The following is a 59,693-nucleotide window of genomic DNA, read 5'->3' as shown; positions in this document are numbered from 1 at the left end:
GCGTGAGACCACTGCCCTGGTCACAGGTCCTGGTCACGGGCGCCTGGGGCGTGTGGCGGCAGAGAGCGCACCCCTTGGACCTCAGGACCTGGGTTTGAATTCCGTTCTGCGGCTGGTCGTCTGTCGTTCCCCAAGCTTCTCTTTTTCCATTTGCGGGAAAGAGGTAGCAGCAGCGAGCACGTGGGGCTGTTGGGAGGAAATGGGATCAGGTACGTAAAGTGCCTGGCGCAGAGAAGGCAGGAGGAGGAGGGCGGTAAAGTAGGAGGAGCGGGATACACGTAAACAGACGGAACGCAAACAAAAGGAATGAGTGAGAAACGTTCGCCCCAAACCCCAGGTTGGGTACGAGAATGATTTGTCTCTGCTTTTGGGATGCGTTATGATTCCCACCACCGGGCCCCGAAGGCGGGCTTTCTAACTGTGTTTCATCTTTTGATCTTGCTTAATGAAAAAGTCATCTACTGAGGGACGTGGGTGTTCAGAAGTGTCACTCGCCTCTCACGCAGGGCTCTGTGCCTGGGTGAGGGGGTCCTCTAGCCCCCTCGGGCAGGGAGGGCCAGGGCTCACCAACAGTGAAGAACAACTCGGTGTGTGGGAGCGGCTGGGACCTTCCGAACGCTTGGGCGTGTCCTGCTGGGGGTCTGCTGGGGGGTGTTTTGGTGCAGGAGGAGGAGGGGAGGAACAAGGCTGAGTATTCTCTTTGTTTTAAATTGGGGCAGAAATGAAGAACGACAGTGACTACCATTTGCGACTTTTAAAAAACCTTTTTTGGGACACAGATGTTCAGACTGCGGCACAATCTATTTATAGAAACGCACGTCAAAGGAACTCGAAGCCAGCTTCTCAAACAGACAGGCAATTAACCGAAGACCTTCCGATGCTCTGTGAAGGCTGTAGGATCTTTCTCCAAGGGCACATCTGTCTGTTGTACCTGACTCTGAAGCCAGGCAGGGCCTCTTCACCCCGCCCCGTCCCCGGGACAAGGAAACATCATGCCATGGGGTGGCAAGGGTAGGGGAACCTCAGGACCAATTTTAAGGATTTTTTCTGACAGCTTCCCGGAGCGAAGGCGCCAGAGGGTTTCCGCTTTGCCTCCCTATTGGATTAGTGAGACCTGCTCTTCTCCCTGCCACTGGACCTTTTGTTTCCATTTTCCCATTCATCCTGAGAGAATAATGCTTTCTAAAGTATCAAAGTAACAACGCGAGCAAACACTGCTAGGAAGGTGGGTGGTAGGCTGCAGGAGCTCGAACGGCTTATTCATCCACTGATGTGGGTGATGTTTAGAAGTGTCTGTGTACCAGGAACAAAGTGCGAGGGGCCAAAAAAAAAAAAAAAGTGCAAGAGGCTTGAAAGGCACTCGGAACAAAGCTGAAGGCTGCTCCTCTCTCCTTCCTCCCTCCCTCTTTCCCTTCCTAATAATATGTGAGTTGTATTGTTTTTCTCGGAGACGTTCTGCTAGAATTGGGGGAGGGGGTGAAGACAGGGAAAAAAAAGTTCAGGCCTTGCCCTTGAGGAATTTATAATCTTGATGGAGACTGTATGAAAAAAATATGTAAGAGGAAAAATTAGGTTTCAAACTGAAGAATTAAGTAAATGGATGGTGGAGGGCGGCAACCGGGTATCTCGAGGTCGACGTAGGTCACAGACGAACAGGAGAAGGCTGGAATGATCCACGTAGCGCGAGACTGGAGTCGGAGGCGTTAGCACGAGCTCATGTTCCCCTCAGTCTACATACGGGTGGCTGCGTGTGGCGGTGTTTATGGATCTGTACATACACGCAGGTTATCTCCACACATGTACACTCATGTATTTCCTCGCTCCGTCAGCCGACAGGGCCTAGGACCCACCGTGCTCTAGCAGCAACGACCACGCCTAGTGCTCAGATCTTGGTTTTTTATATTAATTCAATAGCGAGAGGAACCAGGATTTCCTTGGAGAAGTGGCTAAAGCCAAGACTGGAGCGAGCGGGGGATGTACCAGAGGAACCTGGAGCAGCTCATCGAGCCAGAAGGTAAGGAAGTGCTTGACAAACAAACAAACACAATGGCGGAGTCCGTGCAATGCTCACAGGACCCCAGGGAAGAGCTCCCAATGGCCGAAGCTGCACAACTGAAACAGCAAAAGAAAGTAGTACTGGATTATAACTCAAAGGAAACACCCACAAGCCCATGCCGATGTAAATGACTGAATAACTTAATGGAGGAAGATAGAGAAATCTCCCGGGCAGAAACCTTCCAAATGATTGATGCAGGCCCTTCGCCTTCAAGGCAGCGGAGTGTGACTCCCCATTTTGTGAGTGTGGGTTGCACTTTCTTCCAGCGAGTCAAGTATGAAGATGGGGGCAAAGAGCGGCTTCCCAGTGGAGAAACCTGACAGAAACCAGGCCGCAGCCAGGGACCGAGGTCAAGATCAGCAGTGATAAGTCACGTTGAAAGATGAGCCACTGATAGGATGTGATGGGAATGACATTTCACCTCTGTGGTCTTCCGCCTTCGAACCCATAACCCAAGTTTCAGGACAAGAAAAAACGTCAGAAAAAAATGGCGGTTGAGGGTCATTTTACGCAATACCCGACCAGTACTTCTCAAAACTGTCATCATGATCAGAAACAACAGAAGTAGGAGAAACCATCACAGCTGAGAGGAGCCTAAAGGGATGTGATGATTAAATGTCACGTGGTGGTCGGGATGGGATCCTGGAGCAGAAGAAGGACACTAGGTAAAAATGAAAGCGATCTGAATAGGATATGGACTTTAGTTAGTAATAATGTATCCATACCAGCTCATGGATTGGGATGAATTTGCCATTGCCAACGTACGGTGTTAATGGTAAGGTGTAGGGGAACTCTGTACCATGCACATAATGTTCCTGTAAATCTAAAACTATTCCAAAATAAAGTTAATTTTTGAAAAAAATAAATATGTCATGAGACAAATCAGGAGAAAGCCTTGCCTGCAGTCCCAAGCAGGGAGCAGGTCGGCGTGGGTACCCGGAGGACTCAGCGTAGACAAAGACGGAGGTGGCTTGGGCTGCTCCATCTATCTGAGTGTGACAGACCGAGGCCGGGTCCCGCTTCTCACACACCGATGATGTTCTCTTGCCTTCACCAGCTCTGAGCTGCCCCTGCTGCGAACCTGCTCCGGGGACACCTGCCAGCCCTGAGGTCTCCACCTCTGGACTCCAAGGACCACCGGATACGAAGATGCAGAGAAGCAAGCTCTACCTGGACACGCCTCCATCCCAGCCCCGCCCATAGTTGTCTCTGTCCGGCTTGTGAGCTTCCTGAGGGCAGGGACCCTGTCCCCTCTCAGCGCCGGGCTCCAGGACGGGCCCGGCCCCGAGAGTGCTTGTTAAACTGCCATGTGATGCATCTCGCTGGGCTCTTAACCATAGGGCAGGATCTCCATATCCTTAGAGCACAGGTCACTAATGAGGAAGCGACGCCCTTTCGATTCTGTGCCAGTCTTTCTCACGTCATCGAAGAGAACCTCTCGGGCCAGAGCGAGGAAATCTTAGTTCTCCCCAGCCATGCCCATCCCCACACGGAACCACGAACAGGCAGGTCCCAGGCTCAGACTGAGCCACCCATGCACCCAGAACGAGTAATGGCATCGCTTTAATTTAGAATCACCTTCGCTCTGGAGCAAGCGATACTGTTTTTCGATTAAAGACAACAGCATAAAGTTTCCTTTATGTATATTCTTATGTATAAGATTAATGCAAAGAATCCCTGCATACTCTTCACCTGCATTTCCCCCAAATAAACATTTATCTTCTCGCTCTCTCTCTCTCCCCCTCCCTCCTTCCCTCCCTCCCTCTCTTCCCCCCACCTACCTACACACACAGAGACACACAGGTTATTTTTTTCTAAACCATTTAAAAATGGGTTATCCCTTTATTCCTGAATACTTCAATACTCCAGTGTGTATTTCCTAAAAAGAAGAACGTTGTCTCACATAACTACAGTACACTTATTAAAACCAAGGAGGTGACACAGACACAATATTATCCAATTTCTATGTTGCCATCTGTCCCAATAGGGCCATTTATAGCAGAAGACCACCCCGGATCACGCCTCACATTCAGTCGCCCGTTTCTTCAGCATTTTCTGAAATAGTTCCCGAGTCTTCGTGCTTCGTGATATTAACATTTTTGAAAAACACACGCCAGATATTTTGCAAAATGGCTCAAGATGCCTTTCACAATAAATTTCAGTCTTAAAAATGAGGCTCCATTAAAAAAAAAAACTGCTAAGTAGGCAAGAGAACAAATGGTTCGGAGATAAAGCAAAAAACCATGAAGACTTATGTGGAAAACTAAGGTTTGAGAAATACTGGTTTTCGTCAGCTTTGTTCTGGCCCCCGAGTCCTCATTCCATGGAGAAGGCCAGGCTCTGGGTCAAAGAATGTGGCTCAGCAGCAGGACAAATGCTGTTCCGGGACAGGGGCCAGGCTGGTGGGGGCTCACCCTCGGGGGAAGGGAGTTGGGGTGCTCTCTCCTGGGTGCTGGCGAGTGGCTGGGAGGAAGGCATGCTTTCGTGTGGGTTCATGGTGCAGGCAAATCCCAACCGTGTAGGTCATCAAAGGAACGGAATGGAGAAAGCGGCGGGAAGCCTCGAGTATGGCCGGGAGGAGAGGTGAGTCTCCTGGAACCAGAGGGGTAGAAGGGGTCTGAGGAGCTTTACTGGGCCAGACTCCAGAGTCAGTGCTATGGCCATGACCTCACACCCTGGGGGGACTTCCCGCAGCCAGAGGCGCAGGATGACCTGGCCACCTCTGGCCCTGGGGACAGAAGGCTAGGATGGCCTTGCCTGACCCTATAGCACACGGGGGCCTTTGCACTGGCAGGGTGAGTGGGCATGAGCCGGGGTGGCCTTGCAGAGGGGGAGACAGCCCCATGTCTCGGACTGTCTTGTGCCTTTAATGTGGGCTCACTCTTGCTGTTTGCAAGGTGCACCCACCCACTTTTCTGGTTCCCAAGAAAGTGGGAGGAATGAGGGCGAGAGCAGGAAATGGAGCAAACTGCAGGAAGTCCGGGCACTGCCATAGAAGGGCCACAGGTTTCGGGGAGAAGAGGGTGACCATCATGGTGACGTGATAGAAGGTCTCCCTGCGTCTTGGCATGCAGAAGAGTCTGGTGGCTACTGACCCCAGCTATTTTAGCATCTCATCCTCAGAGGACGCCAGGCTGAGCGGGGCCCCGGGGCGGGGTTGGGGGGAGGGTTATTGGCTGCTCCCAGAGCGGGAGGGAAGCGGGAGCCCCGATTCCCTGAATGGTGTGTGGATGGAGAGCGGGGTGTGGCCTGGGAGCCGTGGAGAGACTGCGCATGGATGTGGATCTTTTCCTCGCCCTGCTGTGTGAGCGAGTGGCGGGGCAGGCAGGCGTGGGCCTCGGCCATGCTCCGTGGTGGCGGGGAAGGCAGGAAACCTCGCCGGCAAGGGGTGTCGTTGCTCAGAAGGAAAACGAATCTGGGCAGAGCCCATGGTCCTGGGAGAGACTTCCTCTCCTCCTTCTGCCCTTGGGGGAGCTGGGGTGTTGGGGGCCTGGGGAAAAGGAGCCAGGATGGGGCTGGGGGTCCTCTTGGAGCGGGGGGAGGGGGTGACAATCGTTCCCCAAGAAAAGATGCGTCATTGTCCTCCGTCCGTCCCCGTCCCCTCTGACTCCTTAGCCTTCTACCCTTCCATTTCCTTCCTCCCCTCCTCCTGGCATGCTCTGCGGAGCCCTACTTCGAGTCCGGCTTCCAGGGTCCTAGCTGGGTGACCCTGAACTAATTCTGTGACTTCTCGAGGCTTCACTTTTCTTACCTGGAAGACGACAGAGGTCAGGATACCTTACTGCCCTGAGAGGGTTTGGAGATGACATGAGCCACACATGTGAGGGATTCAGGACAGTGACCGGCTCAGGGGCAGGGACTGACGGAGGCGGCTTCGCGGGGCCCACTGTCTCTTCTACTGTCTGCTCAGACATAGCGCGGCCCTGCTCTTATTTTCCTCTCACTGCTCTCTTTCTCTTCTCCCTCTGTCTTCCTCTGTTGCTATTTCGGTCCTTCCTCGATGATGGTGGCGAGGGGTGAGCCTCTTTTCATGTCAGGATGCCAGAACCCCGTCAAACTGGTAAACAGCTGAAGGATGTGGTGGGAGATGAACTTTCCACTGATGCGACTTTGAACTCATCCTTCCTTGATGGGTGTCCCCTGCCCCTCCGCGCTGTGGAGCCTCCATCCCATCTTCACAAAGCCAGGACAGGGGGCCTGGGGCCACGGCCGAGACGGGTCCACGCCGAGCAGCCAGGCGGGGCTCCAGGCACCTCTGCCCAGCTCCAGAACCATTGGAAGGGTCTCAGGGAGGGACGGAAGTGGAAACCACAGATGGGGTGATAGGGAGGGATGGGGAGCTCAGTGGTGGCTTGGCAGATGAGCCTCAAAGGTGAGGTTTCCAGTGGAAAAGGTCAGGTACCAGCAGGTGATGCCCGGCCAGGGCATGGAACCTTGAACCTGAGTTCCTGGGAGCAGCATTAGAGCCATATCCACGCAGCCCAGGGAGCAGGCAGGCGCCGAGGCTCCCAGTGGGGGGGCCCTGCCCAGGTCCTCCTGGCCTCCTCCCCTGGCTCCCCCAGATGTCTGGAGGATAAACCGTGAGGCTGATGTGTCAATGACCGGCAGTCAGCTCGGTAAGCATGGAAGTGAACCTTTAGCGTGGACCTTGCCACCTGCGAGGCCACGTGGCAAGCTGGTGGCCCTGGGGAAAACTCCGAACGGTCCCGAGCCCGTTTCCCTCATCCCCAACGTGAGGATGATAGGAACACCTCACGGGGCTGTTTGGGCGTTAACCACCCAGTACCTGCAGTGTACCCCGAACAGTGCCTGGTGCTCTCTTGCTGTGGGACTTGGGCATTAACTTCTCTGGGCCTCCATTTTCTCGCCTAAGAACTAGCTGGTGTGAGAACCGACTGTCCTCAGCCTCTTCCCTCAGGCCGGCCCACCTCCAGCCTCGGGAGCCTCTAGCTTTCTCGCTCTGCCTTCGCTCCTGCGTCCCGTCCGTCCGTCAGGACTGCCGGTCCCTCCCCGTGACCACGCCTAACTCCTGCGCACGCTTTACGGCCCGCTCAGGCGTCGCCTCCCGGGGACGCCTTCCCAGACGGCCTCCCTCCAGCCGGGTCGGGGGTTCTCCTGGGCCCCACGCGATCCCTGCGCATCGCCTGTCACTGCGCTTGCGCAGCCGTAAAAGCGCTGTGGTGCCTCAGTTCTTGGATACGGCCCCTGCCCACGCGGACATCCCTGGGTCAGGACTCAGGTGCCACCTCCATTAACATTGCGGTGTTTCCTCTCCCAGATCCTTGAGGCTTACGATAACTCGTGGTCTGCTGAGAGTACACCTACTGTGTCGTTTGTGACTTCCCTGCGATGGCCCCATGGCCTGAGTCCCCAGAAAGCATAGACAGCAAGGCGTGGGGAAGGGCCCTCCCCGGGAGCAGCCCCTGGCACCCAACCCGGGGGGCTGACTCGGGCAGGTTCTGGACACCAGCCCTCAGAAAGGCCCCTGCCACGTGTGACCCTGCTGCCCCCAGGCTGCCCAGGAGCTGGGAGGGGGCACGGGAGACATGTCTTGGAGCTGCCGTTTCTCTGGGACTGGTGCGTGCGTGCGTGCGTGTGTGCATGCGTGTGTGTGTGTGTGCGTGTGTGCGTGTGTGTGTGTGTGTGTGGACAAGGAGGAACCAAGAATGGGGGAGAAACGAAAGACAAGAGGGTATCACCAATTCCTGAGTCGGGGGTGGGGTCGGGATGAATTGTGACTCGGCCCTTAACTCTCTGAGTGACCTCGGACAAGTCCTTTTCCCTGTCAGGCCTCAGCGTCCTCATGTAGGAAGAGGGAGCCAGCCGATGCTCTCCACGCCTCGCCAAGCACCAGCGCCTGAGGCCCTCCATCCGCGGTCTTCTCCGTTCCTCCCCTTTCTCCTTTAAAGATTTCTCACCTCTGTTGATTCAGCGGGGACATTAGTCACCAAGACTCTGACTTGTGCCACCACTTACGTGACGCCTACTACCCTGTGCACACCCTACAGCTAAGGCTCAGAGATGTTGGGTGGCTTGCCTGAGGCCACACAGCCAGGACAGGGTGGAACTGGGATTCGAACCCAGGCCTTCGGACAAAGAAAGGGCGTTCGCAAGCTGTCTGGGCGTCTGTGTCGCCACCCACTCGGGCTCTGGCTCCTCCCCTAGGAATCCCCCTCGCCCTGGGGAGGGGGCCCCATCACAAGGACAACCACATCCTGTGACGGTTGCCCTGGGGACTGCCAGCATTCTCTCCACGCCTGGGACAGGTGAACGAAACGCAGGCCCCGCTCAGCCCTGCTCAGCCCTACAGGGCAGGACCCACAGCCCAGCGTCCTCCGCCACCCCTGCTCTGGGAAGCATCAGAGGACACCTGACCCCAGCCTTCACCCCGAGGCAGAGCTGGGTGTCGGCCACTGCAGCTGGGCGAAGATCCCAGCATCTCAGCAGGTGGAGGGTCCCACAGCCCCCTCCATACGCGCCAGCCTTGTCTCCAACTCCTCTCAGCGCCTGGGATCAATTCCTTTGCCAAGCAGCCCTGAGCATGAGCCCCCTCCCGCTGCCCCACCTCAGAAGCCTTTGGAGGCTCAGGCTGGACCTCACTGGATGCAGGGACCCAGCACCACCGCTCCGGGGGGCGGAGTGGCTGCCCAGCTCACTGGCCACAGGCATCTGTCATGGCGTCCACCTCCTCCAGGGGGACAGGCCCTGCATATTCTTGTCCCAGCATTTTTTACACCACTGGGCCACAGTAGGTTTTCAAGTTTGCCTCAATGATAGCACTGCCCCACCAAGCACATGCGTGCACACGCATGTATGCACACACCCACACACACATGCACAGCCTGGATTCTGTAAGAGCTCAAGGACGTAATCACTCCATGCCCCGGTTTCATTCAGCAATTAGTTTAATCTCAGGATTCTCAGAATGGGATGCCAGGAGCTGGCCCTGAGTCCCCCAGCCTCTCTCTGGAGGATGCTGGGTCAAGTTCGTGGCTCTGGGCGTGACTCCTCTGGGAGGCTCCCATCAATCCAGTCAGACAGATGAGGACTCAGGGCTTAGTGCAGATGCTGGGCCCCTCCTGGCAGACATCTCTGCACTTCTGCCCTCTCAGGGACTGGGCCCCGACTCTGGGTCTGTTGGGGGGCTGAGCTGGGCTGGGACCATCTCTGTAAACCACAGGAAGCTCCGAATGAGGATCCGTTCTCCAGGGCTGTGCCTGGGTGGGCTCTCGAGGTCTCCAAAGGCAGGACTGGCCTCAGGCCCCCAGCCCCTGGGTCGTGGGAAAGGGCTGTCCTCCTGCTGTCTGCTGGAAGGCTGGACTCTCTGCCCCGAGTGAAGCCTGGGTTTGCCACTGTGCCGCCCAGCCCCCGCATCCGCCTGTCGGAGCCACGGGAACCCAGCAGACCCCTGCGTGTGGGGCCTCCCTGGGCAGGACTGGGATGGGGCCGGCTTCTGCCCCTCTCAGTACCTCTGGGCCCGGAGTTGCCTGAGACTTAGGGAACTGAAGTCCTAGACACCCAAGGGTCAGAAGAGGCCTCAGGAGTCACCCAGGTCAACCCCTCGGTGCAGCCTGCCGAGAGGTGGCCCAGACTGCTTGTTCGACCCTGAGGCAGTGAGCGCACTGTGTCTCAGGCAGCAGCTCGCTGCCGTTGGGGGTTGGGGGAGGGCCAGGCCAGTAGGTTCTGTTCGATGGGTGGAGACCCAGTGGTACAGGGTGTGGAGCTTCCTTTCATCTCTCCAGGGGAGATCTCCCAGCCCCCTCGGGGACGATCCAGGGAGGACAGGGTGGGACAGGGCAGCAGGCAGAGCAGGAGTCTAGTGGAAGGAGCCACCTGGAGCCTTGCCGAGCACGTCTAGGCCGCTCCGATGTCATCATAGTCATCGTTGTCGGTGGAATCAGGCCGGGGACTGGGGGATCCTGTGTGTCCGGGAGGCTCAGGTCAGCGGGACGCCCAGTCATTGCCCCGGCTGCCCCATGGGACAGAGCTGAGCAGGTCTGAGTCCACGCACCCCTGTCCCATGATGCTGTGGGGCACGGAGTGACAAGACTCCCATCATATCAGCTTGCTCCCTTGCTAGAATGTCAGCCCAGAAGGCAGAGCCTTATCTGCTAGTTCAGGGCTATAGGTCCTACGCTGGCACAGCAGCTGATGGACAGTTGATGCTGGGTGCCCCTTTGCTACCACAGTCTCCCCCAAGGGGCCAGCTGGCTGCTTCTGCTTGAATGCCTCCACTAATGGGGAGCTTACTTCCTCTCGAGGCATTCTCTCTGACTCTTTTCTGTCCCATTCACCTCCATTTTTCCCACCTCCTCATATTCCTGCTCTTAAAATATATCCCTTTACCTCTCTTCTTTTCTCTTTGGATCCAACAAACCCAAAGCTCCCTCTACTCCACAGTCCCTCTCTGTCCCCCCTCCCAGGATCCCACCCCTCGCCACTGGCACCTGGACACCCAAACTGCTCCATGGGAGGGGGCTGGGGCGGCGGCTTGTAGTTCTGGTACCACTCTCCGGATGAGGTGCTGGAGCTGTCATCAGCCGAGGGCCCTGTGGAAACCCCCAGAGCTAGTCACCCTCTGCCTGGAGACAGTCAGTTCACAAATTGCCAGAGCTGGGAGGCTCTCAGAACTCCAGAGTCAAGTCCTTAGCTCAGTGAATGAGGAAAAAAAAGCCCAAAGAGGGGAAAAGACTTGTCGAAGGTCACACAGCAAGTGGCTGCAGAGCTGGGACTAGAATCCTGAGCCCAGCCTGGTTCATGGCTCTCAGCTTCAGGCTTCCTCTCGCCAGGTCGGAAGGATGGGAGGGGAGGATGGGGCACACACAGAATCCTCGCAGGCTCAGCTTACCTGAGAAGGTTGCACGGGAGCCAGTCAGCTCCAAGTTAGGGGGCTCCAGGAGAGGGGCCCTCTCTGAAGAAAAGCCCGGAGGGTTCCACGGAGGTAGCTTTCTGCTGGGACTGTTGCAGTAGTCCTCCCCAGACGACGTGCTAGACTCGCTGTTGCCCCTTGGGTGCTGCTGAGGGCCCAGGGAGAGGGGATCTGCGATGCGGTGCCCCAGGTTGACAGGTGGGGCCTGGGAGGCGTGGTCCTCTTCAAGTCGGGAGCCAGGAGAAGGAGAAGGACGAGGAAAGAAGAAGGTGTGCAGCAAACGGGCTTTAAATTAGACTCGAGAAAGAACTTATTGCCAACAAAAATTATTAGTCGGGAAGGACCTGTTGGGGGAGGTCGCTGCTGGAGCTTCTCAAGGGGAGCTGAGCTGCTAAGTCTGGAGGCGGGGCTGACATGACCCCCTCCACGTCCCACCCCAGCCTGACTCACCTTCCTCCAAGGGGGGCATCTGGAACCTGTTTTGTCGGACCTCCTCCTCCGTCACTCGGTGCCGCTGGGAATCTATAAGCAGAGGTGGTGGTGGGGAGGGGCGAAGGCTCCATACCCTTGTCCTGAGAGTCTGGAGGAGGGGCTGGTGCTCCTCAGCACTCGGGAGGGTGCCCCTAAGGCTGAACAGGGCAGGAGCACAACCCCGGGAGTACGGAGGGGCGCAGCCTTCCTCATCGGATCCCAGGCTCACATCCTAGTCCAGGAAGACCCCAAACCTCTGAAACCAGCATGGGAAGGGCTGCTTCCGGCCAGAAACCCTAGCGCCCTGTGACCCGTGGCCCCGGCTGCCCCTCCTACTACTTAAGGCGATACCCTCGCTCGCGCCTGCGCAGACGGGGCAGGAGATGGGCAGACGCTGCCGCCTCGAGGCGCCCTCCCAGCGCGGAGGCCGGAGGGCCTGGCGTCTGCGTGTCACGGTTTCTGTGGCACATTTGTGTCACAGAAGAATCGAGTTGCTGTAGATTCATGGGGTCTTAAGGACTCCAGTGTCTGGAATCTTGGAGTCCAGCTTTTTCGAACCTGGAACCACTGGTTTTTAGTCTCCGTGTCCCAGGATTTGGGCTTCTCAATCTTAAATTTTACCTTTTGGCTGCTCAGAACCTCGAGTGCTAAGGACACCTCATCCAGGGGGCTCCCAGACTCTGGTGCAGGGACTGGCAAAGGTGGAATCATCCACGTCCCACCCCCTAGAGGCCCTGATTTGGCAGATGGGGCAGAGATGGCTGGCTGTCCCAATATCCATTGTCCCCTCCTGTACTGGGACACCCTCTGGCCTCTATCTGGACACACTGCTGACCAGGACAGAGGCCTCATCTCCCTGCCTCTCTTGCAGCCGGTGGAATGCGAGCGGAAGCCATACGGCCCTCCCGCCCTAGGAGTAGGGTGCCCCATCTTCTCATTCCCCCTTTCCACGAGCTAAACGTGAACATGGGGAGCCGCTCCGGGCCACGCGGCCGAGGCTGACACCTTAAGGACTGCGGAGTAGCAAGAAAGAAAGAGCCTGGGCCCCCGCCAACTTCTCAGCCCTTGTCACGTGGTGGTCCGTATCACGCACACAGCCAAACTCTCCTCCTAACTGTCATAGCAGGTGCAGGGTGGGGCTCGGGAACGTGTGACAAGCTCCCAAGAGATTCGGCCCTGGGTGTGGGATTCTTGCTCTCCTCCCGCCCCCCAGCTCTGCATGGGCCCTGCCTGAAGCACTGTGTTTCCTCCTGCTGCTCCGGAAGGCAGAGGGAAGAGCTGGAGAAGCAGGACCAGAGGTGGAGGTGGAGTGGAGGGAGGGGAGAGGGGGAGATGGGGAGGATGGGACCCACAAAAGGTGTGTGAGCGAGCGTGTGAGACGCCATCTGACCTGTGCCTCTCACCTGGACTCCCTCGCGTCCTATGCAGACGCAGCCACCTTTGGGTGACCGTCGAGGGACAGGTCTTAAGACCCTGCACGTGCAGAGCCACATGTGAGAGAGGAGGCGATCAGAAGGGAGATGCCTCAAGACGTGCAGACGCCCCCAGGATCGCAAAGCGCTTTGAAAACTTCGGTGTGGGACCATTTACGGTCAATCCAGTTAGGAACGGGGGAAGGGGCACTTCCAGCCTAGTGCTGCGGGGCTCGTTAGGTGGAACCGACTGAAGGTCCCCGACCTCTCCCTGGTCGGGGCGGGAGGCCCCTAGGGCACGTGGGCGTGGGCGCAGGCACTCACTATAGAAGGTGGTCAGGGCCACGGGAGGCTGGGCGCTGAAATCATAGTGCTCATAGTCAGAGTCTGAGTCTGAGTCCTCGGGGGCTGGGGCCTGGACCTGGATGGGCATCTTGGGAACTGCGGAGAGAACAGAGTGGGGGGGGGGGCGTGGCAAAGTGATGGGCAGAACGGCGCAGGGAAGGAGAGGTAGGCGGCAGGGAACGTGGACAGCAGGAGACAAGAGAGGCGGGGAGAGCGCCAGGCAGCCATCGCATGCCAGACCATCCCGCCTGCGCGTCCCAAGCTCTTCCCTCTCGTTTCAAACGTGGGGAGCTAAATAACACTTATTTTATGCGACAGACGAACACTTCCATCGCGGTCACGACATGCCAGGCGCTATTCTAACATTTACGAATATTATCTCACTTAGTTCTCATAACAACTTTGTGGGGTGGCTATGTTAGTGTCCCCGTTTTAGAGCCGAGGAAGCGGAGGCACAGAGGTTCTCACCTGGCCAGAGAAGTCGGCAGTGTGGTTCTTAACCTCTAGACCATACTATGCAGCGAGCAGTCGCCCCGTGCCCAGACTCGCTCTGCCTTCGCTATTCACACTCTCCTCTCAAAAACGTGGATGCCATACGTGGAGAATATCAATAATATTTGGCTGAGCTCTGATTGGTTTTCGTGTCATTGGAACGTGTTCAAATAAAGGCAATTTAATATATTAAATATATTAATATATTCATAATGCAATGCGATTAAACTCTAACTCCTTCACAAGACTTTCAAGACACTTAAATCCACGTCATAAAATATGAACGAGTGATCTAGTTTTTTCCATTCGGAAAACGTGACATAAAATTTTGTTCCAGGGAAATGCTGAGGGGGCTTAGCAGGCAGGCTGATGGAGCAGGTAATGATATCACCACCTACTAGCCCATCGGCAGAGAACAATGTCCATAATGCCCTGGGACTGTATCGCTCCAGAACTCTCAAGCCTAGAATCCTAGAATGACTGCACTGGAAAGTCATCTGGCCATCGAGGCCCAGATAGAGACCTGACGTGCTCAAGGTCCCGCAGCTATGAGTGGGCTGACCTGGGTCCATTCTCCAGCCGGGGCGCTGCTTTGACGTAAGCAGTACTGTCCCTCTGGAAAATATACCCTTCCTGTCCTCTCCAGCCTTCCCCACCCCCAGGGTGGGTGACAGCCTACCTTCTTCTTTAGGGATGGTGATGGGGACCTCTTGGTAGCTATTGACCCCTGCTGGGGGGGTGTTGGGTAGGTGCTGGTGGTTCACCGGAGCAGGGAGAGCTGAGGGAAGGCAGGCACATTCTACGAGTCATTTTTTTTTTTTTTTGCCCCTTCCGGTCTCCCTGGTTCTGTTCTCACCACCCTCCTCACCACCACCCCCAAACACACACACACACACACACACATACACACACAGTCTGGTCCTCCCACGGGGCCCACATCGATCCACTTCTGCATGGCATGCTGGGTAAACCCTTCCCATGAGAGGGTGCTCCCGGGGCCAGGGCTGGGTGGCCATTGCTGGGTCACTGCCGCCTCTGCTGGGGGGTCCCCAAGGCTCACATCCCCCTGGGAGGGCTGCACCTTCCCATCCCTGGGCCTTCCCTGTGGCTTCCAGATTTCGGCACCTACCATATTTTCCTTTCACTTTCAAGAGGATGACGGTGATGACGAGGAGCGAGCCAAGGAAGAGAATTCCCAGGATGATGCAGAGGATGAGGAGGATTAGCTCCCGAGATTCCTCCGTTTTCACTGTCACGGAAGGTTCTGAAAGCAAGAACCCCAAATCAGGGAGAAAGAGAAACGGACATAGACGTCTCCTTGTCCTTCTCGTCTCTCCATCCTGTCTGCAGCTGATCCACTCCACTCCCCTATGGACCTACCCTCCACTTCCCTTAAAAAAAAAAAAATTCCAACTTTTAGGTGCCTGGTCTATCGTAGGTGCTCAAGAAACGTATCCTGAGTGGATAACTGACTGAGTGAAACTTTCTGCTTGCCACCAGCCCATAAGGATCTCTCTCTCTCTCTTTCTCCGCTCAGCAATTATGGAGCTCCCACTGTGTGCAAGGTACTAGCAATATAAATATGACAACAGAGCCACAGGCCTTGGGCATCTCTGTCTAGTAGGAAGATCAGCAAGTCGATTCAGTCCACTATGCGAGGTGCCCGCTGTGATGCAGGTGTGTGGACAGGGACCTGGAGGGGCAGGCGCGGGGCCCTGCTGAGGTCACTCGGTTCTCTATGGGGGACACCAAGGGTGGATTCCCAGAGAAGGTGACTCTTAGCTCTCCCCGGTAGTGAAGGTGGCAGGGACTCCATGCCTGGACTAAACAATCACGAGAATAACTGAGGCCCAGACAGCGCCCACTGCATGCTCAGTAAGCCCTTGTTCTAAGCGCTTTATAAGAATGAATTCACCGGAGACTCCCAACGGCACTGGGAGAGCAGCTGTGATTATCACCCCCATTCGATAGTCGAGGGACCTGAGGCTCAGAAAAGTTAAGAGGTGCCCAACGTTACACAGCTGGCAAGGGGCACAGCTGGGGTCTGAGCCCCAGGAGCCTGCCCCGAAGCCGGCCAAGCTACACCCAGCTGGCAGGTAGACCGAGCATGGATCTGGAGATCAGGACTTTGGATACTAATTCCAGCCAACTCTGCCCATTAGTTCACTCTCTGAGCCTGAAGCGGCTCCTCTGGGGAGGCAAGACCAGTGTCTGGAGGTGGGGGGTGGATACAAATGGCCGCAGGTACCTGAGGCTCTGAGACACTGTGTACCCAGTGACACTCACCTACGGTGACCGGCTGAACACTTGCAGGAACTTCAGAAGTGGACAGATTGAGCAGACTCCGGGAACCTGCCAGGAAGCACCGTCTCATTCGCTCAAAACATATTACCAAGCACCTACTGTGTGCTAGGGACCGAACGTGACAAACAAGTGACCTAGAACTGGGGGCTCGGTCCCGGGGAGGGGTGCACATGGCTAACGAAACCTACCCTTCCCACCTCCTACAACACAGAGAATCTCATGGAGTAAATGCTGGGAAAGTCCTTTGGTTAGAACAAGAGGCTAATTAAAGAATTATCCCTCTCTTCTGCATAATCTGCTGCAGGCCACAAACCCCTTTTCCATTCAGTCGGGTTTGTTCTTCAGGAGGGAAGCTGACATTATTGTCATTATCATAAGCACATGACAGGTCAGGAGTGGAGCTTACAAAATCCCTTGTGATGTTATCGGATTTCCCAGCTACCCCGTGAGTATCAGCATCCACATCCTGGAAACTGAGGCCTCCAGGCTGGTAAATGGCAGAGCCGGAGTTCATAGCCAGGTATCTGAACTCCGGAGACACTAATATCGAGTTTCCTCAAGTCGAACACTCTCGCTTTTTCACACCTTCACAAATCGGGGTGATGGCATCAATTGCTACAATTGATGACATATCGAGAGTTTATTTTGGTTGCATTTTTATCTGTTATGGCACATAAAATAATAATGGTGTGACATATTAATGTTGTCTTAGATTTGTTAAAATACAGTAGAACCCAATTCACAGAGTAGATGTGTAGCTTAACCAAAATAAGATATACTAAGGGCTTGGCAATGCTTAGTACATGATTAGGGCTCCAGACACTGTCACTGATATGATTATTAGTGTCTCCTAATATTATTTTTACTAGGCTCCCCAAAGGCCACTGTTTGGCATATAACGATGCTTCAATAAATATTTGATTCAGGGTTCTGGGCCTGAGCCGAGGATTTGTGAAAAAGGATGCCCTGATTAGCTAGCACATCTGCCCTGGACATCCTGGGACAATGGTCCCTCTGGTGCCAGAATTTGTCATTCCCGATCCAGTCCAAGGGGTGGTGCTTGGGCTGCAAGGTCTCAGGCTGTGGATCCGGGTGGAATTCCCGGTCCACATGTGGGGGCGAGGGTGGGTGCGTGGGGGGGAGGGGTACCTGAGCAGAGGACCCTGGCCGCATTGGACTGGATGCAGAGGTTGGAGTTGTTGTACCACCAGGAACAGTCCGAGAGGGTGGGCTCCTCTCCCTTGCACGAGTAGAACATCCTACCCGACAGGGAGTGGGGCAGCCCCTTGGGTATTCCGGCCTTGGTCCCACAGCCCAAGGCCCGACAGAGCACCTGGGCCTCCGATTCGTACCACACACTGTCACACACCGTGTTCCAGACCCCACGGAAATGCACCTCCACTTGCCCCTCGCAGGAGTCACTGCCCCCGGTCAGGCGCCAGGACTGGTGCTCTGCAGGGGTGGGAGGGGGCGGGGCGCAGGGTCAGGTCAGGGTCCTTTGGGCCCGAATCCTCATTAGCCCAGATGCGCAAAGGCAAACACCCCACACCCAACTGGTCTCCAGACCTTGTGAGCTCTCCCTATGGCATCCACATCTCCCTCTCTGCCCCATCCACACTGGCTGCAGGACCCTACACCAAGCGTGGTCATGGACCAGCAGCACCAACAGCACCCGGAATCTTGTTAGAAATGCAGAATCTCAAGCCCTGTTATAGACCGACTGAATCGGAATCTATATTTAACAAGATCCCCCCAACCCCCACCATTGCCCTGCACCTTATAAAGAAACTTTGACTGGACCAGAATTTCATGGCCTCATCTGGACTATCGATGCCCCCCCCCCCCCCGAGGGCCTCCCTGCCTCCATCTCCCCTTGCCGCTCTGAACCAGATAACCAGCTCCCACTCAGGAAGTCTTACCTCTTATGCCACTTCCTGCAGGAGGTGGGCAGGCTTATTCCTCCAGCCCTGGACTGCCGGTTACCCCTAAACGGCACCTGGCTTCCTTTCTTAGGGCATTTACCACTCATTCCCTGAGGTTGTGCTTGTCTGAATCTCATCTTCCCTCCTGGACGGTGCCCATGCAAGGACAGAGACTATCTCTCTAGCACTACCTCCGGGCCTGGCGCCCAGTAGTTCTATAGTAAGCGTTGATGGAGGGTGAAGTTCAGGAACGTGGCTCACTCACCTGAGCATATCACACCAGCGTCCTCCTTGTGGCCACAATAGCCGTCTCCAGGTAGCCCAGGGCAGTCCCACAGGTAGTCCTCCGCCCCAGAGCAGTTCACCTGGTCTCGGTGGATGAGTCCTCGGCCAGGGGCAAAGTGCAAGCCGGGCAGAGCCTGGATCGCCCAGCCGCAGCTCAGTTGCCGGCACACCACGTGGGCGTCCTCCAGATCCCACGTGTCGTCGCACACCGAACCCCATTGGCCATACTCCAGCATCTCCACGCGGCCGGCACACGAGCTGCCGCCGTCCACCAGCCGCAGTGCACGGTGCTCTGGGGATGGGACGGGTAGGGGTTTGTGGGTACGAAGAGGGTGAGGAAGGTAGAGGGTAGGAGAGGGTCGGGGACTGGGCCCTGGGCCCGATAGTTGTGGGCAGCGCTGTGGACCCTGCGAGAGGGGCTGTAATCCTCTGGGTAGGACGGGAGACCCCTGCAGGGCTGGGGACTTGGTGAGCAGAGGGAGGGGGACTGGTCAGGACTAGGGACTCGGGAGGTGGAGTTGACGCCATATAGACAGGGCTGCGGAGCCAGTGGGAGGGGTTAATAACCGGCTGCAGACTAGTGGGTGGGGCCAGAGGCGTGGTGGGCGGGGCCTGAACGGCAGGGCTGGGAGCTGAGGAGCATCAGTACCAAGGGACCCTGGGAATCCGGCGTATTTATGTACATGAGAGGAAGAAGCAGAGACCGAGGAGACAGAGGCCCAGAGAGGGAGGGGAGAGGGGCTTGTAAGTAAGGCCTCGAGATTCTGTGGGAACCCAAGGGGTCGGGGCCTGGACCAAGCGGGCCAACTGGGAATCTAGTCGGGGGAAGGGTCTGAAGGCCGGATTTGTGGAAATGTTCAGAGTTGAAAATGGTACAACGTTGCAGTCCTCTGCTGTGGGGAGCAGTGGTGTTTGCGTTGGTGGTAGGTGCGGGTCAGCGGGGGTGAGGCAGTGGTTGAAGGCCCGCGAGGGACAGGGGACAGGGAGGGGCGCCGGAGGTGGGCGCGGGGCGGTCCGCGGTACCTGCACAGGTGACCTGGGCCGGCCTCTGGTTGCCGATGCACGCGTGCTCCGCCACCACACAGAGCTGCCACTCACCGCCACTGCAGAGGATGGCTGGCGCCAGAGCCTGCGTGGCGTTCAGGGCTCTGCTGGCGTTGCCCAAGGCCCAACTTAGTGGCAGCTCTGGCGTCGGCGGGGGCTGGACCGGCGACCCCGCCGCCCCGCCGCAGTCCAGCGCGCGACACACAGCCTCGGCAGCGTAGTGGTTCCAGAGAGCCTCGCACACCGGCTGCCAGGACCGGCCGAGACGAACCTCCACCGTCCCGTTGCAGCGGCTGCTCCCGTTCACCAGGCGGACCCCTCGCTGCTCCCCTGGAAGTACCAGACACCAGCTGAGGCCTGGACAGGTTCGGACCCGGCGGATGCCAGGGATGGGATGAGTGCCAGTGGCTGTTAGGGGCCCCACCACTGACCTTCTAGTGACCTTGGACAATACCCTACCTGACTCTGGGCCTCAGCCTTTCAGTCTGCAAAATGGGGCTGGGCTGGTTCATCCCCCAGCCCCTTTGTGAGGCCTGACCCTCCAGTTCTTACAGTCAGGAAAAACTGAGGCTGAGGGTGACTCGAGGTTATAATCACTTAGGCTTGGGGCGACAGAGAACCAGGGGTCCAGTCCCCACAAACCCTCCTCTCTTGTCCCCATCTCAAGAGTACTCTGTGTGAAAGAAGGCAGACTTCTGGTTCCCGGGCCCCCCCCCCGGTACTGTGGGTGCCATGCTTCCCCTCCCCGGTCCCTCCACTGTTCCTAGGGCACTGACTTCCACTGAGTGTCCCTGTGACCCTCACAACCCTGCAGGATGGACAGACATGGGGTTCGTGATGGATTCGAAGACAGGCCGCCTCACTCTATGGCGGTTCTCCCTTACCTCCCCAGGGAACCCCCAGGATTGCACCCCAGGGTTAGCACACTGCTTTGCACGGAGTAGGTCCTTTAAAACTAGCTGTCGAATTAATCCGGGCCCCACCTGGTGGACCCCCACCACCCCACCAAGACTTCTTTAGCTTATTCTCAACAAATCCTCTTTAAATGTCCACTGAACACCCTATTGTGTATAAGCAACTTTTTATCAGTGGCCTCTCAAAGGTGGCAGTTCTGTGATCTCCAAGTGACTCTAATGCGGACCTTCAAACATTGGATCAGGAAGAAGAAGTGTTATCTGAAGTTAGAGTGTCTCCCTGGGACCCTCAAAGTCCATTTCCCCTTCCCGTCATCCCAGGCACCCCCTGCTTGGTCTCAGAAAGCTGACTAGGGATCCCAGAAAGATGACCTCCTCACCTGGCTCCAAAGGTTGGCTCTCTGCACTGCTGGTATTGAGCTGGCCAGATGGGGCTGGAGACGGGTGACCTGAAATCAATCAGCAGCAGCCCTGGTGGGTGAGTGAACTCAGGCCTGGAGGGCGCAGAGGTGACCGAAGGGCAGGGGGCACTTCCTGGAGCCTGCCGCGGCTATGGGAGGCCTTTGGGAGGACAGGGTCCTGGACCTTCATCTCCGTTCAGTGGAGGGGGTACTCAGGCCTTGGAGCCTCAGCATCCTCCCTTCATCTATTAAATGTGCACACATCCTCAGAAACCCGAGGGGAGCGGAGAAGGGCTGCGGGCTTTGGGGCCAGACCCGCTCACTGGTTGAGTGATCGTGGACAGGTCACTCCCTCTGCCGGAGTCCCAACTTGTAGGCAATAACGCTTAGGAAAGTATCGTGGGCTGAAAGGAGACAATATCTGTAAAATACCTGGCATACAGGAGAAGCTTGCAAATAAGAGTTATTTTTAGGAAAAACACATTTTTGCTTGGAAAATTTGAGAAACGCAAATTTTGAGACTCTGGGGTAACTGGCCTTCCTGGGCGGGGAACCTTTGGACTGCAAAGTGCTTTCAGACCCGGAGAAACTAACATTCGCTGAGGGCCGGTTATGCCAGGTCTTTGTATATGTTTGTTATTCCATTTACCTTCACCAATACAGTGACGGAGCTATTCGTACTGTTTACCAATTGGGAAAGGGAGGCCCAAAGGATGGAACTCGGTTACCCGTGCCAGATAGCGCCCATTTGTCCTTCCAGAGCCGCTGCCCGCTTGGCCTTGGTAGAACTGATGCGTTAGGACTAAATCAGTGTCTTCCTGGGTCCTCTGGCGTCTGTTTGGCTCAGCCAGTGGGGCGCCCCAGCAGACAGGAATGAGGAAGACAGTGAGGCCGTGGGGTTTATCCCCCTGGCTCCCTCCCGGTGAGGTCCTCTGGGGAGGCTGTGTCCTCCCTCTGAATGTAATTGTCCTCTCGAGGCAGTCACCTCTTCCTCACTCTCTCCTTCCGGGTCTCAGTGACCACTCCCTGGTCTTGTGTCTTTGGGCCTAGGGTGGTAACAGCTCAGCTGCTCTGAGCCCCGGGACTATAGTATCCTTTGTAAATAGCGCTTTTGCGAAAAAGCCTTTTACAAACTTCTACTATGAATCTGCCACCTGTTTCTGTAAGGACCCTGACTGACACGTGGCCTAAGGAAAGTGGCGGAGCCAGTATCTAAATTGCTTCCAAGGAGTCAGCTCCATGTTGGGCAGGGACATTCCAGTGTGTGGATGCACTAAGGGAGAACAGTGGCAGGGACCACTGTGCTCACAGAGGAACCCCTCCACATTTCTGGGTCTCTCTTCGACTTAGGTAGGGACCACTGAGGTCTATGCAGGGTGACAGGAGCCCACGGTGGCGCCAAGGTCTGTGAGAGGCGGTGAGCCTCCTCCAGCTCTTTCTTTTCCGTCAGGGCCTGGGTTCCAGATGCAGCCACAAGACGCAGGGGAATGTTGACCCAACTCAAATTCTGTGTGAGCGAGAAGCGAATCTTGATTGTGTTAAGCCATGGAGGTGTGGGGTGTGCTTGTTACCGTAGCCTGGCCTGGCCCGGCCTAACTGGTCAGTTGCAGGCATAACTGCTACACCTTCTCAGCCTCCCCTGAGAAGAGTCCAGAGGCTCAGGCCACGCACGTGCATCTGCACATGCGCACGCGCGCGCATACACACACCCGCAGACTCAGCTCTCCTACGAGCACCTGTGTGGGCCACTCCATCACTCAGACAGAAAGTCATCAGGCCTTTAATTGCCCGTCCTCACCAACTCACTGCTTGGCTGCCAGCCTGACCCTTGAAGGAGAAATGACTCAGAATTCAGAGCACAAACTCCACAGCTCATGAAATATTCAGAACAAGAATTCAGACGCCCTCGAGTTAGGATTTCGGAATCTCGTTCCCAACGGCGGCGGTCCTCCACTGCGGTGTGTGATGGTCCCATGTGTGGGGCTTGGGGACGGGATGCTGGCTGCAGCCTCTGTGTGTGTGTGTGTGTGTGTGTGTGTGTGTGAGAGAGAGTGTGTGGCTATGACCGTGCATGTACCATCGTGTGGGAGTGTGTTAATGAGTGTGTGCGTGAGAGCGACTGCATGTGTGTACGTGGAGCGTTCGCGCTCAGTTCTGTATCATCCCTCTGCGTCTGGGAAGCCATTTTGTCATGCATAAAGCCACCCAGGTCTTCTGCTAGACTAGAAAACCCTGGAGGGTGGGTCCAAGGCTGAGTCAGCCCTGAGTCCCCAGGGGTGCCCAACACGGTGTTTGTTGATTAACTGAAAGAGTGAGCAGGAGCTGCCAGCTCCAAGGACAACTGTCACCAAGGCAGTTTATCGATACTAGATATACTAGATATACTCGAGGGTGTGTTTTCTGTGCCACAGGCATTGCCCTGTCCCCTGTCCCAAGAAGGGACCCTGGCTTTGGTGTTTCAGGAACAGAAGCAGAAGTTGCTTCCCGCCCTCCCCCACCCAGGCCTCCGGTCACGGAGGGCTCACTCGATGCAGGATCGCTGCTGCCTAGACATTGTCACTGCCTCGCCCTGTGCGTCACACTTTCCTTTACATTTGCTTCACTTTTTTGCTGCGATAAATTTATTTGAAAAGGAAACTTTACCCTTTCCTGCGAATTGGCTTTATAGCATTAAGATGCTTGACCATAAAAGTATTTAGTTCGGTTTTTCGCATAGCAGCAAACAATTGGAAGCAGAGTAAATTCCCATCCACGAGGGAAACTGGTGAATAAATTATGGTCCGTTTGCAGTGTGACTGACATCTTACGCAGCCTTGATGAAGAATGAAATAGACACACACAAGCTTTCCAGGCTGTGTCGAGTAAGGAAGCCAAATGCAGAGAAGAAAATATATTATGATACAACTTTTCGAGAAGCAAAGAACCGAAAAAAAAAAAAAAAAAACCTTCCTAAAAACTGGTATGATGATACAAACATGGAGAAAAGTATCAGAGAACGCACACTGGGTTTTTTAAATGGGCAAAGTTAAAAGGTGGGTTTCAGGGGAAGGGCGGAGCAGGGCCAGCGGCACGGGTGCTGGGCGTGAGCATTCACAGGACCCCGAGCTTAAAAGGGCCTGGACTTGGTTTAATACTCTGCTGTCTCCATCTTGAAATTTTTCAGAACTTTTGAACAAGGGTCCCGACATTTTCATATTGCACTGGGACCTACCAATCACGTAGCTGGTCCTGGCCCCGAGTCCCGGGGGCATGAGGAGAGAGGAAGCAAGCGATGAAAGAAGGAGCTAAAAGGTTACACTTTTAAAAAATCACATATGTGTCGATCGACGTCACCCCCATATAAACAAACAAATAAATACATAAATACATAAATAAATAAAATTATGATAGGACCCCATTTACATAAAATCAGGTACATAGGTAGAAATGCAAAAAATAATAGGAAATATAAAACATAAATGGACTTTTTGTATTGTTTGCCTGAAGTAGAAGGTAATTGTAAAATTAAGTACACTAAAAATAAAACCTTTTAGAAATGTCACAGGACACATCATCATCCAATAAAGAGACTTTGACAAGATCAGAAGGGATGACAGAGGATTGAAAATGTAATAATTAAATACTTTTCTTAGCACGCGGGTCAGTGTTATTTAATGCTCAGTTCATTTGCCCCATGAGATCGTCCTGTGTGACCCAGAAAATCATCTCGCGTTGTGCCTGCATCCTAGAGAGTCACAGGCCAGGAGAGAAAGGGATGGAAGGGTGGGGGGTGAAGGAGGGTGGGGTGGGGTTTCTGTGTGGGAGAAGAAAGAGGTCGGGAGAGCCACCTCCAGCTCAGGAAGGGGGCAGCTCTTCCAGGCTGGTCCCCAAGTAGAATGGGACAGGACCTCAGACAGGTACCACGGGACGATGAACTGAAGGTGACTGAGGGCAAGAAGAATGAGAGCCCTGAAGGGCCACCGTGCCCAGAACCTGAGAAGGTAGGACACTGGCCCTCTTCTGGCGTCACCCAGGCCCATGGGATGCCCTGTGGCTTCTAAGAGGTGAGGTACCTGGGGAGGGAAGAGGTGTAGACATTGAGGGAGTGGGGTGTTTTTTCTCAGCCTAGGCCCCAGCTGGCCGGCCCAGCGTCAGAACAAGACGAGCGAGCGAGGAAATGCTCAGGTGCCTTCGGCGCCTCGCTGGAACGTAGCTCTGGGCACACCCAGCACGCCCACGCGGACGTGAGCGAAGTGCCAGCTACGAGTGAGGGCGGCCCCGGCTCCATCAGATGTGCTGGGAAACAAGCAGGTGCGTGGTGGACAGCGGACAAAGTGGCATGTACAGGGGAGGAGGACAGGGCGGACAGGGGGGAGAGCAGAACAAGGAATCCCCAAAAGGAGCCACGCGGTGGGAATGACGGGTGTCACCTCCTAGAAGCACAGTTCTTTCCTTTTTAACACCAGTGGAAAGTGTTTGCAAGTACGTATGTCGACAGCCTTCAAAGCAACAACCAACCAAGCCCTTTGATACAGAAGTTCCACTTCTGAGAACCAGTCCCGAAGAAGCAATCCGGAACAGCACACTCCACGGCGATTAGGGTACACGTAGGAAAATTGGGGCGTTCTAGGTTCCTTTTTCCAGCGGAGCCCCTTCTTAACTGTGCGACTCGGGCACATCATGTGACTTCTCTGAGCCTCGAGGCCCCTCTGTAAAATGGAACCAGTAAGTACCCCTGTCGCAAGCTCGTCATGAGGGGTAAATGAGGTGACACACTTAACGCCCTCAGTGCAGTGCTCTGAGCTGCTGCGATGTTAGACGAATTGTTTCTGGCCACATCCTTTCTAATAATAAAAAAAAAAAATCCCAGACTGGAGTCACCTGAATTCTCTTAAACTGATTGGGGGACTGGTTAGGGAAACACAGGACCTTAGCAATATTTGCAAAAAAATATATATATATAATATATAAAATATATAATATATAAATATATATTTATATAAAAATGCCTTGTAAATATATACACACATATATATGTGTATATATATATATATATTTACAAGGCGTTTTTAATGATGTGGGAGAAAGGCTGTGATAGAACATTGTGGTAGAACCACAATACGGAATTAATTCTCCCCTCCAGCCCCTGCCCTCAGGGGGCCTAGCTTCTGAAGGACTTCCAAGACCCAGAGGGAGCCCAAGTTCAACCCCATTCTATCATCACACACCCTGGGCTTCTCCCCTGTGGCCTCAGCCATGTGCAATTACACAGTTGTTTTGGATATGAGCTGTTCGATGGACATCGGTCCCGCTAGAGTCTAAGCGTCACTCGTGTACCCAAGGCCCACAGACTCCCAGTGCAGTGGTCTCCCCCGTTAGCCCAGCTGCTGCTCTGGGCGCTGCTGAAGCAGGGGCAGGTGTGTCCCTCTCCAGGACTGGCACCAGGCCCCTGGGACTGCAGTGCCCCCAAGCTTTTGGAGAGACAAGGAACCATGTCAGGCGATGGAGACCAGCCTTCCATGTCCTGAGCGAGAATGACAAAGGCCATGAGAACACTGGCTGGCCGGCCTCCTCGGGTCTTAGCTGGAGCTCTGGACAGTCAAAGGAGACAGCGCCGGTTCAAGGAGCTGTCCAGAAATGTCCACTGGCTCCTGCCCCTGAGCTTCACTGGGTGGACTGCCACAATAAGTTCACACGTAGACATTTGGGAGACAGCCAGATGGGCACCTTGTGTTCTATTTCCAACCTATATCACGAGAGCAGTAACTCACCTGGGGCGTCCCGGATCTGAAATACAGGGAGGTAAGAGAAGGTCTTTGTGACTCTTCACGTCGCTCTGATGGGGAAAGGGGAAGCCCTAAGATGTGTCAAGTAGCCACCACAGCCCCGCTGGCACCGCTCAGCGATATAGCTGACATTTATAAAGTGCTTATTACACACCAGGCCCTTCTAAAATACTTTAGATGAATTGACCAATTTAATTCTCACAGCAAGCCCACAAAGTGAGGAAAATGGAGGCATAGAGACGTTTAGTAATTTATCCAAGATGACATAGCCAGAAAATGGCAGAGCTGGAATTTGAACCCGGGCTGTCCAGTCGCGGTCCACACTCTTAACCGGCTCTGTTTACTGGGTTCGAATCTAACATCCTGGTTTCCTGCCGCAGTGACCATGCCAAGGGCGCGGGGCAGAGACCTCTGACAACCCGGTGGTCTCCCTAACTCCTCCTCGCTCTGCAGGGCTTGGCCAGCCCTGAATTTAGGAATGAGAGCTCCCCCCCAACACACACACCCAAATGGTGACACAATTGCACACAAGCCCCAGGGACTATTTCCCAAAAAAAAAAAAAAATCCCCTGACTCTAAAGATGAGCAGCAATGAGAAGACTGTTATTCCCTGGGGCAGGTGCCCTGGACTGGCCTCTGTCCCACTAATGAGATCTGGCAGCCAGGCCATGAGCTGTCCCAGTCGCCTCCCCACAAGCTCTCCAGCACCGGCTGGCTCCAGCACTATCTGAGGCCAAAGGGGAAAAGGGTTAATTGGAAAAGGAGGCTTATTACTAACAGAACCAGGGAGCTTACAGGAGGAGCCAGGAGCAGGAGGGTGCCAGGACTATAGTGAGTGGTTTTCTTTAAAAAATCCCCTTGAGGAGAGAAGGAGCAGTTAGGGGGGTCATTTTATAAACAGTACAAATGTCTAACCAATGTACTATATGCTTGAAACTAATTTAAATTAAATTTTTGAAAATTAAAAAAATATAAAAACATCATGCAAGTCAGAAAAACAATGAGAAATATCTATTGTACGGAAGAGTAAATATGTAACAAAAAAAAAATCTAGGATTTTATACCCAGCAAAAAAAGGGTTTTCAAAAAATAAAGGCAAAATACAAAAACTCATCTTCATTAAAAAAAATTCCCTTGATGTATATACAATGGGATTTTTCTCAGCTATTAAAAAAAGTGACATCCTACCTTTTGCAATGACATGGATGGACCTAGAGGTTATTATGCTGAGTGAAATAAGTCAGACAGAGAAAGATAAATACCATATGCTTTCACTTATTTGTGAAATCTAAGGAATAAAAAGAACAAACTAATCAGAAACAGACTCACAACTGTAGAGGACATTCTGGTGACGGCTAGAGGGGAGGCGGTTGCGGGATGGGAGAGTGGGGTAAAGAAGTACAGATTAGTAGTTGCTAGATGGTCACGGGAATGGGGAGCACGGCATAGGGAATGCGGTCGGTATTGATGTGACGGCTGGGTGCGGAGCCAGAGGAGAGAAAGAGCAATCGGGGGGATCATTTGATAAACTATATAAATGTCTAACCAGCGTACGGTATGCTTGAAACTAATAATAACATTAAATTTTTAAGCATCCCCTTAACATCGTTAATGTGAGCTATCCATAAAACAGCTGGAAAGAAAAAGGAAAGACCCAGTATTCTATTATCACTGGAAAGAAGCCCAGTGCTAGCTTACACGAGTAACTTATGACTTGATTCACAGCGGGCAGCTGTGTTCTTCCTTTGAAGGGACGTGGAGAGGCTGCGGCACTCAGCTGGCCTGAGTTTACTTTGTCATGAGGCTGTCCTGAAGGCTAGGTTGAACGGCGTGGCTCTTGCTCAAGAGGGTGTCAGGTGGCTGCTGTGAATAGACCAGGCTACACCCACTGGGGACGTTCTGAGTCCGGGAAGGTTGGAGTGACTTCTCTCACCTCTGAACTCAAGGGAAAGTCACCGACTTGGTGTGTTAATCTTATTGAACTTATTTTACGGAATTTTTGTGTCTTTATTTTCATCCTCTCCCGTCGTGCCTAGAAAAGGCTTGGGGACACGAAGAAAACCCAACGCGCGCACTGCGAACTACATGTTTGAGTCTCCCTAAAGTTCACATGTTGACGCCCTACTCCCCCCCCCCCCCACTACGATGGTGTTAGGATGTGGGGATCTTTGGGAGGTGATTAGGGTTAAACGAGGTCATGAAGGCGAATCCTCAGGATAAAAATAAAAATAAAAAAAAAGAGTACAAAACATGAGATCTCTCTCTCTCTCCAGCATATGACGTCACAGCGAGAAGGTGGCCGTCTGAACCCAGGAAGGGGACCGTCACCAGACAGCGAATCTGCTGACACCTCGATCTTGGACTTCTCAGCCTCCAGAATCACGAGAAACAAATGTGTGTTGCTTAGGCCACCCAGCCTGTGGCATTTTGCTATGGCAGAATGAACCGAGGCAGTACATGATTGACGGGGTGATGTGATGGCAAAGGCTTCACGATCCCCAGCCCCAGGGGACGTCAGCCACTCAGGTCACACGACAGAGGACGTTCAGTTGCATGACCTCCTCGCCGCATGCCCAGGTGGAATGCCCCTCCCCACCACCACCACCAAATCAAGGACAGTAGCAATTCATAACCTCCGCTGACAGGAAGCCCAGAGACCATGCAATACTACCCGCTTGGGAGTATGTGTGATTTCTGGAACTCCTCCTCTTTCTCTAGTGCTCAGAAAAGCGAGGGCATGTGCATTGACAGTACCCTGAAAGCTGAGAAATGAGTTTATTACAGGCCCGCATTCGATTCCATTAACGTTCACAGAACTTGTCACCACGTGCTGGAGCTGGAGCGGGTATCAGCGAGATAAGTGTAAATGGGATGATGCGGGGGTGGGAGAGCCCACAACCTTCCCTGGGCACCAGTGCATCGGCTCAACAGTCGCCACTCTGGGAAATTCTTTTTTCGTGGTTTAGCATGGAGACTTCTGGACAGACAGAACAGTGATATGAACCAGTCTCTGCTGTGTGACCTTGGGAAAGTCACTGCGCCCTGCCAGACCTTTGGTTTTCACCTGGCACTGGGGATAACAGAAGGCCACATCAGATTGCTTGGAGGGGTGCCTGGATAATATATATGAAATGCTTGGGACGTGGTATATGGCAGCTGTCATCTTTGTCTCACACCCTGAGGCTTTGACCTGCTTTCTCCTGCCCAGTCCTGAGTGGACGGAGGAGGGCAGCTGGCCATTGGCTATACAGCTGAGCCGTGAACAACGTGGTGTTAGCGGCCCCAACGCCCCACACTATCTAAAATCTGTGTATTATAACTTTTGACTTCCCAAAATCTCAACCGTTAATAGCCTAATGTTGACTGAAAGCCTTACCAATAACAATCGATTAACACATGTTTTGTAAGTTATATGTATATTCTTACAATAAAGTAAGCTAGAGAAAAAATGTTAGTAAGAAAATCATAAGGAAGAGAAAATACATTAATTGTAGTTACTGAAAATAATCCACGTATAAGTGGACCCACACAGCTCAAAACCATGTTGTTCAATGGTCAACCATATGTACATTTCACCCCAGGCATGGAAATGGCTCTGAGGGCCCCTCAGTTCTCTACTCTTCAATGGGACAATTCCGGTTCCCCAAAGGCTGCATCCTCCCCTTTCTCTCTGCCTTTCTTATGAACCTTAGCAGAGCTGCCCCACACTCACGACTCGCAGCTCCCTTCCCTGGCTCAACAAACATGGCATCCAGTCTTTCTGGAGAGGAGATGTGGACTGCAGTCACCATGGTAACAGGAGTGTCTCTCAAAGCAAAGGCCCCTGTGGTCCCAGCCCCCAGGCATCCTCAGGCTCCATGACAGACTATCACTTCTTTGCAGCTACCAGATGGTAAGAGGAGACCCGCCCCCACTGAGCAGAGAGGATCATGAGCAGCTCAATAAAAATCCCAAAAGTAACAGGAAAGATATGGCTGCAAGACAGCCCAGGAGGTCAGAGACACTGGCCTTTCACAGGCCACGTCCTCTTCATCTCCCATGAGAATTCAGAATTGAGTGCAGAAGGTGGATGTTTAGGTCCCTCCTCCAGAATTTTGATTCAATAGGTCTTGGATGGGGCTCTTGAACCTGGTTTGGGTAGAATCGTCTACCGAAGCTTGGGCAGCAGACAGCACTGGATCGGAACTGAACACACCTGGGCTGGAAACCCAGGAGCCTCCTTACTCCAGGGACCTTCGGCAAATCTCTTCATATGCTCAGCTTGCCTCTCTCACCTCACAGGTATAAAAGCCTCACAGGACTAAAGTAAGGTGACAAAAACAACCCAACACGTGGCCCACAGTCAGTACCCAAGAAGATTCTGCAGAATCAACGAGTACATATATAAATATATGTATATATATATGATATGATATATATATATCATATATATATGATAGACATGTGCATATGCATATGTACAGTAGGTGGAGAAGCAGATTATAAACAAACATGCAGGATGATCATAGCCTTATAAAGATAATGCATAGAAAAATAGCCAATGATACCTCATAAGTTTGAAGATGCTTATACTTTGACCCCCAAACTATATCTTTACGTATGTATCCTAAGAAAACACTTCCGGTATATTCATATGCAGTCATATACAGGGAGTTTTTAAAAAGCACTGTTCGTAATAGAAGAACACTAGAAACAATCCGAGTCCGTCAGCAGGAAATTATTAGAGATACTGTTTATCATCATACACTGGATTATTTAGTCAGAAGAATGAACTAGACCTATATCTATCCACTTGCAGAGATTTAAAAACATAATATATTGAGTGAGAGAAATAAGTTGTGGAACAATATGTCTGGTGTGATACCGTTTGTATAAAATATAGCATGTGTACCACCTATGGGATACATCTTTGTGTAATAAAAGTATAAAAACGTGGAAGAGAAGGGTGCCCACGCCACGCTGGAACTTGACCGCTCTGGGGAGGGAGGGAAAGGAAGTGTCTCAACAGCATCTGTATGGTTTGTCTCTTAGATTTGAGCAAATAGGGCAAAAATGTAAAGATTTCTTAAACGTTGGTGGTGGGGATGCTTAGGGGTCGTTAAAACACCCTCGGCTCATTCCTGTGTGTTTGCGATGTTCCTCTGTAACAAAAGGTCTGGAATTGTCTGTAACAGAGTAGCATTGACAGTTACCTCTGAAGGTAGCATTACTGGTAAGTTTTTTTCTTTATTTTCTAAAATCTGTAACATTTGTACTCTATATAATTTCAGTGATCAAAATTAAAGCAACAGTTTTTTTTTTAATGAGAATATATATATATATATATATATATATATATATATATATATAGAGAGAGAGAGAGAGAGAGAGAGAGAGAGAGAGAGTAAATTGCTTGAATCATATCAATGCCCACTGCCAATGATTCTTGTATGCTCACATGGGTAAGAAATCTACGAGTTTTTTTATAGTTTTAAATTCTTTCATCTCTTTCGCAACACTCAGAAGCAGGTATTTTTACTATCTCCATTTTACAGATGGGGAAATTTCGGGTCCAAGAGGTAAAGGAACTTTCCAGGACAACAGGGCTCATAAGAGGCAAAGCAAGGATTTGAACCCACCTGATCGGCACCTCAGGGCACATGCTCAACAAATCCTAGTTACTGTTATTATTAATAGACGTTTCTAAAACTCACCTCACCTCCACCACTTCCTGAGCCATGCCCAGGACCAGGCCCCCTCTGCGGCCAGCCAGGGGGCCAGACAGGGGGCCCGGGCGGCGTCAAATATGCCTCAAATCCCATTTCTCCGTGGTCGATGCAGACAGAGGCATGAACCACGTGCTCAAGAAACCCAGAGGAGGGAGAGTTCCGGAAGTTACTGCCAGCGAGGTGACCTTTGGGCCAAGCCTTGACAGTCACGTAGCGTTTCACTGGGGCAGGGGAAGCATCCATATTTACCAAGGACTTCCTCTGTGCCTGGTGCTTTATATCCATTGTCATGTAGGACCCTCATTATAACTCTATGAAGACGTACCACTGTGAAACCTGTTTACTGACAGAGGGGCTCAGAGAAAGTAAGTCACTGATCCAAGGTCACACAGCTTGGAGTTGGTGGAGTCAGAAGTCGAATCCAAGTTTGTTCCCCAGATTCGCTCTTTACAACTGTATCAGGCAGCTTCAACAAGCCAGAGGAGGCAGGAGGAATTCTGCGTAGGGGGTATAGCATGAGCAAGGCCTGGAGGCAGCACCAGGCCCAGTGTATTAAGCTAGAGACTCAAGTACACGAAATTCAAGAATAAAATCCCCTAGAACTTGGCCCCCAATGCACAGGGCCGGGCTGGGTTTCTGGGTTTTCCAAGGGGCCTGTCCCCACCCACCAGCTCTCAGGAGGGACTCTGGTTCGAAGTCTCTGAGAGTTGCTGGAGCAGCAGTTTCTAGGTGAATGAAGGTTGAGCGTGGGCAAGGGGTGAGCATCCCCCCAGCTCCCAGGCACGGTGCTGAGATCTTTCTGAGGTGGCCTAAATCCCCCTTAAGAGAAGGGTCTCTTTCATGTCAGGCATCCAGAAGCTATGAGGAGTCATTGGCAGCCTTCCTAGAAAGGAAACACAGCCCTTCCCAAGCAGATGGGACTTCGGGCTGGGACCAGAAGGTCTTCTCGGGGGATCAGGGAGCAGCCCTGGCAGCCATGCTTATCCAGGTGTGTCCCACCTGCTCCAAGCTCCAAGCTCCAAGCTCCACCCGCCACTCACCCAGGTTCAAAGGAGAAGCTGGAAGACACTGGGGATGTTCAGCCTGACTCCATGGCCACCTTGTGTCATTGACAGCTGAGAGTTGGCAGCAGCCAACGGCCACATGGCTAGCTGGACCCAGGAATTCAAGGTCTGGAAATAAATCTGGGTTCCCTGGAAGTGAGGTAGCATCCGAACGCCTACTGTGTGCCCCTGTTTTATACACACGGTACACACCCTTACTCATTTCCATGAAGGCCCCATGAAGTCTCAGTTTTCCGGATGAGAAAAGAGGCTCATGGGGATGAATCGATGTGCCTGACGTCACGGTTACTAGGAGGCCGAGCCAGAATATGACTTCAGGTCTCTCCAAGGCCACATTCTTAGCCGTCAGGCCTTATGATTGTGTCATACCCCCTTCCACAACTCACATCTCGGGCGCTTCTGAGGTAGGTAGCTTAAACCCTCGTCACATTCCCGCCTGTCTTAACCCTGAGTCAAGGAGGTGCGTTCATTCCTTCCTTCATTCATTCATTCCTCTCGGTCAGGCTCTGTGGCAGGCCCCTCACCATGGTAGAGGACACAGATGCACTCAAAGTTGGTTATGATGGGGTATAAGAGCTCTCCGGTGTTCAACACAAAACGCTCTGGGAAAGGTGGAGGTGAGAGGGAATAATTCCGACACCAAAGAACGGAGGCCAATTGGAAGGGGTTTTGAAGGATGAGTAGGAGTTCTCAAGGTCGAGAAAGTGGAGAGGAGGAGATATCCAGCTTTTGCCCACCAACTTGGGGAGTCTAACTTGCACCTTTCCGGAGGGCAAGAGGGCTCAGAAAGGTGATGTGGGGCAGTGACCTACCCTCTCTCTGTATGCCCTGCCCTATTTCCCTGCCGGTGTCCTGGCAGCATGGGACTCCCCCATCCTTCTTTGCAAAGGTGTTGACTTAAATGCGAGGAAGACGATGTTGCTTTCTCAGTCCCTGAACCTCAGAGATGGCTAAGACCTCTGGTCAGTGCCTCTCCCCACGGTACCAACTCTTTAGGGCTCCAAACTGGGCCAAGTAGACACTTGGCTGAATGTCAAAGCATGATGGACTCTCGAGAAGTTCGAGGTGGGCATCCGAGTCTCCAGCAATCACTGACCACTGCTTTGGGGTGAGAGTGTAGCTCAGCCAACTGACTTCCCACCTCCACACTCCCAACCCCACCTCATCCCACCCTCCCAATCCACTCCTCCGGCTGCTGACTTTGTTGCCAAACTGCAGAGTCCTGGGGAAATGAGAAGCTGAAAAGCCGAGAAGCCACTGCCGTAGGGCTGCGGACCGCCTGGCAGAGGTGGAATTGTGTGGGCTTTGGAGCTGGCACCATGTGGGTTCGAATCCCAGCTCTTTCTCTGAATATCAGCATCTGGATTTCTTAGCCTCTCTGAGACTCGGTGACCTTTGCTCACATAAATGGTGATGCGAATCTCAGCTTCCTGGGGCTACCAGGAGATTAGAAGGGAAAAGGGCCCCACGGGGCTTGACTCCCGTTAGCCATTCGGGGAACAGTTGGCACAATCCTGCACTGCAATTCCGAAGCCCCAAGTACCCCCAAACTGAAAGTGTTTTCATACCTCAGTTAGCGGCAAAACCTGACCAGAACTGATGCAAGGCTGTTCATGGTCTCTTATTTATATTGTGTGGTACGAAAAAACACACATTTGACTGCAGAAATGTGAATGTATTTGACTTCAGTGGCTGAGACATTATACTATAGAATATATGCTCCACGTCGCCTTTCTCAAATCTAAACAGTCTAGATTCTGAATTGCGCCTGGTCCTACAGATTCCAGAGAGAGACTGAAGACCTGAAATAGTTTCCTGTTTCTCCCCTGGAGAAGTAGCTGTGTGCAGATCAGTTCTCAAAATTTAAGGCCAGAAGAGTCGCCCTAACTCCCTCTTCCTCTCTCCTTGTCTTCCAGAACGGAAACTCTCATCAGAAAAGAATCTCTTTTATAAACCAATAAAGAAAAGGCGCAAAAAAAAAAAAAAGAAAAGAAAAAAGAAAAAATTGGGCAAAAGGCAGGAAGAGGCCCTTTACGGACAAGGAAATGTGCAAGACCCGCAAATGTATGAAAAGTATCCGATTTCGCCGTGACTGGAGGAATGCAAAATCAGGCCACCAAGAGATGCTATTTTCCACCCACTAGATTGGGGACAACCAGGAAGTGTGGTAATCCTGAATGCTGGTGAGAATGGGGATCAGTAGGGTCTCTGTGCGTCGTTAGGGGGTGGGGGACGGTAAAGGGAGCACAATCACTTTAGAAAACACTTCCAGAATCATGACTCAGAAATTCCACTCCCGAGTCTCACACACACGCACACACACACACAGAGCTATGGGTTGAATTGGGTCCCACCAGAAAACATACGCTGGCTCCCAGTACCTCAGAATGCGACCTTATTTATTGTGGTGAAGTTCCTATAAGCCAAGGAATGCCAAGCCCAAGAATCGCAGCGGGGAGGGGCCGGGAACCAGCCCTGCTGACACCTTCGGCGTGAGCTTTTAGCCTCCGGAACTGGGAGACAATACGTGGCCGTTCTTCATGCACCAGTTGCGTGGTGCTTTGTGACGGCAGCCTTGGGAAACTGAGTCACGCACACACCTGCAACGAAGGTTGCTTCCGGGGGCGGAAGCTGGGGTTAGCCCCTTCACTCTCAGATCGCCAGACTCCGGACGCCCACCAGTGCTTCGTGGGACTGAGTCTCACAGCTCTGTCGACGTAGCTGGAGCTGAGACAGCCCTCATGGATGCAGGCGACTAAAAACTATCCAGAAGGATCCCCAGGGAGGGCTTTGGAGTCTATCCAGAGAGCAAGAATTGGGGAGCTGATATTTTCCCTCAGAGAGGTTTGGAAACTTGCCCAAGGAGGTGGTGGAGCCTGAACTCAAACGCTGGTCTCTCGGGCCCAGAGGCCATGTTCTCGTGGCCACCCTGACAAACGTGGACCCAAAGCTGCTCGATGCACGTCAACACAGCCACCTTCGTGCTAATGAGACTAAACTCCTGTGATGCTCCGGGGACTTGCACCCTCCCTCCTTGGAGGGCCAAGGGCCACGTCGTGTGAGGGCGCTGGGTGAGATCTCTTTTAATGTGGTCGTGACAACGTTTTTACAATACGGGTGACTAATGTTTACATCACGTCTGAAATTTCAGCTGGAATTGGGTGCTGGCGGTAACGAAAGGTGGTAGAATGGAAACCAGCTCGTACCGTGACCTTGGGTAAGTCCCTACCCCGTTTCGGGTCTCATTTTCTCCATGGTAAAATGGGCGACTGGACCCTTCAGGGTCTGCTCGCCGGAAGGGGAGGGGACTGACTCTCTTGCCTCCGAATGCCTCTGGTTTTAAGCTGTCAACCGGACTGAGCTTGCCTCCTTCATGACACAGCCCCCAATGGTCCCCACTACGCCCACCCAGCAACTCCTTCTTAGCGCACTGTTTCCCAAACCAGACAGTCAAAGATTCCAGATCAAGCGGTATTGAATCACGAAGTAAGTAAATTATTCCTTTTTTCTAATTCTTCAGTCCTTGGACTTCAAAGCCGCATTGTAGTGTGGCTCGGCCTTTAGCGCCTAACACTTTTTAACAAAGGGGGAAGCTGATGTGGGCTCGGCGGGGCAGGCTAGTTGATGACACTTTTGTTTTCAGTGTCTTATTTGTTTATAAAAACATATTCTATTTATTGAAGTAACATCGGTTCAAGGTATATGATAGGGTAAGAGATTTCTAGGTTTAGATAAACTTACTTATGTTTCTAAATGGAGTTGATTGTAAAAATATATATATATTCATTACAATATACATAATAATAGACAAATCAGATCGCATCCTTTTACACTTAAAACTGATGATTTCCCATTTCCTTTGGATTAATTCCAAACCCTCTGAGTTCTGTGTTCCCTGACACCTGCTAACCTCTCCACTTCCTCTATACTTTCCCTCCCTCTGTAATCTCTAGCTTGTCGGCCTCATTCCTGCTTCAGGGCCTTTGCACCTGAATGATCTGCCAGATCTCCTAATTCCCAGCCAATCTCATCAATCAGATCTCATCTCCAACGCCCTCGGAGGCCTCCCCTGGGTCCCCACACCAGCCACTTTCGGGCTCCCTTACTTGGCTTTATTTTCTTGTCACACGTATTTCTTTCTGAAATGATACTATTGAAGAATGTGTTTACTTGTTTGTCTATTTTCTGCATCAGAATATAAGCTTTTTGAAGTCTGAGGCTTTGCTCCCATATCCCCAGAGGCTGAAAACAGTGCCCAGCACATATTGGGAGCTCAACAAATGAGCGGCAGAAATTGTAAAGATGGAGGGAGAACCGTCCCTGGGAGCTGAGAGGAGCCAAACCAAGTGTCCAAATCTGAGGTGAGGCAAGATGGTGGCCGCCAGAGGCTCAGCCTGAGGGGAGCTCACACACCCTGACCGCACCAGCACTGGCCTTCAAGGCACTGAGTCAACCGGCTCCCACCCACTGAGCCACCGAGTCGGCGACTCTGTGTGTGGAAAGAATGATGGAGCCATAATGTCATCAAGAAACTGTCTTTATAATAATTCATTCAGATCAGAATCGTTAATAATGTGGCAGCTAGAAGTTAAAGGTTTGAGGGGAACCAAAATATTTACATAGTCTCAAGGAAACTGCCCAAAAGATACACATAAATTTAAAGGAGAAAAGAGTAACGGGACCTCGGCCAAGTGATCAAAGTTAGACTATCAGTGATGGAATAAACTTGTAACAAAATGATATAAAGAGTCACTTTAAAATGGAGTCAGAGTTGCCATCCCAGAGAAACTGTCTTTTAGGCCTCCTCAAACCTTTGGATTGTTAAAACTGGGCAAAATAACCTCACACTGGGCCTAAAGCAGTGCATCGCAAACCCTGATCACAAACGTAACAGGAAAGCAAACACTGTGACCACCCGACTGAAAATTAAAAACATTCTTTAGAGTTAGCATCACTATGTCTGCTTATCTGCACGCATAGAACTTCCTTCTATACATAGTCCTTGCCTTCGCCTCCTAATAGAACGCAGCCTGGGTTTCTGCCTGATTTCGTGCTACCTGAATAGCTATTCTTTTGGATCTCAAATAAATGCTCGTTGCCTCTCCCTTTGCCCTTTCATTTTTAGGTGGACGAGCTGATACCGCGGGCCTCTTGCTACGGCACGCCGAAGAAGGTCATGACATCCCTTCTGTGCTCTTACTGGGTGAGAGAGGCGTCAACAGACAACCCCAGATGGAGGACATTTTACAGAATAACAGGGCCGTGACTCTTCAAAAAGATCGATGTCAATGAGAGGGAGAAAAATCCGAGAAGCTGTTCTAGATTCAAGGGAAATAAAAAGACACGAGCGTAAACACGGCACATTAGACGGGATTCTGTTTTGCCTCAGAGGACATTGTTGGAACAATTGGAAAGATCAGGAAAAGGTCGGTAGGTTATCTGATGGCACCATATCAGTGTATATTACTGAATTTTGATGAGCATACTGCGGTTATTTGAGAGAATGTCTTCATTTAAAAAAAAAATAATAAAAGAAGAAGACACATTGAAGTGGGAGATTTAGGAGAAAGGGAAATTATGTCTACAACCTACTCTCAAATGGTTCAGGAAAAAATTAGACACGTAAAAAATAGAGAAAATGAAAAAGTGATTGTGGTAAAATATTAACAGTTGGGGAACTGAATGAAAAACATGTGGAACTTCTTACGTCTCAGAAAGTCTGAAATTGTGCTGAAATAAAAAGTTAAAAAATATATACCTGAGAGAGAAAGAAGGCAGAGTCTGAGCACCAAAGACGGGGGTCGGGGGTGGCCAGGGGGCCGGGGCTGGCTGTTGAGACGTCAAGGCAGGGTAGCTACAGGAAGCCAGCTCCTCGCCTCACCGAGCTGACATCTCAGAGACCAAACAGGGTCACCTGTGGTCCCGTCAGATCACGCTGGACCACAGCCCTCCCCTGCCATCTCCCACAGCGGGGAGGCCAAGGACGAACCTGGCCGGCCCCGGGCACATGCCATGCCCTTCTGGGTAGTGTGGGGAGAGGCTCGGGGCAGGGCCTGCGCACCAGACCTCTCCCCCTGCTCCTGTGACCTCGGGCACCTCACTCCCCACTCGGCACCTCCGTCTCCTCTTCCGGCAAATAAAGGGGTTAAACATTAAATCTGGGGTGTCTTCCAGCTCAGATGCTGTCTTGATATTTCTAGAAGTCTGTCTAAAGAGTGCAGCACGCTTCTCCCAGGAGCTTAATTCATTGGAAGAAGAGGGATGGGATTCTCCCTGGGCGGAGTCGGGGCTGGACCTCCTGCCCGAGTCCCTGCCTCTGTCCCCCGGCCCGCTCCCAGGCGCCCTGGGCTAGAAGTGAAAAATGATAACAGAAAATTAGACTGAAGGGCAGGTGAAATCCTGCCACCCCTGGCCACATTTAGAAAGAGGCGGCTGGTGAAGGTGGGTCTGTGACTGGAAAGTGACTCTGGTCCCCATCCTGTCAGCAGCTGGCGACCTGGCTCGGACCCTCCCAAGAATGTTTGTGCTTCTGTAACATGGACAGAGCCATGCTTGGCTTTGCGCATGGCTAAGAGGACACGGCGACGTCCCCTCTGCATTCTCCCTGGCTGAGGGGTCAGTAGGTGACTTCCGGATTGGAAGTAGGGGGCTCAGATGGGATCCCCAAGACTCCTTGAGAAGCTCTTAGCTCTCAGGCTCCTCCTCACTCCCACGGCCTGTGTCCCCACCCAGCCTCAGCCCCCACAGCTGTGCACTGACTCCCATGGCGTCGGCCAGCACCGCCCAGAAAGCCCAGCAAGGCGCGGGGTTCTGACGGAGTGGCGGGGTGGCCTGGAGACGTATAGGATGCGCCTTCCAATGCGCTCCCCAGCCCCTCACACACGGTGGAGACCCAGGAGCAGCCCCTTTTGCAGAGGAGAGCACGGAGATCACTTTCCCTTTAGGGGACCCCAGTGCAGCCATTTCCCAAGGGCTGTACAGCTCTGCCCCCCCAACCCCCAGTCCATCGTCCCTGCCTCCCTGCCCCAGCTGGCCTCTTGGAGGCTCTCTCGGCGCCATTTTCAGGCAGGAGGCGGTCAGACCACAGGAGTCTACAAAATGGTGGGTGGAAACCCGGGCTTCCCTCTGTCCTCCTTCCGTTGTCCCTGTGAGCTCCTGCCCGGCCCCAGGCCCAGTAGCAGTGGTGGCCAGGGGCTCTCTAGCACCCCAAGGAGCCCCACGTCTCCCGCACAGCCCTGGCCTTTGGAGCCTGCCATCCACCCAATGTACAGCCAGGAAAATAGGTGCTTTCCATGGACACTCGGCCGGGAGGTGGCTTCCGACCCACGATCACACTCAAGCTTCTTTTCACCTCGGTCCCGTGACAGCCCAGCTGATGGTGGGTGAGGTGAAAGGTCCCCAGCGAACGGGGAGAGCTTTCCTGCAGAAATCCAGATCACCTACCCCCAAACCCTGCCCGTTGTCCAGGGCCGGGAACCAGTTTGGATTTGGAGCCATCAGGTTTAAAGATCCATCAGCCGTGTGAACTAGGAAGTCGCTTCCCCCCGAGCCTCGGTGACTCCATCCGTAAATCGGGCTGATAACTCTTACTTCCCAGGGCTGCGATTTGGAGAAGACAGGTTTACGAACTTACCAAGGGCTGCGCGGGAGGCCACTAAGGTTGTACCTGCCTAGCTCACATTATCAACACTCCTTCTGTGGGCGCGTCACTCTGGTTGGCATTTTTGCGACTTCTAGCCCTCATGACTCACCAGTCTGGATGAGTCAGGAGAGGGAAAACAGCTTGAATTTCAGCTCTTTTGGGAACTGTGGCCTCACCCACCCAACATGCCCCGTGGGACCAGCCGGGCTGGCTGGTCACGATGGCCTGTAGCCAGGGAAACCCTTCTGGGGCTGTCACCTTGCCCGTTCTGCCTCCAGGTTGCTGCTCAAATGGGTCCTTTTTGCCTAAAATGCCACGTTCCCCCCTTAATTTTTTTATTTTAAAATTGAAGACTCACAAGAGCTGTGAAAATAGCACAGAGATGTCCCGTGCCCCCATCATCCCGCGTCCCACGATGGTGGTAGAGCGTGTGATTGGTGTAAATCACCAAAACCAGGAAGTTACTGTTCGCACAACTCAGCCAGACAGACACCTCACCGAATTTTGCAAGCATTCCTTTTTTTTCAAATGTCTTTGTGCCTAGGATGCTATGCCGTCCTTCTCTGTATGCAAAAGACTTCTGTCCTCCGTGTCCAGCCCCCCAGGACAGTGGCACCCCCCTCTCTGGGAAGCACCCCCGTGTCTCTGGGAGACTTGAGCTCTCCCTTCTTTGACTCCCAGCTCCTGGAGTCAGTGCAGCCCAGTGATGGAGAACATGGGTCTTGAAGACCTACAGACATGGATCTAAACTCAACATCGGCTGCCAGCCTGAGACAAAATATCTAACTTTCTGAGCCTCAGTTTCCCCGCCCACGAAATGGAGCGAGCGCCCCCATGTCTGGGTGGTACAGGATAAGCAGAGCTGGTGCTGGCAGAATGGTAAGTCCCCTGCAACGGATGGTGGCCGCGACCGTCGTGGAGTTGCTCCTTGGGTCACACAGATCGCAGACGGACCCTTGTGTGTTTTACCACCTTCCTCACGATATTTCCGGGGGTCAAGGGCAAACCTTCGTATCTCATATAGCGGTGGCTACACGGAGCCTGGCACACAGCAGTTGTTCAATAAACGTGACTACAGGCCTGCCAGGCGAGCTTCTCCCTGGCTCTTTAACCTCGTTCATTCATTCCTGGCCCCGGCGGGCCGGGTCCGTGCCTGGCAAATTCCCTGAGGCTGGGTGGGCCATGGCGAGGGAGGCAGCCACTTTTGATTCATCTGTCCCTGACAAGCCTTCCTGGGGGCCCCAGGACCCAGAGGCCCCTGAGTGCTGTCCCCGGATGCAGCGGCGAGGCTGCAGGCCTTGGAGTGTACATCTGGGGGAGATGCCTCAGACTTGGATAGAGCCCCAAGGGCAGCATCCGCGAGACCAGCCAGGCCACTTTCTTCTATGGAAAGAGCTCTGAGCTGCCAGTCTGAGACCTCGGCTCAAGTCCTGGCATTTATTAGCTGCAGACTTTGGACAGGTCTCTCAGCCTCTCTAAACCTTGGTTTCCTCCTCTGTACAATGGGGTTGTCGTGTGGGTAAACGAGCTCATTGTGCAAACGGCGTTATGTTAACCGCTAAATCCTGCAGTCGCCTGTATGAGATCTTTGTCCTTGCTGTGTAACATTTATAAAATCACATTTTGGACCACTGCTATGTTTGGGCATTTTCAGATGCATTATCTAAATTAACTTTCACACCTTGGTGAGCTGGGCGTTGTTATCTGTAGAAAAGCTACAAAAATACTCCTCCAGATCACACAGGGCTGGAAGTGTGGACCCAAGTTCTCACAGCAGGGTCCGAGATTCTACAAAGCAGGAAGCCAGCTGGGGTTACCACGTCGTCCCCATCCTATGGCTAGTTTCTAACAGCTGGATCTGCTCCGCAACCAGGAAAGTCTCAAGAAATATACATAGAGGACCAGATTTTGAGGCCGAGTCTTTAGTGCTTAATTTGCCATTTTTTTTTGCAGAGAGCGGAAGGAACTTGCCCAAGATTACTCAGTAAGCTAGAGCCAGAGAGAGTTCCAAAACTCCTTCCTCCACCTCACCCCTCCTCAGGGCTCCTCCTCCCCTGCAGCCAGGGTTCAGCTTCCCTGAGTCGAATTGGGGGACATGAGTTTGGACACCAGGGAAATAAATCCAGGCCCCGCCCACGGTGCCCGGGGACAGCCTGACATGAGCCCCTCGTGTCCAGGGCACCCCTGGGAAGGCGAGCAGGCAGCTTCCCCAGGCTCTGCCAGGTGAGGGGGCATGCCACCCGGCCCCGTGTCCTTTCTCAGGATGAGTGCCTCCAAAGTGTCGGGCACATACCCCGTGGTTAGAGAAATGACTTAGGTGGTCACTAACGTGGTCACCACTGCATCGCTGAAGGGAGTCATGCCCCCTTTCCCTTTCCGCCTTTAGGAGTACTGGAAGGAGAAAATCTCCCACGGGGCTACCATTAAGCTAGCACTTAACACCTTTCTGATACCTACAACCCTCCCACCTTGCCGTTTGAGCAGAACAAAAGCAGCCTCTCCACATCAGGCCAAAGCAGCCTCTCCACATCAGGCCAGAACTAAAGGACATTGTTTCATTTCCATTGAGTTTGTTTTCACCATCACTACCATCAAGGTGATTTACGATAGCATTATCTTTACGGGGGCAATATAAATTTTTTTTCCTAAAAAAATAAATGTATTTATGCTTTAAAATGTCAATTAAGGGGGTATTAAGTAAATTGTCAGGTAGAGGACAGCTTTAGCAAACACCGGGGAGCTCACCTCGCCCCGACCTGGCCAGGGAGGCTGGTAATGAGAGTGAGATGGAGAGTCTGGGGGCCACTGTGACTAGGGAAGGAGATGAACTTGGAGGTTCCAGCCCACCGCAGTCTGCTCAGCACTGGGCTGAGCAAGGGGCGTGGGCGTTATTTGGTGGTTTTACTGCTGTGCTCCAGGCAGGGGGCAGGGGAGCCCGGTCCCTGTCCTGAAGCCCCATTTGGGATCACCTCGTTGTCTGGGAGGGCGGGGTGGGGGAGGCAGGCAGGGAAGCTGATTCTTCATCCTCTGAATTCAGCATTTGGGAGCCAAATTTCATTCCTGAGCTTTCCTATAAGACTATGAGGCTGACGTGGAGCAGGCCTCGGCAATGCAGACTGAACGAGGGAGGCCGTGGGCAGTTTCTCATTCATTCTAGATCCTTCCGTAATCATCTACGTTTGTCTAAATGTACCAGCCCCAGCACCTTAGAAGCCGCCCCGTCCCACACACCACGATGGTGACAGCCATGCAATCTGTCCCCACCAGCCATTGACCTGTGACCACACAGCCAGACTAAGTCAGAAGAAATACAAAAACATCTGTCATACGTTATTACTATTATTTTTTAAATCTATGTTGCAGTCTTGCCTTTCAGGGAGAATATGAAAAAGAAAACAAAAAAAAGAATAGACTAGTAAACGCCTTGGTTTAATTTAATCCAAACCAACGATGGAGGTAGGGAGCGGACATAGAGAATTAGGTTGTATAACTTGGGTTCAGAGGTCGTGGGTCGAGAGACCAGCCCCGCTGGAGGTTACGGGCTAACGGAAAGGGCATTGAACATTCGTCAGCAACACGCACGATCATACCTCCTATTTTGGCAAAACAACAAAAACGCTGATCTCATGTCGGTCCAGCTGCTCTGAAAAACCCAAGTCATTCAGAGAACTCCTGCCATGGCCCGGTTCTGTTCTCCCTGGTAAGCAGCTCGTCAACCCGGGAGAACTTGAATTTAAAAAATGGAGACGAGATCAACAAAAACCGTTGTGTTCATATGTTTGTGTTAAGTGTGAGCCGGGTCAAGTACTGGGTGTCGGTGCAGAAAGTCCCGTATTTACGGTGTTTAAGAGCATTTGGCCACTAGGATTTCTCAAGTATTAACTGGTTGCAATTTTAAATTGGATATTTTGAGAAAATTTGACGATGTCTTTAAACACTACTAGAATATGTAAGAGAGTATAACATTTACTTTGTTTAGTTTTTTAGATCTAAAGCAATCTTTGAAATCCTTGAGAAGGTTTTGCTTCTTAGAGGTATGTGAAGCATTTATAAGAAAATCAAACTTAGGAAATTTGTAAATGTAGCTTAGACTATCTAAGGCAGAGCTGTCCCAAACAAATATAATGTGAGGTACATATGTCATTTTAAATTTTCTAGTAATCGCATTTTTAAAAGGAATAGGTAAACTCAATTTTAATAATAAAATATATGTAACTTAACATATCCAAAATATTATCATTTCGACATGTAACTTATATAAAAGTCATTGAGATATTTTGCATTTTTTTTTAAGACATCTTCAAAATCTGCTGTGTATTTTACATTTCCAAAGCATCTCAGTTCGGACTAGCATTTCCAACGTACGTCTTGTGGTTGCTCTACTGGACAGCACAGATCTAAGGGAATTTAATCGGCTACATTTGTAAGTGGTATTTCTTATTTGAGGAAGCGCACTCTGTTCAACCTGATTTGCTGAAATATTCATCAAAAACTCTCTTGAGAGTTGTAGTGAAAAATTACTGGAATTTAAAATAAAATGAGATTTGTATACTGACCATATAAGGTAAGAAAAAAATAGATTTTCTAAATTTAACTCAAGACATCACGATGGCTTTTTTGAAGTGAAAGCCTTTCCGTGCTCATCAGCAGCAGGATTCCACCAGCCACGGTCCAGGTGGAACTAGAGTCGCCCACCTCGGCGCGGCCGGGGCGGGAGGGCCCGGTTCTCTGTTAGCGGGTCACACGCGGAGTGTCAGATGTGACCAAGCCTTTAGGGACTGTCTGCCCAAAGCACCCCATTCCACTGACAGGAAAACCGGGGTCCTCAGAGGAGAAGGCAGAGCCAGGTAACACCTCCCATCTCCCGACCCCACTCCACCCCGCCCTGCCCTGTCAAGGGCTTCTAGTTCATTCTCTCTGGCTCTTCATCCCCAGCTGGCTGATCAGGAAACTGAGGCACAGAACTGAGGGTGGTGGGGCAGGTGGACAAGCTGGCCGTGGACCGAGGCCCCCACAAAGCACCGGCAGAGAATGGAGGGCACGGCTCCCCAGCCTCCGCCCCGGGCTCTTCCTGGGTCGTTCGCCAGCACGAACCCAGCCCCGGCGAGAGGCTGGCCCAGAGAAATAGCCGTGTGCGTCGCCCAGGGTGGAGCCTAGAGCAGGCGCTGGAAAGGGACAGGGCGAGGGGGTCCTGCCCAGCACCCACTGCCACGGCTAGGTCTGCCTGCGCCCGCGAGGGCCCGACTCCAGCCGCCTGCGTCCCCAGCATGCAGCCTGGTCACCCCACCAGACTCCGCAGGCCACTCTGGGGCCGAAGGCTCTGGAACTTTGCCACACGCCTCGTTCTCCCAGCTCCCTTTCCTCCCTCTTCTCCGCCGACTTGTTTTCTTTCTTTCTTTTTTCTCCTTGAAGATCCTCATCTCCTCTCCCCAACCTGGTCTGCCCAACACACTCTCCGGCCGGGGAGAACCCCGCAAGCAGATCTGGGTCCGTCTTGCTGGGTCCTGACAAACTAGGGCCGAAGGGAAGAACTACTCAGCAGGCCTCCCACGTCGGCTGCCTCTGGCAGACGCTCCCTCTCTCCGTCCCCTCCACTCTCCGGGGGGCTGCGGCTCAGTTTCCTTCTGCCCGGAACGCCCTTCCCGCCAGGCCATACTTCTCAGAGGTAGGACGCACACTACCGGGGACCCATATGAGGGCTTAAGGAAGCAACGCTTAATGCCATTAAATCAAAATTAAGGAAACCGTTTCCTGCTCAGAGTGCTTTCAGTCCCCCTAAAAAGTCAAGGAAAAAAATGACACTCCGGAGCCAGATGCCCTTGTCACCCGCCTCAGCTCCCCTTTAACAGAGACTCTGGCTTCAGGTTCAAGAGCTTTCACGTTCTTCTAACTCTCACTAGCACGTAACAGAAACTGGTTTTCACCACTGTTTATTTTTGTGCTTTTACCTTTTATTTATGGCACATGATGTCAATTTTCCATTTGTAATCGTGACATAAAGTTTCCTTTCAAAACTAAACTTGTATTAGTAACCAAGTGAGTCAATTGGATATAAAGGCGGGTAAAACCGCGGTCCCGGGAGTGGATACGGGTCAGGCGGGAGTGTCAGGAGCACCCAGGACCGAAGCGTAGCGGACCGGGCTCCGGGGGCCCCTTCGCTTCACGGCGTTGAGCCCTGCCCAGGCCCTGGGCTCCTGCTTCCCTTCGGGCCCCGTTCAAGGTCAGTTCCCCAGACCTGGGGCGGGCTGGCAGAACTTTCAGACTCAGACTTAATTCTGAGCCAAGGCCGGTGGCTGGGCCTCGTGGACAAGAACACAGTGGGGACGATGGAGATGGGGAGGGAGGGGCTCGCTCTCTGGCCGTCTGTCTGTCTGTCTCAGCTCCCGGCCGAAGGTGGCCGAGCTCCGGGTGCTCCTGGAAGAGCGTGACAGGCCAGGCTGACCCGCCCGGGCCGAAGGCGCGCACATCCGCACTCCCAGAGCTAAACAGCTTTTCCTGACCCAGCGCGAGGTCGGGAGGCTTGGAGCACATGGCAGAGTCAGAGAGAAGAGGCACCCCTTAGCTCCCCAACCTCTCGGTCCTCCCAGTCCCGGATGTCCCTCCCGATGAGGTCTTCCTCGGTCTCCCTCACACCGAACCGAAAGCACTCGGCACCCCCACTGCCAGCGGCGCTCAGACCCCTCGGCCCAGAATTCTGTTTCCATACCAACTCCCAAACGTAAGGGTCCAACTGCGACAAGATCTCTAGCATCTCCGGGCCCCTGCCCAGCAGCTCCTGTCAGCTCGGACCCCGCTCTCGGATGGAGCCGACAGCATCTGATGAGCACAGCCCAGCGCTCGAACCTTCTGGCCACCTGTCACCCCGGCCCGGGTCATGAGGCTGCCTTGGCACCCGGGGAGAACTCATGAACGGGGGAGATGGCCCTCGAGAACTTTCCTGTTCATTCTTGTCTTAAACTACCCCCAAACGGTCATGCCGGAGCCGCCGGCGACCACCGTCCTCAGCTCCCCTTGGCTTCGGGAGTGGTTTTTCAGGACCGCTCTTCTGTGAGTGGGACCAGCCTGGTGCGCCCAGAGCCTGGCTTCGGGGTCGAAAATACAATCACCAGTGGCCCCGTCTCTCTGGGAGGCAAACGGTTCCTTCCTGAGAGCTGGCAAGAAACGGGGGGCTGGGGGAGTTCCCGAGCCTGCGGGTGGGAGGCGCCTCCCTCCTCAGACCCTCGGAGCTCATCGGGGTGGGGCACACATGCTGCCCACATGACCTCGCCCTCTCGGCACGGCCCAGGCACAGCGCCAGCCCCTCCAGGGCGACCCTGCACCCCCTCGGGCCCCGACTGCTGCTGGCACAGCCGGGGCCTCCCTGGCGCCAGGCGGCAGCCTCTGCGAACGGGCTCCAGAAAGGTGAGGGCGAGAAAACGGCCAGAACGACGAGGGCCCAGCCGCCAGGACCCAGATGCCCCCGCGGGAGTGACAGGAGGTGGGCAAGGGAGGCTACCTGAGAGGGCCGCCGGCAGCAGCCCGGCGGTTAGGAAGAAGAACCACGTGTCCAGAGCCATCGCCGCCTGCTGTGCGCGTCCGCCAGCGGGAAGCGCCGTCCTAGGGCCGGGAAGGGGACATGGCCACTGGGTGCCCCTCACATCGATTCCGCCCCTTGCCGCTCCCGTTCGTTCGTACCTTCCTCCCTGCAAGAGAAAGCACTCTTGCACGCATGCGGCCAAACTCAGCCTGTGAGCGCCTCTCACGCCTCTGTACTCTCTACTTGTGGTTTTGGTCTCCAGGAAGCCAGGCTGGTATCGCAGGGGCTGGTAGGGAGAGCCCAGCTGCCTCTGCTGTGAGCCCACCCAGTCTGGCTGAACCCCAGGAGTCACAGCGACACACACACACACACACCCTAAGGAAAAAGGAAGTCGGGGGGTCCTGCCTCATTTCTGGAGACCCGATCCATAGTAGATGCTCAATAAATACCAGATGAGAGATTGAACAAGGGACCTGTTGTCTTTCCCATTCTATGGAATCTGGCGCTCACGGGATTAAATCCGAAGGGTGACCTTGTCCTTGGGTGCAAGGATGACTGGGAAGAAAGAGGGCGTGGCCTTGTGCTTTTGAGAGGGAGAGCCTCCATTGTCCCATGGGGAAGCATGCATTGGGAAGGGCCCGAGAGATGGTTGGTCCCCATCTATGCTTCAGGCTGGAGCTGTTCCCTAAGATGGCACGGGAGAGCCCAGTGCCCACCACCAACGGGTCTTGGGCTGAGCATGGGAGTCAGGCACGGGAGCTGGGCCCAGAAGGATGAGCAGGATTTCAACAGGCAGCAATGGTGGGAGGCCTCCGAGATGGAAGGAGCAGCAGGAGCAAAGGGGCGAGGCAGGAAGCCCAGGGCTTGTGCGGAAACGCTCAGTTGTCCAGTTGGGCTGCACTTGACATGGGGAATGAGGGAAAAACCAAGTGTGTTTAATTCACCACTGCACTCCCTGTGGGGCCAACAGTAGATGCTGAATAAACGTTTTTGAGTGAACAAAGGAACAGATAACTTAATTTGGTCGTCCAAGCAGAATCCTCGAAGAAGTTGAGTGCAGAGGAGACTGGTTTCATCCCGGCCCTTTCCTTATGACCTCATCTCAGACTTACCTGTGGAATGAGGAGGATTCCTCCTTTGGGTCCCTTCTGGAGGGGCTTTTGATGTCCCAGGTTTCAGAGCCACAGGGACCCAGGCCCCTCCCACCACAAACCCTGCCCTTGCCTGCGGGGGTGGACCCAGCTCTGGCACCAGCTGAGGCTGCCCTCTAGTGGAAGGTCTCTGGTAGCACAGGTGGTAGATGGGTGCCTCCCGCCTGCCTCCAGATGCAATTTCGTTCAACTGACGCTTAGACTTGAGTGTGGCGAACTCTAGAATGGGCTCTGTGGAAGGTGAAGAGAGGGAATCACACCCCTGTCCTCGAGGAGCATGTAGTTCACAAACACAGGTGACCAAACCTCAGGCCGGGGTAAGAGGAACACAATGGGAAATCTGGTGAGCCAAGTCCTAAGAGACACAGGTTCGAATGGGCCGGGAAACACAGCTCGATTTCTTTCCGTGTCTGGCGGTGTGGTAGACAGCAAATGTGGGAACGTTTTCCTGAAACAAAACACACACGCGTACACGAAAAGCTGGATAAAAACATTTAAAAACGTCTTTAGAAATGCATTGCTGAGGTGGCAAGAAATTAAGGATAATTATTGGAGGTCAAAAATAATCAGAGAGAGTTTTCCCAAGAGGTAATTGAGAGCAGAAGCAGAGGTTGCTGATCCCGGGTGGCCAAGAACTTCAGTTTAATGGGACGAAAGCTAGAGCCTGAGCAAAATGAAAAACAAAATAAAATCCAGACCTTGAAGAGACTGAACGAGGCCCACCCACACTGAGGAGGGCAAATCTGCTTTACTCATCTACTGATCAAATGTTGATCTCTTCCAACAATACCTTCACAGACACACCTCGAATAATGTGGACCAAATATCTTGGCACCCTAAGGCCCAGTTAAGTAGACAGATAAAATTACCTCACGACAAGTCATTTTAAGCAAGAATTGTACAAAGCTGTAAATAATAGACTCGGACTCTCAAAACTTTAGATGGAACTATGGTATATGTCATATAAAATAAGGATGTTTCAGAGGCTTAAAGAAATAAAAGTTAGTAATTAAAGGTATAGATAAGGAATGAGACTACTTTAAGTGACCAGGAAGATCTGAAAAAAAAAAAATGTAGTGCTCTGATCAGCGAAAAAATATAACCCTTCAAAATTAGCAACCTAATGGATAGCTTAAACAGTAGATTAATGTAGCTGAAGAGGGAGCTAGTGAGCTGGACAACAGCTCTGAAGAACTTACCCAGAATGCAACACAGAGACAAAGAGATGGAAACTACAAAACAGAAGTTAAGAGACAGATACAGAGGATGGAACGAGGATGTGAATAGGTTGGTCTAATTAGAAGTCCGGATGGAAATGGAAATTCTCCAGAAGTGATAAAAGACGCAATCCTCAGAGCTGGGAAGCCACCCCACCTCCCCAAACCATGCATAGCAAGCTAAATAAAAAGAAACCTGCACCAAAAACTTATGGTAGCAAAACCGTTAATCACTAGAGAGAAAATGGATGAACAAAGTAGTCGCAGTTAACGTCTTAACATCAATAATTTAAGCCAGAAGACGGTGGAATGACATCTCGAAGTGCTAAGAGAAAATAATTGTCAGCCTGGAGTATGTTTCAAGAATGAGGTTGGACAGACGCATTTTTAGATAGAAACTGAGAGCATTTACAACTAACAGCTCCTCTCCTGAGGGCGTTCTAAGTATGTTCCTCGGGAACAAAGAAAATAATCCCAGAAGGAAAGTGTAAGATTCAAGCTGGAATGGCGAGCAAAGAAACTTGTGAAGAGACAGATAAATAAGCATTGGTGGTATAAAACAATGATGCCTAAGTTGTGAAGTTAGAAAAAAAAAAAACATAAAGAACCAAAAACCAATCACAAGAGAAATAGTAAAAAAACATAAAGAACCAAAAACCAATCACAAGAGAAATAGTAAAAAAAACATAAAGAACCAAAAAAACAATCACAAGAGAAATAGTAAGAAGTGACTAGAGTAGAAAGATCTATTTATTATTTGGCAGGAACAAAAAGTCGTGACTGGTTTTTTGACTTTGCTCAATTAAATTGCATGTTAAACCAGTAGATCAATAAAATGGAATAAGGGGGAAGCTGGTATTGATGCCTAAATAAATAAATAAGGCAGGAAAGGAAAATAAATGAAATGAGGAAGGCAGGACAAACAGAAGGAAGGGTCGTTTCAGCAGGTAGAGACGGGTGTAAGGTGGCAAAAAGGTCACAGGGTAAGTAGAGGGCACAGGGTAAGTAGAGGCAGGACAGCACGCTGAGAGCATATATCCCTGGGAATTGATGTGACACACCTCAAGCAGCCCATGTTTCATGGACACGACACCCTGAACAGGAAGCTGGAGGGTGTGCCCTGGTGGGAGCCCAAATCAGTGAGCTTAGTTTTATTTATAATTCATGGAGCCAGGACGTTTTGAACTCAATTTGCAAGGACACCTAGGGCTTCTCCATGCTGTGGAGAGCCCAGGCATTTTTTCCTCTCTCTCCTGACCTTGGCTGAGCCACGTGGGATAAGCGGCATTATTGACGGAAGGCCGGCTCTGACCAGGAGGAAGGAAGGGGAGGCCTAGACCTGAGCCCCAGCCATGTGGCATACAGGAAAGTTTAATGCTGACTGACACTTAGTGAGCGCTTCCTGTCGTGTTAAACACTTAATATGGGATCCCCACCCCACCCCATTCTCACCAACGACCCAACTAAATAGGTTCTGTCCTTAGTACATCCTTGCAGATAAGGAAATCAAACTTAAGAGAGGTAGCTTGCTCAAGATTCCGCAGCTAAGAAGTTGTAGGGCTAGGCTCTGAACTTGGGTCTGACCAGACTGAAACCCGAGCTCTAAATACAGGCAATTCAGCCTTTCTCGGGATGGGGGGGGGGCGGGCAATTGTCACTTCGACAACGATAAAAGCTTAAAAGCTTTGACTGAAACACGGACACCTCAGCCAGGAAAGGCACTGGCTCTGTGGGACTTTAAACTCTGGGAGAGCCCTGCCACCAGCCCAAGTCGAGCTCTAGAGCCCTGAAATTCCTCAGTCCTGACCGCCATCCTTGAACCAGCCACAGCCAACCCTTGTCTTTCTTGAGGTCCAGAGTTTTCTACCATCGTCTAAATATTCAGCAACTAAATGTACACGCATTAGCGCTAATCGCTTGATCGCTCGTTCGACACGGGTTTGGCGTGTGTTCTAGGTGCTGGGGACATCGCACTGAGCAAAACAGACAAACATTCCTGTTCTCATAGAGCTCCCATTTTAGTGGGAGAGTCACGTGATAAACAGTAGGCATAGTAAATTAGTAAATTATATGGAGAAAAGAAATAGAGTTTACGGCCATGCTACAATGAATGAGCCCCATCCCGTCTGCTCTCGGAAGCTAAGCAGGATCGGGCCTGGTTAGTACTTGGATGGGAGACCACCTAAGATGATCAGGTGCTGTAGGTATAAAAAATAACATAAAATAAAAATAAAAAAATAAGGGATTGTAAGCTGACAAGGTCCTAGCAATCTGTGAGGTCAACCAAGGGTTGCCTCGCCTTAAAAAAAAAAAAAAAAAAAGAGAAATAGAGCTGAGTAAGGGGGTGGATGGGGGCGAGGTTACAAGCTCCAGGGAGGGGTTATTATTTTAAATAGGGTAGTATCTCTGCCTGTCTCCCATCCCAAATAACCTGCTTGCGGATAGGTTATTTGGAAATGTGACCCCAGGGAACAGAGAGACGAACGAGGAGGCGTAAAATAGGAAAAGAAATAAAGGCAGTAAGAAGCATCACTGAGCCGTCCACACTGTGTGCGACACTGGCCCATCTTGGACTCCTGAGAAGGCTCTCGGAACTCTCCGCCCACATGTCGCCTCCATTCCTGCCACCCCTTGCGCCAGCACTGGCACGGCCAAAGGGGAGGGGCCGGCTGTCGCCCACGGGAAAAGGCATCCCGCCCCCTTGATTGCTGGAGGCCCCTCGTGAAGACGGCTGGGCTGGGCGTTAACACGACGTCAGACACCGCGCGCTCTGTGCCCATTTCCACACACCCGCCCACGCGCCTCCAGCCCAAATGCCCCCGTCTCCGGTTTTCCGGTATGGTTCCTTCCTTGTACGTCCATATCTTCAGCCGCTTTTCCTTCCTTAGGCGAGGGATGCCCCAAGGTGCCGTCACACTGCTGCCCGTGGGGTGGGGGGCGGGTCCCTTCATCATCGCCCTTTAGGGCCTCCTCCGAGCAAGGCGGTGGGGCAGCTTCTGTCCATTTCCGGTTAGTAACAAACTACCGCGCTGCCCCATTTGTGAACCAGGCCTGAGGTTTCCTCCTCCATCAAGGGCAGCTCTCTTGAGACCAGAGGAGTGAGTTAAAAGAGAAACATGGTTGCAGCACAGATGGAGACCATGTGTTTGTGGAACTTACTTGCACCTTCTGGGCCTGTTCGGGCCTGAAGCTGTTGTACGATGAATCACCGTTACCCTCTTCCTAGATCTCACCTGCTGTGTGTGAGCACACCTAACTCATGACAGGCCCTCGGGTCACCTAGCCATTAGTGTGACCCACTATCAGGCAAAAGTGTCTATCAGGGCCAAGAGATGACCCTCAGATGACAAGAGGTTCTCTGCTGCAGGAGTCATGGTTTTGCTCTGGGACCCTAGAAGTTTGTGCTGCAAATTCCCACCCCCTCCCGCACTTTAGCGCCTTCCAGAGACTCCACCCAGCATCCTTATCCATTTTTGGTATCTCTGGCATGATCGGAAGATATAAGTCATATCGCCAGGCTGACTCAGCCACTTGTACCACGGTCTGGACTGCTATAGAGCCTTCTCTTGCTCTAGGCCCCGCTCAGAACTGGCAGCCCTCAAGTCACATGATACGTGGGTCAGAACAGGGATCCCAATGATAGCGTACGCTCCAAACTCCAAAGGGGCCACCTCATACTGTGTCCTGTTCTTGGTGGGAGAGGATGCAAGGTGCAAAAGCTTGTTCCTTCCCTCAGAGGCAGTGTCCCAGCATGCCCTAGACTTTTGAACGGCTAAAATCTTTCCAATATGGCAGCCACCTAAATCTTTGTGGGGTTGATCCTCCATCTTTCAGCACACAGAGGGCAGCAGTTCTCAACCTTGTTGTATAGTCTTAAAAAATGATCCAGGATCCAAAGAACTTTCGTGTAGGTGGGTTATATCTATCTACACTTACCATAATAGAAATGAAACTGAGAAATTTTAAATATTTATTTAATTAATTTAAAAATAGCAACAATAAACTCATTACATGTCAACATAAATAACACATTTTATGAAAAAATACTGTATATTCCAAACCCCCAGAAAATTATTGGGAAGAGTAGCATTGTTTCACATGTTTGCAAATCTCTTGGATACCTGGCTTTATAGAAGACTCTTGGATCTTTATATCTACTTCTTCATTCAGTCTGCTGAGACAGGTTGTTTTGGTTGAAGTATATGGATGAAATCTGGCCTTGTGATATGTAATTGGAGAAAAGAGGAGTGATTTTAGAGCCCTTTTAGATAACTTTAGATATTCTTCTTTGATATTACAACATTTGGCAAGCGATGGTTTCTAAAGGTTAGTTGCAATATGGGCATCTGAAATTGTATCAGTGAACTTTAATACGCTTTGATATTAATACTCGCTGGTCTAGCTTGCTTCGAAGGGATCTCTTATCCGTGCATGACATTGTAAGTAACATGCCTCAGTCACTTTGGAACATACTGGTTCACAGAGTTACGCAGCTCTTCCAAATGTTGACGTATTTCATCACCCAACATGAAAAATATCACATTCATTAGTATCATCTCCGATCCTTTCAGAAGACGTTAAGCACTGGGAAGCTGTCAAGATCATGATGGCAGATATGAGTTTTCTAAAATTTGAATTTTCACTTAAAAGCTCCCATTTCATCATTGGCAACAAATACCATCAGGCTCATTTTGTTCATTTTCAAAAAAATTGCCTGCCAAATCCTGAAGTCTGAATAACCATAACTTTAAGTAAAGATGGTATTCCATGAAAACAAACAAACAAACAAACAAACAAAAACAAAAACAAAACAAAACAAAACCAAAAAAACATGCGGCTACTTCGGCAGCAAATCGAACCACACCAGCGTTCTTTCCAGAGGCGACTGTCCTGCTCGGTATTCAGCAGAAGTGCTGTATGTGGACTTCCAATTTTGTCACAGAATATTAAAGAGACATGTATGTAAGGATTGTGATTTAATAATATTAACCGCCGTGTTGAGGACATTCTTAAGGAGCTGGCAATTTCTCCCCCTGGTTTTACCCTGAGTGCGTGGGGGTGATGAAGTCAATGGCTACGCAAACTAGCACGGTTTGATGCGACTGTTTCATTCACGCTATGGCACTAGGAGTGTTACCCATCATTGCTTTGGTCCCAGACAAATTATGTCTTAATACTGTATTATGGTAAAGAACGTTCTGACCTCACAGATGCCTTAAAGGGTCTGAGGGACTCGTAGAGGTCCGAAGAAATCACCTTGAGAACCGGTGCTTTCGGGGATCCAACTGTGGTGCTCGGAGCTGAAACCTGGCCTCTGGAATAGCCTCGTTCTTCTGAGCATTGCCTGAGCCACAGAAGCCCACCTCGAGGGTCAGCCTTCGGGAGATCTGACCACAGAAACATGCTGCTCAGTTGCCTCTTCCCCATGGGTAGATTTCCAAGGCCTTTCCCCGTCCTGATCACTGCCCACTGAATCTTTCAGTGTGGTACCTGCTGAACCCAACACCCTGCGTAAGGTCCGGAGTTGGGCAGTGATATCTCCCAGTACCAAATTTGACTTTTTGTAATAATCGAAGCCTTAGAGGTACATTAGAGGAACTCTGAAAAATTAGGGAAAGGAAAAAAAATCGCTATAATTTCATCCCCTTGACAACCACTATTATGCTGTGGCTTAGGGAGGCGCCAAACAATGTTGACTCATCCTGAATGTACTGTTGATGAAAATCCCCAAAGCTTTTTTTGTCCTGCTACTGCTGAGCCACGTCATCCTGACCTTTTCCAGTTAGGTTCGGGGGCCCCAAGAAGCAGGCCTGACTTTCAAATCTATCCGCTTTATCCATATAAAGCTGCCCTCTGGTGTCTTCTTGAGTCCAGGGGCAAAGTTTTGACTATCCCTTCCAGCTTTGTGCAATCTGTAAAGGGAATCACCCTCATCCACACCAACAGCCTTCTTTCACAAATTCTTCTTTCAAATTCTGTGAGAATTTGAATCTGGGATGATAGTGTTCCATAGTAAAACCACATTCGCCAATGACATCTCTCTTCTGCATTAGCTTTCTGTGGCTGCTGTCACAAACTGACACCAATTTGGTGACTTGCACAATAGAAATTTATTCTCTCACAGTCCTGAAGGCTGGAAGTCTGACTTCGAGGTGTCAGCAGGGCTCAAGGGGAGTTTCTGTCCCTTGCTTCTGCCATCTGTCTGCTCTGTTCTACTCCTTTAGAGGTCCCTGGCTCTCCTGGCGGTCATGGGAATGGAATAAAACAGCAGTTCCAACCTTGTCCCTCAGCAAAACAGCCACAGGAGGGCATTCTGTGGCAGCTACATGCCTCGGAGAATGGGAGCCCCGCCTGGATATTGCAGCTGCAGGTTAATGCAATTTCTGGTGCCCCTGCTACACTCCAGGGCATGCTGGGATTGATCCACGCCACCCCACCGCCCCACAAGGTCAGCCTGTCCCTGCCCCCACCACCCACCCCCAGCACAGAAAATTTCCATCGACCGATCCCTGCTCAGCAGGCCTGGAACTGCCCAGCTTGACCCTGCTGCAGGAGCCCCATCCTCACCATCCTTACAGAGCTGCAGTGAGGTTGTGCATACGGGATGCTGACGGTGACCGTATGACCGTACGACCGTACGTGAAAACTAGAAGTTAGATTTAGGTGCCGTCATGTCACGGCTTCCTTTTCCACCCATGTAACGTAATAGCGCTGGGATTTTGAAGGTGGGGCTGGGGGCCTGAGAGGTTAGGGACTTCTCACCACCTGGCATCTCTCACCTGGCCTGGCGGAGCGCTGTAAGAGGGACCTGGGAGAAGCCACGTCCACAAAACATTCTCAGCCTAATCCTTCCATGAATTCTTTTGGACAGTGCAAATCTTAGCTTGGGACACGTCATTCATTTATTCAGTGAATGTTCGTTGAGGTCTCGCACACTCGCCAGTAGCTGCCAGGCGTGCAGGGGAGCAGGCTCACTGCACCGGCCTTCAACCTCGGCATCCGCTGGGCCACTTGCGCATGCCACCGCGTTAGGCAGTGAGGCTACCGCTCGTCTCCGTGTGAGCACGTTGGCCCAGAGTTGCCAGAACCTTCCCAATTGCGAGAGCAGTCAGAAATCTAGATTTTTATGTGAACGCATCTGAATTTATAAGGAGAGAACTAAATGTAAACACGTTTTAAAGCGAAAAAGCAGTAACGAAAGCAAGAATGCACACTTCACACCATGAGGCCAAATGCTATCTGAGCCAAATCGCCTACGCTCGTGGGACGCGGTCATGAGCCACCAACACTGGGTCTCCTCGGTGCTAAAGTTCTGACCCTCAGCCCCCTTACAGCGGTAATGGCTGTCGAAGACGTGTCTTCAGAATGCTACTTCCTCTATCTACAAGAGTCAAATCGTCCCTACGATGTCCCCGGCTAGGCAGGTTCCCGGGACTTTCCCTAGTCACCTAACCATAGTTCCTGGCTCCGCGCACTTCAGGGACACTCCAGAGAGAAAGAAAAAAAACCGTGCTCCTCTTTTTTTCGATGCTTTCCTCTCCTGGTGTTTCCTTGCCGGCCATCTTGTTTTTAGTGGACCCCCGCTTCATCTACCACACCCTGAGGGTCACTGGTGGCAGGTTAGCCCTCTCATTCACAAGTCTCAGCCCCCTGGGATGGCATTTGTCATATTCGCCACCCTAGTGCCCTTGCCAAGACAGGACGAAGGCGAGTCTCATGTGACAGATACTTCATCACCATGACCTGGTCACCCTGAGCTTCCTCTAAGTAGAAGTGGAGGCAGCTGAGTCAGAGCATCTGGGAGAGACTGGGAGACCCCAGTTTCTGCCCACGTCATCCAAAGCACTGTCCCTGACTGAAGTGACTGAAACAAAATGCAGGGTGGAGAGAGCCCCGCTTTCTCACTGTCACCCCGCATTGTGCCTTACTCCCGCATGGGCTCGTCCCATCTGTCACGGCTTGGCTTATTACCCAATATAAAATTTTTAACAACCCAGTTTTGGGTGGTCTCTACAACTTTTGCAAGTTTCCGTCCAAGTTAGCTTTTAGCCTTTCTGATGCCATCCTTACAAATCTTAGCTTGGGACACATCATTCATTTACTCGGTGAATGTTTATTGAGCACCTACTAATTGTCAAGCCCTGGGCAGTCATTGGACATAAACACTGAGAGGTTAGGCAAGTCTCTTCAACAAATGGTGCTGGAATAACTGGACATCCCCATGCAGAAAATGAATCTAAACACAGGTTTTATACCCTTCACAAAAGTTAACTCAAAATGGATCATAGACCTAAATGTCAAACATAAAATCGTAAAGCTAGAAGATAGGCAAAAATCTACGTTCCCCTAGATGATGCTTTTCTAGATATGACACCAAAGAGATGATCCATGAAATAAATAATTGATAGCTGGATTTCAATGAAATAAAAAATTCTGCTTTGCAAAAGACACATCAGATAAAGGACTGTTATCCAAAAGATGCAAAGAACTCTTAAAACTCAACGGAAAACGATCTGATTAAAAAATGGGCCAAAGACCTTAACAGACACCTCGCCAAGATATACAGATGGCAAATAAACATATAAAAAGTTGCTCCACATCGTATGCCATCGGGGACATGCAAACTAAAGCACCAATAAGATACCACTATACACCTATTAGAATGGCCGAAATCCAGCACACTGACACCATCGAATGCTGGCGAGGACGCGGAGCAACAGGAACTCTCACCCACTGCTGGTGGGAACGCAAAACGGTGCCGCCGCTTTGGAAAACAGTTTGATGGGTTTCTTCCAAAACTAAACACACTCTTACCATACAATCCAGCATTTGTGCTCCTTGGTATTTTCTCAAAGGAGTTGAAAACTATGTCTACAAAAAACCTGCACGCAGATGTTTATAGCAGCTTTATTCACAATTGCTGAAACTTGGGAGCAACCAAGATGTCCTTGGGTAGGTGAATGGACAAACTGTGGCGCATCTCCATGACTGACCACTATTCGGCACTAAAAAGAAAGGAGCTACCAAGCCACGAAAAGACATGGAGGAAACTTGCATGCGTATCACTAAGTGAAAGAAGCCAATCTGGAAAAGCTGCATCTGGTATGATTCCAAC

General features: G+C 52.0%; 1 protein-coding gene across 5 annotated transcripts; it reads right to left on the bottom strand.

Annotated features, from left to right (window-relative positions):
• Window positions 1-8,943: 8,943 nt before the first annotated feature.
• CD6 (CD6 molecule) lies at window positions 8,944-48,470 on the bottom strand. 5 transcript variants are annotated; one of them, XM_016119029.2, is made up of 13 exons: window positions 48,190-48,467; window positions 20,495-20,563; window positions 19,180-19,530; window positions 18,137-18,448; window positions 17,099-17,401; window positions 15,932-15,997; window positions 14,775-14,909; window positions 14,325-14,423; window positions 13,133-13,249; window positions 11,376-11,447; window positions 10,905-11,147; window positions 10,504-10,605; window positions 8,944-9,975 (listed from the first exon to the last, which is right to left on the bottom strand). In XM_016119029.2, the coding sequence occupies exons 1-13, from the start codon at window positions 48,248-48,250 to the stop codon at window positions 9,911-9,913; spliced, it is 1,995 nt and encodes a 664-aa protein (XP_015974515.2). In that variant the 5' UTR covers window positions 48,251-48,467; the 3' UTR covers window positions 8,944-9,910. The 5 variants fall into 5 exon arrangements, with proteins under 5 accessions (XP_015974515.2, XP_015974516.2, XP_036077137.1 ...); XM_016119030.2 differs by lacking the exon at window positions 14,325-14,423 and having other exon boundaries at window positions 48,190-48,470; XM_036221244.1 differs by lacking the exon at window positions 13,133-13,249 and having other exon boundaries at window positions 48,190-48,468.
• Between the last annotated feature and the right edge of the window lie 11,223 nt (window positions 48,471-59,693).

Source organism: Rousettus aegyptiacus, unplaced genomic scaffold (assembly GCF_014176215.1).
Source record: "Rousettus aegyptiacus isolate mRouAeg1 unplaced genomic scaffold, mRouAeg1.p scaffold_m13_p_5, whole genome shotgun sequence".
NCBI classification, from domain to species: domain Eukaryota; kingdom Metazoa; phylum Chordata; class Mammalia; order Chiroptera; family Pteropodidae; genus Rousettus; species Rousettus aegyptiacus.
The sequence above is the reverse complement of the archived record's forward strand: the minus strand, read 5'-3'. Positions and strand labels throughout refer to the sequence as shown.

What these genes read in the sequence shown, in the direction of transcription:
- CD6 (XM_016119029.2), bottom strand. Translation starts at nt 48,250, where the DNA reads ATGGCTCTGGACACGTGGTTCTTCTTCCTAACCGCCGGGCTGCTGCCG. An exon ending in GGCCCAGGTCACCTGTGCAG is followed by an intron (nt 18,449 to 19,179) that starts GTACCGCGGACC and finishes TCCCATCCCCAG; the next exon opens with AGCACCGTGCACTGCGGCTG. An exon ending in CTCCCGTGCAACCTTCTCAG is followed by an intron (nt 10,606 to 10,904) that starts GTAAGCTGAGCC and finishes GGGTTTCCACAG; the next exon opens with GGCCCTCGGCTGATGACAGC.